Source organism: Hemicordylus capensis, chromosome 2 (assembly GCF_027244095.1).
Source record: "Hemicordylus capensis ecotype Gifberg chromosome 2, rHemCap1.1.pri, whole genome shotgun sequence".
Lineage (NCBI taxonomy): Eukaryota > Metazoa > Chordata > Lepidosauria > Squamata > Cordylidae > Hemicordylus > Hemicordylus capensis.
Window position 1 is genome coordinate 223,671,423 of NC_069658.1, and position 72,089 is coordinate 223,743,511.

A 72,089-nucleotide genomic window follows, 5' to 3' on the forward strand; every position below is an offset into this window, starting at 1 on the left:
GCCTGTGGGGCTTCTCACTGGCCGCCTCTCTGAGCACTTGCCCCGTCCCTCTTGTCTCCAATCCAACAAAGCAGTTGCCCAGAAACAGGGTAGCTGCCACACCCCATCCCAAGCTCGTCAGCCTGTCAAGCAGCCAAGTCACACAGGGGCATTCCCTCTCCCTGCTCTGTCCCTTGCTCCCCCCCCCCCGGCAAGCAGGAGGGAAAGGGGGTGGGGTGACAAGACGGGCACTAAGTGCTTTGCTCCCTGAGAATGAATGACAATGATGTATGTTCACAAGTACAAACACTCCAGGTAGCAAGATAAGCAGAACACACCAATATAGTGCCATAATGGCCACATATGTTAGGGAGGGGATACCCAGGGTTGGGTTTAAATGGCAGTCCCAACCAGGGATTCTTGAACAGCCAATTTCTATTTCTTTGAACAAATAAGTTGGGGGAAGGAGGCCTGGCCCCTTCCCCTTGGGTGTATCTTTGCAGTCCTGAAGCTTAGTCATGAGAAGTGTTGGGCAGTAGGAACAGCATTGCCAACAGTGGGAGCAGGGATTCTTCCTCTGTGATGATGATGGAAGCTGATCCTGAGCGGACCGCTCATTGATGAGAGCGTAGGGCCATGGGTACACCCCCTCACAACTCATGAGAAGACCCATCTGTGGGGACAGGGGTGTCGGGCGGGATCGCTAATAATGCACTATGACAAAACAACCCCTTCTCCCATGGACCATTCTCCCATGAGAATGTCAGGCAATGGGGGCTCTATATCAAGCTAGGTTGTTCTATACTGCAAAACTGCAGAAACGGGTGCCCTGGCAACTGCTCTCCCTGTCTTGGCAACTGTCACCATGTAGCTGTCAAAGCAGGCCCCCTGCCAGCCCGTCCGCCCATGTGGACATGTGCACCCTTGCTTGTGCCCCGAAATGGTGACACCACTTTCCTGGGGTCACAGTGGCAGTTCTGCATATGGTGCAACACTGGCCCAAACTGGGAATTTTGAATGGGGGTAAAGATCTGCCACCACACCTGGTGTTCCCGCTGTCCATACATGCGGCTAGACTTTGACACGTGGAGTGTCACAATCTCCTTTGGGTCTGTGCAAGGCTTCCCCAGGGAGGAGGGAGGTGCAGTGCAAAAGTTCTATCTTTAACCAGAGAGAGTGGGGGTCCCACGCAAGCAGGGGCTCCTTTGTTGGGTTAGTTCAACTCATGAGCACAGAGACCAAAGGAAGTCCGAGGGTGTTTCATCCAACGGTCCTCCCCAGTAGACTGGCCCTCTCATGAGAATACTAGTCCACCAGCAGCAAGCTGCCGGGGCAGCAAGAGTGTGGCTTAGTCTGCATGGACTGCTTTGCTGGGGTGAGCCCTCACAAGAGCATCCCAGGTCACAGTGGGACAGACACACTCCCCCCACCCCCTGGATCCTTTGCCCTCCCTCATATATATATATCTCCTTCTAGGAAGTCATCATGTTCCCTTCCCTTTCCTGGGTCATAGGAAAATAATGCCCCCCAATCCCCCCCCCAAAAATCATGCTTGTGCAGGACAGTTTTGTTGCAGGGATCTTAGGAGGGTGGCGGTGTAACTGCTGTCAGAAGGAGTGCTGGCATGGCATGGCATGGCATTTGAAGGGATTTAAATGCCTTTTCCATGCTGAAGATGGGTGGAGCGTTCCGAAAAGGCATGAGAGCACTCTGCATGCCCCCTTGAAGGTCATGGCCAATGACAGCCAGCGCCGCTCTGGTGATATGCGGATGTGTTGCCCACAGCCTGGCGACGTGAGTGCTACAGAGCTTGCTGGGATCGGCCTCGGCAGACCAGAAAGAGGGAGGGGCTCCCCTGCCCTGAAACCAGAGGTTGAATGAACTTCCGCAGCTGAATGAACATCCAGTTGAATGACCACATTGAATGAACATCCGCAATGCGACTTATGGTTTGAAATTGAAACCACAGATTCGTCCACCTCCAGCTTCACATTACATGCAAATGCGGACTATGTAATTGACAATTTGAAGTTTTTCCCAATTAAATATTCATGACTTCATGAAGGGAGGAAACTGTGGTTGAAGATGTCATTTTTCTTTTTAAAAAACAAAACAAAACCCAGAAGCTAATCATGTCTCAGTTTCCAGTGTTGTGTCTTGCCATGTTGTTTATCTTATATACATATGAACTTCAGTTAAAGATGTGCCAGACTACTGCGCCTTTACCTAAAACAATGCTTTCTTTAAATAAGCATCTGTTTGTTCATCGGCTAATGGAGGAGAAAACTTCATGCATTTGATGAAATGAGCTCCACCCCATGAAAGCTGCTACCTGAATATGTCACTTATTATTTATTTATTTATTTGATTCGATTTCTATACTGCCCTTCCAAAAAATGGCTCAGGGCAGTTTACATTAAAACAAAACAATTAAAATCAATTAACAATTAAAAACAGAGTCTATAAAACACCACAAAACAATTAACAGTTAAAACATTCAAAACAGTTTTAAAACCCTGGAAAACCGGGTTACAGCAAATTAAAAACATTTACAACAATTTAAAAACCCTGGAAGGCCAATAAGGAATTCAAATTACGGATTTCTGCAGGGAGTGTATTCCACAGCTCAGAAGCAGTGACAGAGAAGGCCAGCCTCTGAGTCGCCACCAGACGAACTGGTGGTAACTGGAGACGGACCTCCTCAGATGACCTTAACGTGTGGTGGGGATCATGCAGAAGATCTTAACTTAATGGTTAAGTTGCAACCAGACTGTGAATTCTTTCTGCTGTGAAAAATATAGCCACATATCTGGAACTGGTTGCTCTATAATAATTTCACCCCCATCCCTGAATTTGATAGTGAATAGGATTAGCAGACACTATTCCAAACACTCAGGGTCCCTGATACTATTTCCTTTTTAGTTGAACTCTACTATTCAGACTGGGCCTCAGAAGAATAATGTCGTATTTGGGAAGAACAATGCAACCCAGGAGACCAGCCCCAGAGGCCAAGATGGAGAAGACCACCACGGCCACCATAGATTTGCCTTGGTGCTCAGATAGGTGGGGACAAAGGCAACCCAAACACTGCAGAACACCAGCAAACCAGTTCCATGCACATCCCTAGTATACCTCTCATTTTATTATTTATTAAGTCAGCATATCTGGATGCTGTATCATAACATGACAAATGACAGGCTTGCTATTTTTGAAATCATGATATTTTCTACCACTACAGTTTAACTGATGCCTATTTGCACATTCAGTAATGAAACATTACTGAGCGACTTGTGTGTGAGTGATAAGAAATGGGAAAGAGTGCAACCACGTGTTAGATTCCCTGATTCTTCTTCCTTATGAGATGTTCTCTGCTATTGAGACTGGGCCTCAGAAAGATAATGTACAGTTTGTGGAGAAAGATGTAGCTCAGGAGACCAGCACTAAAGTTCAAGTTGGAGAAGACCTCCATGGCCACCATGGACTTGGTGCTCAGGTAGGTCAGCATAAAGGAGACACAAATGTTGCAGAACACCAGCATACTGAAGATGATAAACTTGGCTTCATGAAAGCTGTCGGGCAATTTCCTAGCTAGGAAAGCCACCGTGAAGCTGATGAAGCACCAGATCCTTGTTGTGCTCATTGATGGAAAACACCAAGGCCAGGATGTGTTGGCGGTTCTTGGGCTCAAGGTTTCTCCTGCAAGGAGCATTACATTGAGAGAGGCTGAGGGAGAATCCCAACATAACAGCAGATTAACAGTGTCAATAATGAAGTCATTCTGATTCAATTCTCTTTGGTCAGAGTGAGGAATTTCTCATTCTCAACCCCATAGATACCATTATCCCTTTGTATTCTCAAGAAAAAACTATTACCTTGGGGTGATGGGAGAGACTTCTAGATAAAATTATCACAGAATCCCTCACTCCCCCAGCATTCAGCCCCACTTTCCCCATAGTGAGGAGTCTGGAAACCAAGTCCTCGGAGGAATGCTTGAAGGAGCCTGGAGAAGAGGAGACTGAGAGCAGATACGAGATTATTGGAAGGGCTGTCATGCAGAATGAGGAGCAGACTTGCTCTCTGTTGCTCCTGAGGGCAGGACTAGACCAAATCAGTTAAAATTACAGGGGGGAAGTTTCAGGCTAGACATTAGGAGGAATGTTCCCTCCGAACGTGATAGTGGGACAGTCTGCCTTCCACAATGGGGGCTCTCCTTTGCCAGAGATGTCCAGACATTTCTGAAAAGACTGCAGCAGATTTTACAGTTCCAGACATCTATTATTCTAACCCAGAATCACCCCCAGAGCCTTCCTGTGCAAGCTTACTGGATACAGTCACTGGGAGGTTCATTAAAGGGATGTCCAACAAATATATCGTTGCCCAAGGATAAATTCCCTCCAATGCTGAGGTCCCCCGGTCTGAAATAGTCTTCGTGGAGTTGGAAAGGTCTTGTCAGGAGGCACTTGGTCCTCACCACTAGGGAGTGGGGGGGAGGGGGTAGCTGCCTGAAGCAGGAAGGAAAGCAGCACCAACAATGAAATCATGGGCAGCACAAAGAGGTCTCGCTAGTTCTACCAGATGACAGTCATCTCCACCATCCAGCCCTATTACCATTTCTGCCTTCTAGCTGCTATAGGAAGGTGCTCTGTGTTGGGGTTTCCTACCCTTCTCCACGAGACAGGGTTGTTTCCCAGTCAAACAGTGATGTGCCGAGAGAAGCAGAGGGCTCCAGGCACCAGGACAACCCCAGTAATTCCCTTTCAGAAGTCAGGAAGGGCTCAGAGAGGCATGCAACAGCTGCTGGCGGATGGCCGGGTGCAGACCAAGAGGCAACAGAAAGACGGAGATGAAATAGTGATGAGATCAGCTCCACAGCTGCAGCCTTATGGGGAAATGCTAGTGAAGGGGGTGGAGTTGGAGAAAAAGGCTCCTTGGGAGGCCAAGGATTGGGTGGCCAATCCACTTGCTTGGCCGGGGAAGAAGGAGCAAGCTGTAAGGGGAGAGGAGTGACCTCAATGTAGGGCTTGATTTAAGGCAGGGGCTGCTGAAGTTGAGAGGATCAGAAGGGATGGGGTTTGTTGGTCTGGTGGACCCCCGGAGCAGAGCTCAGACCATTGCTACCGCTGATAGGCGAAGGAGTGGAGTGAATATACTGTACTTCCCTCCTCCCGTAACTCTGAGGCAATGCCCGTGCCTATAATTTAGTGCAAGAGGGTGGGAAGGTTAATTAGAGAATTCCTCCTCCCTAAACACGGACACTCGGCAGTTCTCGCTGGATGTCGGTCCCTGTCAGCTGTCCCATGACTGACCCGCAATGACTTTCTCTTCCAGTTGTGACTTCCTACTGTCTTCTAGGTATATGGCTAGAGCTGATCATTTTAACATGTTCAGCCATATGCTGAGCTGAACATTTTAACATGCCTTGCCTCTCCCGAGGAAAAACTGAAAATCAACGAAAATTTCAGTGTTCCCCACACCAAGGAGAGCATTGGAGAATTTTCCCAGGTGGCATCTTCACCTTCCTGAGTGCAGTAAGTTTTATACTCTGACTGGAGCTCTTTCTAAAATACTAAGATTGGAAGAACATTCTGGAAAGGGGAGTGCTTTGAGCTTTGGAATAGAGTGAGGATGGGCTCTGGAGTGGTAAATAACTTGCCCTGTTCTTTGTGGTGTCTTTTCCTGAGATTTTACTCCTTTCCCTAGAAAACCTTAAGAAAACTAAAATGCAGAACTGTCAGCAAACTTGTTTTCCCATAGGCCATGGCTCCTGCACTGGAAAGAAAGGTAGGTACCTACGTGGACATCTTCTAAAAGGTTCCCCACAACAACAAAGAAGAAGTGCCATTACTTCACGCGCCGTTTCCTTCTCTGATAATGCTTCCATCACCTCACACAATGGGTGTAGCTTTTCCCTTGTGGATTCAGGTCAGTCTCTATCTCCATGTTGTTCTTTCCCAATCATCTCCATTAGGAACTGGGACCCACCCAAGAGCCAGTCTTCTTGCTCTGAATTTGACCTGACTACCTGAGAAGATGCAAGCATACAGATGGATCTCCAATGTTTACTTTTCTAGCTGTGTCACTACTGTTGGGCGTTCAGTGGGAAGATGGGAAACAGAGGAAAGAAATAATTCTTAAAAGCTCTGTCCATCAGCAAGTCCTACAAGATTGCAATGAGAGATTAGATGGTATTTTAATTGATTCAATATATATTTAAAATTGCAATTGTGATATTGCAGAGAGCAGAGCAGTTGAGTTGTAAGAGTCCTGAAGGTTAAAAAATAATGGATGGTTTAAAGAAAGTGGATTAAGAGAATTTTTTCACTCTGATCATTAACATTAAAACTCTGAATCACCCAGTGATATTGAGGGGCAGTCAGTGACAGAGGAAAAAAAAGGTCTTTCTTCACACATAGTATAATTAACTTATAGAACTCACTGCCACAAGGTATGTTGATTACTGCTTCAATTGATTTTCAATGAGCCCCTGGTGGCGCAGTGGTAAAACTGCCGCCCTGTAACCAGAAGGTTACAAGTTCGATCCTGACCAGGGGCTCAAGGTTGACTCAGCCTTCCATCCTTCCGAGGTCAGTAAAATGAGTACCCAAAATGTTGGGGGCAATATGCTAAATCATTATAAACCGCTTAGAGAGCTTCCAGCTATAGAGCGGTATATAAATGTAAGTGCTATTGCTATTGCTATTGCTAAATGGGGAAATTTCAACTCGGAATCAAGAGGGCCAGAAAAAAATAAATGGGAAAACTTGAAACTGTGGCTAGACCGAGTTTGACTTGGAATAAAGCAGCTTCTTGTGTCCAAAATGAAATGGATTACACCATAAATATTCACACTAGCAAAATTCATCCAAGAATAGTAATCCTATCGCAATGATAGAACACTTGCATGACACACAAGATTGATCCCCTAGCATTGCTAGCTGAACAGACCTGCAGTATTAGAGCTGGGTTTGCACAAGACCTCCAGAGCTGCTGAGGAAACTATCTTGGGTTAGATTACTCAGTGGTCTCCCCAGGAAGATGACTCAGTGGGTAAATCCGAAAATCACAAGGCCAGTCCCCAGCAACCACAATTATAAAGATCTCATGTGTCACAGCTGAGAGACTCTCCTCTGCCTGAGAGAGCTGCTGCCAGTCAGAGTATATTATATGCTGTGTATATAAAATTGTTAGCATATTAGTACAGTCTTTCAAAGCTAGGTAAGGTATGTAGGATGTGGATATGGTACGTAGGTTGTCTGGAGGGCAGCAGAAGAGAGGGATCTTTGCTGTTGCTGCCAAAAGCAAAATCTGGAACACGATACTACTTTGGGCAATTCCAAGACAGAAGACTTACAAACAAAATACTGTACCAAGTCCACATTGAGTTAAAAATAAGGCATCCAGCTGTGGCTAGAGGAGAATGGTGATACATCTCCAATCGTCTCTCCACTTAGCTCAAAGGAGCCAAAATCAGAAGGGCAAGTACAGCTGATAGGCTGAGGATCCAAGGTTGCAGTTCTGCCCAGAAGCAAGAAAGGTCACTTCCCCCTGGGGTCTCCACAAGGGTTCAGTCCTCACTGAATTGGTTGAGAGGTGTCAAAGCTAGAGATGAATACTTGGTTCTTGTCCTTTTGTTTTCAGAGACCTTTGCTGTTGTTTTTTGAGGTTCCGTTTTTTTCATGGCGGTGGCCTTTTCTTTTCCTCACACTGCCTCAGGATGGGATAGGGCCATAGTTCAGTGGTAGAGCATCAGCTTTTCATGCAGAAGGTCCAAGGCGCAATCCCTGGCAGCATCTCTCTTAGGACTGGGAGAGACCCCTGCCTGAAACCTTGGAGAGCTGCTACTAGTCAGGGTAGACATTGCTAGATGGACCAAGGGTCTGACTCAGTATAAAGCAGCTTCCTGGCAGGAGAGCTGGTCTTGTGCTAGCAAGCATGAATTGTCCCCTTTGCTAAGCAGGGTCCACCCTTAGGCAATGGGGCCACTCTGGGAAGTGCATCGAGGTCCCAAGTTCCCTCCCTGGCATCTCCAAGATAGGACTGAGAAAGACCCCTGCCTGAAACCTTGGAGAGCCACTACCAGTCCGTGTAGACAATCCTGAGCTAGATGGACCAAGGTTCTGACTCAATATAAGGCAGCTTCCTATGTTCCTAGGATGCTGCTGCTCCCCAGAGGAATTATGAGTAGAAGAAATGGACACCCCCAGAAGGCAATCCTACCATCAGTGAACCAGGTGATGGCAAAGAAACTGTGAAAATAAGTGCATTTTAAAAATAACTTTCCCTTGAAAATGAATGGGGATGGAGGAAGACTCCAAAAACTGGTTTTTCCCTTGTTTTCCATTGTCTGGGAAGGTTGAAAGCCAAAGAAAGGAGTCTGTAAGCATACACCAAGCAGAGAAGTGCACATCTCCTTCTCTGCTAACACCTACTAATTGGGCAAAGAGGCATCTTTTTAAAGTCGTGATACTCTTTCTTTAGCAGGGGAGAGCAGCTGGCCTTCTCCATCCCCAACACAGCATCCTTCCAGTGGCTGTTGCTGATGTCTCTCTTATGTTTCTTTTTTAGACTGTGAGCCCTTTGTGGACAGGGAGCCCTTTTATTTTTTTATTTATATCGATGTCAACCACTTTGAGAACTTTGGTTCTTCGTCGTATTCGTCTGCGTGCTGTGCTGGTCCAAGCCTTGCAGTTTGGTGCTTCTCTCTGGTTTGCAATGGTTTCGTCTCCTGGTTGTCTACCACTTGTCAAACTCTCTCCTCCCCAGGTGTCAAAGGAGAGAATCTGGGTCCTGGGCTATAGCAGCTGGATGGATTGTCAGAAGGGACAAACAGAAGGGGGCTCTGTGGTGCAGCTTCACCAAATGTTGGTGGGTGACTAAAAACTCCCCACAAACTTCTTCCAAGGCTGCAGCTTGATCTGGCTTAACATGCACCCCTGTGAGCCTCTCTTGCCAAAACGAGGCCGGTCCCCACACAGAGCTGCTGAGGAGGGAGCTCCCGAGCCTCTTAGATGTCAGTCTCTCTGAGCAGGTGGAAACAGCTGGGGTCACGAGAGGGGCACTGACAGAGAGACTCCTCAGAGCCCTTCGATAAGGCAGCCGCCTCCTTGGCTGACAGGACGTTGCCCTCAGCTGCAAACTCAGACTCCAGGGGAGTTGAACTGAAGGCTTCCTTTTGCAGGCCGGGAGAGGTCAAAGCAACCTGTGCAGAAATGAGAAAAGTGCAGGACATTCACAGGCACACAAAAGACTGCCCAAGCAATCTGGAGCAAAAAAAACAACCCACACTTTCTTTGTATTTAGCTGGTACCCATGGATCACAGGAACATAGGAAGCTGCCATATACTGAGACAGCCATAGGTCCATCTACCTCAGAATTGTCTACCCAGATTAGCAGCAACTTCTCTAAAGTTACAGGTAGGAATATCTCCCAATCTTATCTGGAGATGCCAGGGAGGAAACTGGGAACCTTATGCATGCAAGTGCTCTTCCCAGAGCAACCCTATCTCCTAAGGGGAATGTCTCACAGTGCTCACACATGTAGTCTCCCATTCAAATGCAAATCAGGGCAGGTCCTGCTTAGGAAAGGGGACAATTCATGCTCACTACAACAAGACCAGCTCTCCTCCCATAGACCAGCTCTCCTCCCAAGATCATTACATGATCAAATGAAATCATTCTGTGTCGCTTGGTGTATATCCAGTTCTCCTGTATCTTGCCTGCTCAGTGGCATATAGCCATTTTTGTAAGTTAATGTTTATTGTTTCACAATATTATGGAACATAGCACTGTTATTTAGGTCTGTTCCTTGGATTAATAAGCTTGATTTGGCACATGTGTGTCAAATTGTTTTATGTTTTGATTGTTTTAATTGTTTTTAAGTTAACCGCCCAGAGACGAAAGTTTGGGTGGTATAGAAGTTTAATGAATGAATGAATGAATGAATGAATGAATACCAGACACCATCTTAGAAGAGGCATTCTTCCATGTGAGGGAATGCCTCTTCTAAGGTGAAAGCTCTCATCCACTAGTCCTGCATGATGATGAATGCATGTCTCATGGCAGGTGCCATCTTAAAAGAGGCATTCCCTCTTTTGTATGACTGAGAATGGGGTGTGCCTCTTCTAGGGTAGCACCTGCCAGCCACTAGCACTGCAGAGTGAATCGTGTATATGTCACAAAAAGCACCATCCTAGAAGAGACACAGGAGAAGTGGAGAATGCCTCTTTTAAAATGCTGTCCGTCACTGGTAGTTTTTGAAAGTAAAATTTAAAATATGGCAAGATTAACTAGGGCTCCTATTAAGCTCAAAGGTGGTTTGATCAATTAATCTAATGATTATTGATTAAAGAAACATTGCTGCTCTAGAATTTAGCTCAAAAGTAAAGTACAAAGTCACTGCAAACCAGAAACAACACTCACCATGCTCTGGTCAGATGTGCCTCTTGCTTCCTAGAGCTGAGTTCCAGGAAAGCCCATTCTGCAACTTTTCAACAGAAGCCTGCTGTGTACAGCACCAACTGGCTAGTGTCTGCAACTCCACAATCCCATTTTAACCCTCCTCAATTCCTGGGGCAGTTAGAAAACCCTTTTACACACAGGTTGTGATTTTAAAATCAAGATTCCACTGAGCATTAAACTGAATACAGGTAAATCTAGTGACGACAACTGGTGCTAAATCTGAATGTGCTAACCATTACCAATCCACTCCCAAATTATCAGAGTGCCCACAGTCCCCTTTTGACTCTGCTCACCTTGCTGAAAGGTTTCTGTGCATCCTCTGGGGCGACCAAGGAGGTCTGCTTCATGACGTCCCACCACAGCACGCCTGGTTGCTTTCCACTCCTTTTAGCAGGACCTGAAATAAACCACAAAAAAATGAGGGAGCAAGTTTATACTTTTCACAAATCCCCAGCTTGCTAAATTTTGGGCTGCCCCTCTCCAGGAAGCTTCTCTTCCTCCTCTTCTCCACTCAGGGGCATAGCTAAGTACTCAGAAGATCTGGACTCCAGCCCACAGCCCCCTTTTGATAATTAAACTCAATCCTGCCAACTGAATGATTACATTTGACTCCTCCCTAAGAGAACCTGGACGAGCCAAATGCTGATCGTAGGAACATATGAAGCTGCCTTATGCTGAGCCCGACCATTGGCCCATTTAGCTCAATAATGTCTACATAGACTGGCAGTGGCTTCTTCAAGGTTAGGAACATAGAAACCTGCCATATACTGAGTCAGACCATAGGTCTATCTAGCTCAGTATTGTCTTCACAGACTGACAGCGGCTTCTCCAAGGTTGGAGGCAGGAATCTCTCTCAGCCCTATCTTGGAGAAGCCAGGGAGGGAACATGAAACCTTCTGCTCTTCCCAGAGTGACTGCTCCATCCCTTGAGGGGAATATCTTGCAGTGCTCACACATCAAGTCCCCCATTAATATGCAACCAGGGCAGACCCTGCTTAGCTATGGGGACAAGTCATGCTTGCTACCACAAGACCAGCGATCCTGTTACAGGCAGGAACCTCTCTCAGCCCTATCTTGGAGATGCCAGGGAGGGAACTTGGGAGCTTCTGCATGCAAGCATGCAGGTGCTCTTCCCAGGGCATCCCCATCCATCTTACAGTGCTCACATGCCGTCTCCCATTCAAATGCACACCTGGGCAGACCCTGTTCAGCAAAGGGGTGATGCATGTTCCCGACCACAAGACCAGCTCTCCTCCCAAGATCGCCTGCCCCCAGTTCAAGAAAGAAGTGGCTGGTGAGATTCAGGGCTCAGAATCATCATCTAATGATGCCCTGTCTCCACTTGAGCTTGTTTTTCCAAAACTGACGGCCCTCCATGTTATGGATGAAGCTGCTTTCCGCTCAGTCAGACCCTGCCAGATGTTTTTCAAGGTCTCCAGCAGAGATGGGTCCTTCCTTGTCTGTTCCCCTTAACTAGGGATGCAAGGACTGGAGGTGGGACCTTGAAAGGAAGTAGGCCATGAGACGGAGAAAAAACCCTCTTGGGGGGATATGAAACTGCTGTGCGGACCCATGTTTTGCAGGCAGATTAATGGGACTGGCCAGTTTTAACACGCAAAGCAACACAGTAACCCTTGAGCCATTCCCTAGCCCCAGTTACCTTTCAGGCAGCTCGCCAGGACCCCGATGATAACCGTGGTCAGTGTTCCCAAGGCACCGTAATAGAGATAAGAAATCGCATAGAAGTCTTCCGCAATGGCAGGTCTGCAAAGGAGGCAGCTTCATAAGGCACACAGGAAATGACTTGCCAAAAGAATCGTAAGAGACATAGATTTTGGGTGGTATATAACTATGTTGAGCCACCAAATGGCGCAGCGGGGAAGCAACCTGCCTGGAGAGCAGGAGGCTGGGGGTTTGAATCCTCGCTGGTGTGTTTCCCAGAATACGGGGAACCCCTATGTCAGGTAGCAGTGATATAGGAAGGTGCTGAAAGGCATCATCTCACACTGTGCAGGAGATGGCAATGGTAAACATGTATTCTACCAAAGACAACCACAGGGCTCTGTGGTTGCCAGGAGTCAACACTGACTCAACGGCACACCCTTTCCTTTTCCTTTATAGAAATATCTTAAATAAATAATCAAACAAAACAATATAAATGGGGGCCTCCATGAGACACATGGGAAATGATGGTGCATCCATCTTTTCACCTCACCAAAAGCCACCCAAATTTATTTATTTGCACATTTCTATCCTGCTCTTCCGCCAAGGAGCCCAGAGTTATGTTTCTCCTCAAAATAACCCTGTGAGGTTGGTTAGGCTGAGAGAGAAAAGTGTCACATTGGATGGTAGGTGTTGGTGGACTGCTATCCTCCCTGGATCCGGTCGGCCCTCCAAACTGGATCCGGTCGGCCCTCCAACACCTACCATCCAATGTGACCGAACTTGAACAGTTCTGTATGGAGGAGTGGGCAAATATTGCTCCATCTAGATGTGCAAGGTTGATAGAGAAGTATCCCAACAGACTCAAGGCTGTTATTAAAGCAAAAGGTGGTTCAACAAAATATTGACATTGGGGGGGTGATCCTTTTTCAATCTCAGTAATTCTTGTTTTTTATTTCTGACACTTTTTCTGGACTGTAATTGTGATGTTTTTCAGTTGGATGTTATAGGTTGCATTGGATAAGTACAGCTGGTGAAGGGAATTTTCTTTGTGTTTTCATTTCAGGATGTAAGGGAACCAGAATTTAAGGCCTATCAAAGGGGGTGATTCTTTCCTATACCCACTGTACATGACACTTTCAAGGCAGCTGTCTTACCAGCCATCTCCAGTGGCTGTCACAACTTCAAAAACTTTATCATCCAGGAGGTGGCTTTGGGGATGGCCACCAAGATGCCTGCTTCTCTCTCTTTCCCTAGAATCTCTCCCATAATCTGCTCCAAGGCTAGAGTCCCTTCACCCACCACACACTTCTCAGGTCTTGCTATTGCTGTCACTGCTGTCCTTCCCCACTAGTGTGGGGCTGACTCGGCTGATAGGGATGTGCGTTTCGTTTCGGATACAAAACGTTTTGTGCACAAAACAGGCCATTTCAGCTGTTTTGTAGCCAAAACAAAACACCCAATGCTCAAAACAGAAAATTTTGTAGCCAAAACAAAACGTCCCTGTTTCGGATACAAAACGTTTTGTTGTTTCAGCTGTTTTGGAACTCCATTTTGCGATCACAAAAAGTCTTTCTCCTTCAGTCTCCATTTTGAGTTTTGACATCTGTTTGAATTTCCAGCCCTTCCAGCCCGCAGATTGGCCAGAGAAAGCATGGGCTGATCTGCTGGCAATTGCTTCCTTATTCCTTTTAAGCAAATTTAAGGGTAAATTTTACCCTCATTGGCTAGTGGGGCAGTGTGCATTTCATTGTTGTTGTTTCACACTGTTGAGTGTAGATCAATTGCATTTTGGGCGGGGGGCGGATGAGGATGTGCATGACCTTTGGAAATCTGCCTGATTTTTTCCAAAGCTTTGCTGTTGTTGATGTGTGATGTTGATGTTATTTGGGGTGGATTTGGGGCAGAAAGGGGGCTTTGGGAGCAGAAGTGTGGTTCAGGTAGTAGTGCCCCAATGGGTGCCTGCTGCCACCCAGTTTCCAAAGGAATTGGGGAAAAGGCTGATATTTAAAGAATTTCTGAAGTTGGCATGTCTTGGGGCAGATTCGGGGCAGAAAGGGGGCCTGAGGGGCAAAACAGTGGGTTCAGTGGCAGTCCCCCCAGGGGTGCCTGCCACAACCCAGATTCCAAAGGAATAGGGCAAAGGGCTGATTTCTTAGGAATTGTTGGAAGTTTACACTTCTTTAAGGTTCCCCCCCCCCCAGGGAATAATGGAGGTTTCTGCAGACCCATAACTCCACCTGGAGGGCGCTGGGGTGGCCGGGAGTGAGTGGTAGTGTAGTGCACACAGTGTGCCAACCGCCCCCATGGTTTGCTAACCCATGGGGTGCTGGGTTCTGTTGTTTCTGAGGTGTTCTGAGTGCAGATTCTCTGGTAGCATATGAGATTTTCAATGACGAACCATGAATCCACTCTCATATGCTACCAGAGTATCTGAATCTACACTCAAAACATCTCAGAAACAACAGAACCCAGTACCCCATGGGTTAGCAACCCATGGGGGTGGTTGGCACCCTATGTGGTCTACACCACCACTCGCTCTGGGGCACCCTGGTGCCCCCCAAGTGCAGTTATGGGGCAGGAATTATGGAGGCCCATCTTTCCCTATTGGGAAGAACTTTACAGACGCGTAAACTCCATTACATCTTTAAAAATCAGCCCTCTGCCCAATTCCTTTGAAATAATTGTGTCAGCTTCCTTGCCCCCACTGGGCACTACCACCCACCCTACTCCTACTCTTCCCTATGGGAAAAATCATATACTTCAAAAATTCACCAAAAATCAGCCCTTTGCCCAATTCCTCTGAAATTTGGGTGGTAGTTTCCACCCATTGGGCACTACCATCCCCACCCACTAGTCATCCCCCCCGGGACCATTTTTTAAATTCCAAAATGTTTCGGATTCGGATTTTGCAATTTCAAACAAAGAACAAAATTGGGGTGTTTCGGATTGGCTGATTTCGAACAAAGAACAAAATGGGGGTGTTTCGGATTCGGGCCAAAAACGAAACAGAAAAAAAACATAACACACAACCCTATCAGCTGAGGTTCTCCAGCTGTAGGTGGACTACAGCTCCTATCATCCACAGTCACAAGTGGCTGGGGATGATGGGATTTACAGTCTGACAACAGCTAGAGTGCTTCAGCCTGCCCCCCCCCCGGGACTAGTATTTCTTTCCCAACCCTGCCCCCCACCACCACAGTCCTTATCTTTCTCTCTCAGTTTCATGCACTTCCTTCTTCTCTCAGAGCCTGGTGAGTCATCCTATTTCTGCTGACAAACCCTGTTCTTCTTCCTCTACTCCCTTTATGTCAGTTTGTGACTGAGAGGAGCTTCTGAGAGGAGTGGAAGCAAGCATGACTTGTTCCTTTGACTATGCAGGGTCTGCCCTGGTTGCATATGAACGGGAGACTTGATGTGTGAGCACTGTCAGATATTCCCCTCAGGGGATGGAGCCGCTCCTGGAAGAGCATCTAGGTTCCAAGTTCCCTCCCTGGCTTCTCTGAGATAGGGCTGAGAGAGATTCCTGCCTGCAACCTTGGAGAAGCCACTGCCAGTCTGGGTAGACAATACTGAGCTAGATGGACCAGTGGTCTGACTCAGTATATGGCAGCTTCCTGTGTTCCTAACAACAAAAAGAGTCCTTTAGCATTTTACTGAGCACATCAAGGGTCCAAAAGACACCCCTGAGGAAAAGAACAGCCTAATCTTGGGACTTCTACCAGTGGTGAGGATGCAGACATGAGGGCAAGAGGGCACCTTCAGTCTCTTACTTTCTCTTCATGTCCAGTTTACTTTCCCTCATTGTCTCTATCTTTTTCTCCACTCTTACCTCTCTGGGAGTTCTGAGAAGTTCTGCGGGGGCAACGGCCCAAACACAATGGTGCTATTGGCTCCTGCAGAGGCGTTGTAGAGGGGGCAGAAGTTTCCATAGGATGGGAGCACACCCATGGTGGCATCACTGGGTGGGTATATGGTGCCTCCCACGGCTATCCAGAAGGAGAGGGCAACTCCGACCCCAAGGCCACAGAACACACCCTGGAATGGATCAAGGGGCAGAGATACACACTGAATGGAACGGATGGATTGGGAATAGGACCCTAGCTCTGTGGTGGAGCATCTGCTTTGCATGCAGAAGGCCCCAGGTTCAATTCCTGGCAGCATCTCCAGGTAGGACAGGCAGAGACTCCTGCCTGAAACCTTGGAGAACCTCTGCCAGTCAGTGCAGACAATCCTGAGTTTAGAGGGACCAAGGGTCTGACTCAGCATAAGGCAGATCCCTTTGTTCCGAAGAGTCTGATCTGGTAGAAAACAGCTGCCTGTGTTCATAGAGTGGGGAGGGACCATAGCACAAGGGTGGAGCATCCAGTGGATGGGGCCATAGCACAGCGGCACAGCAATCTGCTTTGCATGCAGAAGGCCTGGGCTCAGTTCCTAGCAGCATCTCCAGGTGGGGCTGCGAAACACCCCTGACCCTTAGATCCTAAAGAGCTGTTGCCAGTAGACAATACTGAGCTACATGGACCAAGGGTACGACTCTGTAGAAGAAAGCTTCCTATGTTCCTATGAGTATGAGGAAGTAGAAGGCAGCTGCCTATGTTCAAAGGGTGTGGAGCAGGCCTGCTCAACTTACGCTCCCCCCCCAGCTGTTTTTGGACTACAACTCCCATAATCCCCAGCCACAGTGGCCCATAGCCAGGGATTCTGGGAATTGTAAGCCAACATCTGCAGGAAGGCTGAAGTTGAGCAGCCCTGGTGTGGAGGGTTCACAACACAAGAGTAGAGCATTGGAGATGGGGCCATAGCAGAGGGTGGGACCATAGCTCAGTGGGCCTGATAGGGCTGGAAAAGGCTCCTGCCTGAAATCTTGGAGAGCCAATGCCAGTCGGAATAGTCAATACTGAGCTAGATGGACCAATGAGCTGACTCAATATAAGGCAGTTTCCTATGTTCCTGGATGGAGTGACTTACCACTGTGTTGCAAGCAGGTATGAACATCCCCAAGATGAATGCTCCCAGAAGGGGCCCACTGATAACACCCATGACAGTGAAGGAACCCTAGGAAGAAACAGAAAAGTTCACACAGACGGACAAGGAAGAGAAAGAAATGAACAGACGACGGTGTTTAATAGATGGCAGCATTGACTGAGTCCTAGCTAACCAAGCATCAGCTTCCAGAGTCTCTCATTTTTATGTACAATTCTAAAATTACAATTTATGAAAAAGAAAATAACTTGGTGGAAATGCAGCCCCTGCTATTAAAGCATCAACCTCCTTAGAGTCCAATCATAAAGTCCACAAAGAAATGCACAAGACTGTCATCTAAGACTTATATGTCATGATTAGGCTTCAAAGGTAACAGAAAATATTCAAAAAAACTTTGACAGAATTGGTTACAGATTTGTATATAATGCTGTCTATAGACAATTCGTATATAATGCTATCGATAGAGAGGGAAGCAGTTGGACCTCCCTGGGAAGGGAATTCACAGTTGTGAAGCTCCCACCGAGAAGACCCTGTCTTTGACATCCACCAATACAATTTCTGTTAAGGATGGGCCAGAGAAAGAGACAAAGCTTAAGACCTAGGTAGGGTCTTATGGGAGAAGGCAGTCCTTAAGCTTGCCTAGACGTCCCCCTGAATTCCATAATTTGGGGGGCAAGTCCAGTACAGGTTAGCAAAAACAAACATGCAAATCTAACTTGGGATTCAGAACTTGACTTATTTTTAAAAACCAATCTTTCCTTCATTTTCCAATTTAAATGACTATTACAATATCCCACTAAAACAAGATAAATTATTCAACATACACACACAAACACACACACACACACACACAAATATGTAAATAAGTATACTTGCCTAAACACACATAAGGTTCAGCACATAGTTAATATCAAAAAGGTTTCAATAACCAATTTCTCCTATCCTCTCCACAGAATAAAGACAGACAAGCCAGCCCCCTCACAGAGCATCTGTGCGTTTTTTGGGGCCAGCAACCTCTCTCCCCATTGCCCCAGTCTCCGGCCGGGCCGCCGCTGCCTCCTCGCCTTGCCTCCGCACTGGGCCGGATCCGCTGCCTCTCTCCCCCCGCCCCAGTCTCCAGCCTGGCCGAGTGCCGCCACCGTGGCCAGGCCTGCCGCCGCCTGGCATTCGTGCCCGCCGCCGCCCAGCCAGGCAATTCTCCTGCCACCCACTGCCGGCTTGGCCCGCCGCCGTGGCCTGGCCCACTACTGCCGCCGCGGGTCGCAGCCTGGCCTACTACTGCCACCACGCATGGCCGCCACCTTGCCTCAGCGGCCACCCGGCCAGCCAATTCTCCTGGGTGTGCCTTAGCCAATCAGGCACCTCCACCAGCCAGCCGATCAGCTGGGCTGCCGGGACGCATTTTCCCTGGGCACACCCAGGAGAATTATATAGAGAGATGTTATCCATTCTGGACTGTATGAAGTTTTAGAAAGGGAATCCATCTATCCAAGAAATAGCACTTACAGTTCATATTCAGTTAGGTTCTGATTTCTGATTATCACTTATCAGGGCTATTCTTAAGAAAATCCTAGCCCGATTTTTGTGATCGTAAGAACCACCGGGCTTGCAGCCGAGCCCGGCGGTTCTGGAGCGGCTAACCCGCTCCGGTAACCCTCCCCTTAGCCCGGGCTTGCGGAGCAAGCGCTCCGCAAACCCGGGCTATCTGCTCGTGAGTAGCCACAGTGCCGTGGCTACTTGCGAGTAGACTCCTGTCCAGGAAGCTCACGCAGGGCATACTGGGGCTTCCGGGGGCCATGCAGCCCCCGAGCTCCCCAGCCCCCGCCGGCTCCGTCTCGGAGCCGACCATCGTGTGCGCGGCTGATCTGGCCGCCAGGGCTCCCTCCCCGCTTAGCCCGCTCTTCCCGCTAACTTCCCAAAAATGGGTCTCACGGATCGTGAGACCCGGTCCATCATGAATCAAGATTCCAAATTTGTTTGAAACTGATTTCCAGTGTTTAGCAGCTTAGTTGCAATTGAACCTGTTCTCATGACCACAGAGTAAGAAGGGGTTAACCCAGGAATCTGTGGACATCTAGGGAACTGGAAGGGCTCCCAGTCCAGCAGCTCTGAACCCCAGAAGCCCAGATACGCTGATGTATAGCCTGAACCACAGTGACGCCATTTGCTTTTAGGATCATGTATGTAGCACACAAAGAGTGGGGCGGGGCTGTGGAGTATTATTTTATCAGGAGCTGTTCTCTCTCTTTGCTGTAATGGCCATGCAAGCAGGGAACAAGCATAATAAGGCTTAGGCATACGCTTAAGATGGTTAGTGGAGGAATACTGACTGTGAAGATGGGGGGTGGGGGCTGAGGGGGATAGGAAAGCTATTTCTTCTGTCTTATCTACTCTGTTGGGAGACTGAGCTCATCTTTTCTTGAGAAACGATCTTATTTCTTATCTTCGCTGTATAAATACGCTGCCGCGTCACAGAGCAGGCGTTCTGGAGTTTGAGCACAAGCTGGCCAGAACCTTTGCTTACCATGGAGCAAATTTTAAAAAGCCTTTTTAAACCTTTCTCATCTAGTGAAGTCTTTGGCTCGCTGACCCAGAAAAGAACCACATTTGGGATGGTACATCAATGCTATTCAAGTTAAAAGTGAGGCAGGAGGGAAAAGGAGCCCATCCTAACTTTTTGGAGGCAGGGCGGGGGGTGGGGTTATGAGCTGCTGAGTAGTTTTCAATTGCTCCCAGGGAGCCAGCGGCCATGTTTACCACAGAGTCCTGTGGCTTGCAGGGCCAGGGAGAGGAGAGCTGCTGCAGTATTGAGGGCTACTTCCCCACTTTTCCTGCAGAGCATTGTGGTAAATGTGGAGGCTTCAGCTCTCAATTTCAGCAATAGAGAATGTCGCTGCAGCGTTTGCATGGGTAGATGAGCTGCAGAGCCCAAAGGAAGCCCTGGTTGCCTGGGATTCAAAAGGTAAGAGCGTGCCTTCCCTCCAGCCCACCCCCATATGGTTGCCAGAACAAGCCCATTGCACACCAGCCCAATCACTTAAATAAGGCACTAGAACTGTTATCACGATCCTCAATAGGGTACAACAAACATCCTCCTCAAGATCAGGAGCTGTGTGCGCTCCCATTTTGTGATGGTCTGTGAGTTAAAAGCAAAGTAGGAAGGGGAGGAAGTGATCATGTGTAAGGCTTGTGGTGGGTAGACGGGCTCTCTCCTACCAAGCAGCGGAACCAGCTGTTTAATGAGGTAGGAGGGAAAGACCTCGTACCCAGCGGGAGGCTAGCAGATGATCACGTTCCCCGTCTCCTACCTTGTTTTTTACTCACAGATTATCACAAAATGGGAGTGCACACATTTCCTGAATTTTGATAGGATACATCTCCTAACCTAGTGAGTATCGTGAAAACAGCCCTACTGACTGATAGCCAGACTTAATTACTCCTGAGTAGTAGTCCTATTTAAATTAAGTAGTCCTTTAGAGTAACTCTTGAGTAGTAACATTCAGTAAGTTAGTGGATGCCAGTTACTAACATTAAAACATAAGAACGGCCCTGATAGATCAGGCCCAAGGCCCATCTAGTCCAGCATCTTGTTTCACACAGTGGCCCACCAGAGGCCGCTGGGGAGCCCTCAGGCAAGAGGTGAGGGCAGACCCTCTCTCCTGCTGTTACTCTCCTGCAACTGGTATTTAGAGGCATCCTGCCTTGGAGGCTAGTGGTGGCATATAACCCTCAGACTGGTAGCCATTGTCCTCCATAAATTTATCTAAACCCCTCTTAAAGCCATCCAAACTACTGGCCATCACCACATCAGGTGGTGAAAAACATATCTGAACATTTAAAACCTTATTAAAACTGAACAAGGTTTGGACCACCAGAAGATTCTTTTAACAGCTGCAAAGACAGATCATGTTTTATACACACACACACAACACACACACACGTGCATTCATGCTCTTATGAAGAACGAACAAATTCACTCTGGAAAAGGACAAATTCACTCTGGTCTAGCAAGTGTGGAGTCAGAGTCAGGTTAGGAATTGTGTCCGGTAAGGCTGAGACCTGGGATTCCCCTCCCGCCTTCTGCCTTCCAGTCCAGATTACTTTGCTGCTGCCCCTAGCATGGAAGAGGATTACCTGCAGCACTCCACCTCCGAGTAATGAGGACAAGGCCGCAACCGTGATACATGATGTGCCGTAGATCAGTGCTAGAAGAAGAAATTATTTGTTAGATAGGACACATTTCCTCTCCATCAGACTCTGGCCTGGTTCACACAACTGTCTGAATCTAGGTTTAATGTGGGTTACTGACATTAACATGGTTGTATGAACCACACCAAGGTGGGAATTCCAGCTTCATCTCAGACCATAAATCACTGTGCATTCACACAGTCACACTAATGTTGGTAAGCCACATTAAACCTGAGCCTAATTCCAACATTTTTGTGAAGAGATGATGTTCTCAGGTTCAGCTTCTCAAATGGGGCCACAAGTCACACCCCAGCCCCCTCTCTCCCCAGTCGCCTCTTCAGATGAGTGCCACTGTAAGCAAGACTGGTGGATTGAGGAGGTGAGTGACGGGGTGGGGACGGGACTGCCGGTCCTGTTTGAGCTGCTGTACCCAAGTATAGCATCTCTTTGCAATAACATCTGAATTAGGCTCTAGATTTGAATGACTGTGTGAACTGGGCCTCCTTGCTTCAGGCAGAAGGCAAGCAACATGTTTGGGTCTCTTTGTTTTCAGTCAGTACTGTCATTTTCCCGCGACCATTTACACTGCTGCTGCTGCTGCTGCTGCTGCTGCTGCTGCTGCTACTACTACTACTACATACTGCTTTTCAACAAAAGCTGTCAAAGCAGTTAACTTTGAAAATAATAAATACACCATGGTTCCCTGTCCCAACTAGGCTCACAATAACAACAGTAACAACACAAGATAGACACCGTGGCTATTCTCACAACCCCCCTAGCCCAGGCTAGAGCATCCTAACCTGGGCTAGGTAGCTTGTGTGGAATGCTGGGATCCATACGGGTCCTAGCACTCCCACCCAGCCTAACCCCACTCCTAAGCCCAGCTCTTAACCGAGGTTAAGCGAGCAAGCACTCCTTTAACCCAGCTGCTGGACATTTGTATCTCCTCAATTCCATGGACACAGAGATGGGCTCCTAGAGTGCCCCTCTGATGGGAGAATCCCCCAAGCCACTGTGCTCATCGCGCGGTGCCTTGTGGGATACACGGAGGCCAGGGAAACGGGTCCCAGCCTTGTTGCTCCGTGCTGCTCTTGGCAGTGCAGGTCATGTGGGTGTGCGGCTTGCACTCTGAAAGGATCAAGAGGGATTGTCTGGGGGGGAGGTAGGTTGAACCCTGCCTTCCCCTTTGCCCACTCGCCTGCCTGCAAGATCATGTGAATAGCCCCACCAGCAACAGCCCCTGAAGTGCTAGGGTTATTATTATTATTATTTTATCATTATTATTATTATTATTTTACATTTTATATCCTGCTCTTCCTCCAAGGAGCCCAGAGTGGTGTACTACATACTTGAGTTTCTCTTTCACAACAACCCTGTGAAGTAGGTTAGGCTGAGAGAGAAGTGACTGGCCCAGAGTCACCCAGCTAGTTTCATGGCTGAATGGGGATTTGAACTCGGGTCTCCCCGGTCCTAGTCCAGCACTCTAACCACTAAGGGACAGTTGCTCTCCCACTGCTAAATATAACAGAGTTACCACTTTAAGGGGGCCTCCTTTTAATTACCAGCATTGGGGAGGGGGACTACTTTCCCGGCGTTTGGGGAATAGTTACAATACATGCATGGTGCAGATCTCATGGCCTCAATGTGCATTTCTTACACTGCAAACATTAAATTGACAACAAAACACACACCTATATAGCTCCCCACACGGCCATGTAAAAGAGGCATCTTTGCAAAGCAGGGGAAACTGGATTCTCTCCGTGTGGCATTGGCCATTCTGGGCCATCACATGTTTTCCTGGTGCTCTCTTGTCATCTGCTCAGCCAGGCTTCTCAAACTTGGGTCCCCAGATGTAGCTGAGCTACAGCTCTTGGTGTCCAACGACATCTGGGGACCCAAATCTGAGAACCCCCCTCTGCCATACTTCTCAGTGAGGCTCTCCTGGCACCATCACTCCATTCTTTCAGATGCCAGGGGAAGCCTTTTCTGTTCCCCCAGGGCTTTTAAGAGGGTTCTAAAGAAGTTTTAAAAAATATGTTTGTGTTTTATGCCAGTCTTTTGTTTTGTTGTAATGTGCTTTTAATTGTATATTTTGTTCCTTGGTTGTTTGACTTTGTGAGCCACTGTGGGCCTGTGGACTTTGGGAAAGAGGGGAGACACGCCAGCAAGAGAGAGAGAGAGCAGAGTCCTTTAAAACCTGAAAGAGACAGACCAAGTATTCCCAGGAGGGGCGCTACTGTGGGCACACTCCTGAAGGATGGGGTGCAGGGGCGTAGGGAGCTTGGCAGGGGCCGGGGGACAAAGTCCAATCAGCAGCTCCCCTGCCTAGTGGGTGTTCCTTGATGTGTGCAAAGCACACCCCAATCACTGACATTCAATGCAGGGCGGGGGGCAATGCCGGGTGGAGAGGGGATAGTCCATCCCTCTCCAGCCAATGTTTCACACTGGTCTCTCATACAGAGCTCTCTATATAAGGAAGCCAGCTCACTATCAAGGGAGAGAGCAGGAAGGGAGGCTGTACAGGGATTCTTTCCCCCCAAAGGGCCTCCAAACCGGTTCCGTGCACATCCCTAGTATACAAACAAGCACACTTTATAACCTCTGTATAAAGGAGAGTGGACACTAACTCTGCACTGTGAGATGACAATAAAGAAGGATACCAGAGCTGTAAGTATTGCTTTTACCTTTGGGGTTTTTTTGCCATATGTCGCCTGCATCTAGGGTTGTGCGTTTTGTTTTTCTGTTTTGTTTTTGGCCCGAATCCGAAATACGCCCGTTTTGTTCTTTGTTTGAAACCAGCCAATCCGAAACACCCCAATTTTGTTCTTTGTTCAAAATTGCAAAATCTGAATCTGAAACGTTTTGGATTTTAAAAAATGGCCCCCAGGGAAAAACCCCAGGGTGGGGTGGTAGTGCCCAAGGGGTTTAAACTACCACCCAAATTTCAGAGGAATTGGGCAAAGGGCTGGGTTTGGGTGAATTTTTGAAGTATAGGATTTTTCCCTTAGGGAAGAATGGAGGTTTCAGCAAAAGTATAGCTTCATGTTGGGGGGAAAGGGGTGGCCCAGAGCAGAGTAGGGTGGGTGTTAGTGCCCAGTGGGGGCAAGGAAGCTACCAGAATTATTTCAAAGGAATTGGGCAGAAGGCTGATTTTTAAAGATGTAATGGAGTTTGCGTGTCTGTAAAGTTCTTCCCCATAGGGAATGATGGATCTCCATAATTCCTGCCCCATAACTGCACTTGGGGGGCACCAGGGTGCCCCAGAGCGAGTGGTGGTGTAGAACAAATAGGGTGCCAACCACCCCCATGGGTTGCTAACCCATGGGGTACTGGGTTCTGTTGTCTCTGAGATGTTTTGAGTGTAGATTCAGATTCTCTGGTAGCATATGAGAGTGGATTCATGGTTTGTCATTGAAAATCTCATATGCTACCAGAGAATCTACACTCAGAACACTTCAGAAACAACAGAACCCAGCACCCCATGGGTTAGCAATGCATGGGGGCAGTTGGCACCCTATGTGCACTACACCGCCACTCACTCCTGGCCACCCCAGTGCCCTCCAGGTGGAGCTATGGGTCTGCAGAAACCTCCATTATTCCTGGGGGGGGGGACCTTAAAGAAGTGTAAACTTCCAACAATTCCTAAGAAATCAGCCCTTTGCCCTATTCCTTTGGAATCTGGGTTGTGGCAGGCACCCCTGGGGGCACTGCCACCCAACCCACTGTTTTGCCCCTCAGGCCCCCTTTCTGCCCCAAAGACATGTCAACTTCAGAAATTCTTTAAAAATCAGCCCTTTTCCCAATTCCTTTGGGATCTGGGTGGCAGCAGGCACCCATTGGGGCACTACCACCTGAACCACTCTTCTGCCCCCAAAGCCCCCTTTCTGCCCCAAATCCACCCCAAATAACATCAGCATCACACATTAACAACAGCAGAGCTTTGGAAAAAGTCAGGCAGATTTCCAAAGGTCATGCACATCCACATCCCCCCACCCACCCAAAATGCAATTGATCTACACACAACAGTGTGAAACAACAACAATGAAATGCACACTGCCCCACTGGCCAATGAGGGTAAAATTTACCCTTAAATTTGCTTAAAAGGAATAAGGAGGCAATTGCCAGCAGATCAGCCCATGCTTTCGCTTTCCAATCTGCGGGCTGGAAGGGCTGAAAATTCAAACAGAAGTCAAAACTCAAAATGGAGACTGAAGGAGAAAGACTTTTTGCGCTTGCAAAATGGAGTTCCAAAACAGCCGAAACAACAAAACATTTTGTATCCGAAACAGGGACGTTTTGTTTTGGCTACAAAATTTTCTGTTTTGAGAATTGGGTGTTTTGTTTTGGCTACAAAACAGCCGAAACGGCCTGTTTTGTGCACAAAACGTTTTGTATCCGAAACGAAACACACATCCCTACCTGCATCCCATCCTAGCCCATTTGATGCTGAACTGTCTTCCTAGGAAGTGGCAAACCTGAGAGCCACCCAGAGAACAATTGTTATGGTGCTACCAAATATGACGTTATCTATCTGTAGGCTCTCTCTGCCCCCAGTCTCCCCAAATCCAGCCCCACTCCCAACCTTAAAAGAGCCCCACTTCCTCTACTCACAGAGCCCTTTGGAGATGAGTGTAAGTTTCCGTGGCGGCAAGCGTGGCATGTAAGGCTTGATGAGGTCTTCCACCGTGACCGCAGCCATGGCATTGATGCTGGTGGATGCTGTGCTGCAGAGCAAAGAGGTCCAGGATTAGAAATGTATTGGCAGGAGGAGACATTTGTGGGGCCATTCCGGAAAGGCCGTACCTATCTTCTTTCAGATGATGATACTGTTTAGCAGCACCAATGTTTTCCTGTAGAAACTCTTGTGTATGTTCTCTCTTTTGTCCCTAAAGATTGCTACCAGAATATATACGTCTTTCTAGGGATGTGCATGAATTGAATTTTCAGATTCAATTCAAATTCGAATCAAATCTGGCCAATTTGATTTGAATTCAAATAGGATTGGCCCAGAACAGGATGATTCAAATCGATTTGAATCTGAATCTATTTTATCTATTTTGGTACCTTTTAAAAACCAATCAGGGTGCCTGAATGGTTTTTAAAAAGGCACCAAAATGTCCCTCAATGGTCATTGAATTGATTAAAATAAATTCAAATTCAAATCTGGCCTGTTCTGTTCGAATTTGAATCAAATTACCCTTTTAGGGGTGATTCAATTCAAATGAATCATTCGAATCAGCCAGATTATAGTCGAATCAATTCGTACATCCCCACATCCTTCTTTAGGGGATAGAGTTGTAGCTCAGTGGTAGGGACCCTGCTTTGTATGCAGAAGGCCCCAAATATAAACCTTGGCAAAATCTCCAGGGAGAGCTGAAAAAGCCCCTGAGCCTGAAACCCCCAAGAGCTGCTGCCAGGCAGAGAAGTCCTGATCGAGATGGTTTAAAGGTCTGACTCAGTAGAAGGCAGCTTCATATGGTGGGGCACTTGCTCTTCCTGGAGATAGTCCTAGGTTCAGTCTCTGGTAGCATCTCCTAGGGGTGTGCAATTCGGATTTTTGGTGTTTCGATTTGGATCTGAATCGAAATGTCCCAATTTGTTTTTGGGTCCGAATCTGAGCCATCCAAATCACCCCAGATTCAATTCAGATCCGAATTAATCCGAATCTGAATTGATTTGGATTTAAAAAAATTGGTCCCAGGGCCAAAAGAGTGAGGTGGGGTGGTAGTGCCTAATGGGTGGTGGCTACCACCGAAATTGCAGAGAAAGGGGCCACCCCAGCACCTCCCAAGTGCAGTTATGGGGCTGCTGAAACCTATATGATTCCCTATGGAGAAAAACCTTAAAGAGATGCGTAAAAGTCAACAAATCACCAAAAATCAGCCCTCTGCCCAAATCCTTTGAAAAAATTCTGGTAGCTTCCTTGCCCCCCTTGGGCACTACCACCAACCCCACACCGCTATAGGCCACCCCTTTCCCCCTGACATGAAGCGATACACCTCCATTATACCTTATGGGGGGAATCCTTAAAAACGCATAAACTTCAACAATTCACCAAAAATCAGCCCTTTGCCCAATCCCCCTGCAATTTGGGTGGTAGCCTCCAGCCATAAGGTACTACCACCCCACCCCACTCTTCCACCCCAAATCCCACTTTATGCCCCAAATCTGCCCCAAAGGCACTAAAACTTAAACAATTCACCCAAAATCAGCCCCTTGCCCAATTCCTCTGCAATTTGGGTGGTAGCCTCTACCCATTAGGCACTTAACTTAAACTGAGTAGTACCCCACTGCCTTGCGGGTTGGAGTGGGGTGTAGTTGGCACATGGCAGTTGTCAGTTGGCGCTTTCAAAAAGACAGTCAAAATGAACAGACGAAATGAAGGTGTGTAATGAATCCTCATAAGGATTCATTGAGTGAAAGTTATTATACACCAAACAATCCAAACACTTGAAAAATAGTGACCACACATTTTGCTCAATAACTCCACTTCTATAAGGGCTAGAGCTTAGGGAATCTGGGGGAATTAATAGGAGGGATCCGAAACTCAAATAGATCCGAATCAAATTAGGCGCAATTTGATTTGTACCCGAATCTAGCCAATGGGTGATTTGTTTTGTCTCTGAATCACGCGAATCAGCTATATTCGGGTAGAAATCAATTTGTATCTGAATCAATTTGCACACCCCTAAACTCCAGGCAGGGCAAGGAAAGAGCTATTAAAAGTGCAGAGGCAGAGTATCTGCTTTGCATGCAAAAGGTCCCAGGTTCAATCCCTGGCAGCATCTCCAGATAGGGCTGGGAGAGATCTGCCACTGCCAGTCTGTGTAGACAATACTGAGCTAGAGTGACCAATCTCCAGGTAGGGCTGGGAAAGTCCCCTCTCAGGAAACCTGCAGAGCAGCTGCCAGTCAGTAAAGACCTGAGGAAGATCAAGGGTCTTGTTCAGGAGGAAGGTCTTTTTAAAACAAAAGTCATTCCCAAATTCCCAACATAGGGCAAAAAGAGACAACGATTAACAGGACACAGGTAAGAGGAAACAGGGGTGGATGCAGCCCTGAAAACTGAAACACTTGGGTTGAATGCAATATTCTCATTTGTTGCTAACATCGAGATGCCTTTTGGAATATGAACGGTGACTCAGACGTTTCCAGACTCTTCTCTTCATGATGCTGTATATACAAACATATATACTGCTATATCTTACAGTAGATGCAGTGGTGCTGCAGACATTATACATCCACAGCAGGGGCTGTTCTGAAAGTAGAAACATGGCATGCTCTGATGGGGCTGGATGGGTCATCCGACACTTTACAACGAATATTTATGATGAATATTCATATACTGATTTTTATCCAAGTTCCCAAAGCAGAGAGAGAGAAAGAGAGAGAAAGAAAGAGAGAGAGAAGGCTCCCTGACCCCAAATGACTCACAGTCTAAAAAAGAAACATCAGATAGACCAGGGATTCTCAACGTGTGGGTCCCCAGATGTAATTGGACTTCAACTCCCATAATTCCCAACCAAAGGCCACTGGGGCTGAGGGTTATGGGAGTTGAAGTCCAATAACATCTGGGGACCCACACGTTAAGAAACCCTGAGATAGACACTAGCAACAGGCACTGGAGGGATGCTGAGCTGGGGATGGATAGGGCCAGTTGCTCTTCCCCTGCTAAAGAAAGAGAATCGCCACTTTTAAAAGGTGCCTCTTTGCTCAGTTAGCAGGGGATATATCACTGAGGAATGCAGCATTTCGCTCTCCTTCCAGACCAAGAAATGCTGCGTTTGAAAACACTAGTCCCCCCCCCCCCCACTCCACCTCTGCATCCAGAGGACGTGCTTCCCCCGCCCTCAGTTTTGCAACTCCACCTGCTGCTGGCCATTTGCCATCAACCTGTCATGAAAAGGAGCACGTCTCCTCAGACAACCTTAAAAGTACTTGGGAGGTTAGCAAGCCGAGGGTGGAGAGCTGAAAGTGCAGTAGCAAGCACGAACTGTCTGCTTTGCTAAGCAGGCGTCACCTTGTTTGCACTTGGATAGGTGATTACAGGCGACTGTTGAAAGATATTCCCCTTAGGAAGTGGAGCAGTAGCTCAGTGGGAGAGCCCCTGTTTTGCATGCGGAAGATCTCAGGCTCAGTCCCTGGGAGAGACTGCTGCCAGCAGCTTCCTCGGCTCCTGTTTAGAGAGTGGACAGCCACCTGTCAGAGATGCTCTTGCAGATTCTTGTGGAGAGACTTGCGTTTGGGGCAGTATACAAATGTGTGAGATCGACAGAGAGATGGATTCCTGCACTGAGCAGGAGACTTCATAGGTCCCTTTCAACTCTCACATTCAATGAGCCCTTTCTCACGATCACATGAGAGGACTAGTGGAAAGGGCTGCAAAAGCCTGTCTTACATAGGAACACAAGAGGCTGCCTTATACAGACTAGCAGCAGCATCTCCAAGGATACAGGCAGGAGTCCCTCTCCACCCAATCTTGGAGATGCTGCCAGGGAGGGAACTAGGAACCTTCTGCAGGCAAGCAGGCAGGGGCTCTTCCCAGAGCGGCCCCATCCCTGAAGGGGAATATCTTACAGTGCTCACACTTGTCTCCCATTCAAATGCAAACCTGCTTAGCAAAGGGGAGAATTCATGCTTGCGACCACAAGACCAGCCTACCGTGCAGACGATCTCCGAGGACTGTCTGGGCGCCTGGATTGCGTGCCCAGATGGTCCACCACTGCCCCAGGCAGCACAGAAGCACACGGGCCGGGACTTGTCCCGGCCCCTGGAAATCCCACAATGCACTGCACGAGTGCACAGTGCATTGTGGGGCCCCCCCAGTGATGGATGGGCACCCGTCAGTGTTTCAGCGCAGTCTGAAAGCACTGGCACATGGCCAGTTAAATGGAGTTAAGGGAGTGCCTGCTCACTTAACCTTGTTTAAGAGCCCAGCTTCTTAGCCTAGCTGCCCTAGCCCAGTCGTGGCTGCTTGTGAGAACAGCCTCTCTGACTCTGTGACTGTACTTTCATCCAAAAGGTGTTTTCATCATGGATGGGCAGCAGATGCCCCAAAGAGAGCACTGCAAAACTGAGAGATGGGGAAACACACCCTCGGGATGCAAAGAACTTGCGTTTTCAAACACACTGAGCCAGGTCTCACAATCAATGAGACCCGGTTTCAGGAGCTGAGAGGGGAGAGCGGGCTAAGCCGCAGACGATCCAGGCGGGAGCCCTAGGTGGCCAGATCGGCCGCCCACATGATTGCCAGCTCCGTGATGGAGCCGGCAGGGGCTGGGGGGAGCGGGGGCCGTTCGCCCCCCGGAAGCTGCAGCATGCCCTGCACGAGCACGCAGGGCATGCGGGCAAGACCTCTGGAGACAGGAGGCAGCTTTTCGCCTCCCCTCCGGGGGTCTCCTCATGAGTAGCTGTGGCGCCAAGCCTTGCCGCGGCTACTCGTGAGTTTTAAAAAATGGGTTTGCGGAGCACTCGCTCCACACACCCGGTTTTAGGGGAGGGGTACTTGAGCGGGTTACCCACTCTAGAACCTCGCAGCTGAGGCTAGTCCAATTTTCTGCAATCATGAGAATAGCCTCAGTGTTTCTCCATCTGAAGGGCCCTTAGCCTGATTTCAGCCCCATGTGTGAGTTTCCCAAGGCATGTTCTTCCTCGAAGGCAGGTCACAGACCAAAGGGGGGAAAAGAGAGCACTCTCTTCCAAAGAAGCAGGAGGATCACCCTCTGTTTTTCACCCTTACCTCAGAGTTCCACTGTACGCACAGGCCAGGAAAAGGCCAGGTACTCCTGGGTATTTCTCGAAGATATCCAGGACCAAATACGGCATGTACTAGGGAAAAGGTGAGATGGACACAGGTGCATTTCAGAGAAGATCAAGATCAAGCATTAGAGGTTGGGGTCTGGAGAGGGGGTCTTGTGCATTTGCAATGTAAGGTTCCCTCCTTCTTGGATGAAGAGCGGGATATTAATGCAATAGGTAAATAAATACATCTGACTAATCACTGTGGAAACAAGAAACTGGACTATACAGAGCTTTACATGCAGGGGGCATTCATCCATTCATTCAAAATATTTATACCCCACCTCTCCAGTACACTACTGCTCAGGGCTGCTCACAACATTAATAAAAAGATGCAATGTAAAATAAGAGCAATAAAGTTAACCAAATTTAAGTTAAACAGGTTAAAAGACCAGGCTAAAACCAGATTTAGCATTACTTTTTTTAAAAAAAGATTCAAATTAAAACTTCTTTTAAAAGCTCAAAACTGAGAACTAGAAAAACTAAAGAACCTACCAGATCCAAACAGAGATGAAACATTAAAAAGCCTCTTTAAAAAGAGCCATCCAAAACAAGGTCAGAGGAGCGACCAGTCATGGTAGGAGAGCCGTGGGCACTTCCAATGCACAGTCATGTGAGAGCAAGTTAGTAGGAGCGGGGAGAGAGAGAGCTGGTCCTTTGCTAAGGAGGTTCCACCTTCGTATGCCTTTGGATATGAGTTCTGTCTGCTGTAAGATCTTCTCCTTAGGAGATGGGGCCAAAGTTCAGTGGTAGAGCAACTGCTTTGCTGAAGAAGGTCCCAGGTTCACTCCCTGGCAGCATCTCCAACCAGGTCTGCGAGGGACTCCTGCCTGAAACCTTAGAGAGCTGCTGCCAGTCAGTGTAGGCAATACTGAACTAGATGGGCCAATAATCTGACTCAATATGAAGCAGCTTCCTGTGTTCCTGGGAGTGTCAGAGATGAAAGCTGTTGTGTTGGACGGGCACACCCGACCCACATTCCATCCCCAGGATATTACTGGGGGTGAACGGAAAGCCATTCTACCTAGCTGGTGCCTGCCACACGAACACTGTCCCCTCCTCCTCCTACTTTGCTTTTTGAGTTCACACGACTTTGGATTGGGCTCCCCTATCCTGGCTGGCGGCTCCTTCTACCCTGCCTTGGCTCATGTGATGAATAAGCCCTGTGGGTCTGGGGAAGAGAGGCAGAGAGGACTTTAAAACAACATTTCTTGCTTGGCTCCGTCACAAGTCCTCCTCTGTCTGAAGCCTCCGAGAGGTTCCCACCCCATCATTCCTTTCCACTGCAAGCTGCCTCTCTGGCTGTGTCCACAGCTCCCCTCCCCTCTCCCTTCCAAGCTTGCTCCAGCAGCCTCGGCTTACCTGGTCAGGTGCAGAGATGTAGCCAGCCAAGAGAGGGTCACAGTCCTTGTAGAGAGCAAACATCACAATGCCACAGCCCAACGCACAGGAGACGATGAAGAAGAGGCCCACTTGATTGACGAGGAGAGCTCTAGCATGGGCAAGGGGGCAGAGCGGATGAAAAGAAACAATATGTATAGGACAGGAAAGACAAATGAACTGTTGGAAAATGCAGGGGTCATTAAAACCAGGAGGCTTGGATCACAGGAACACAGGAGGCTGCCGTATACTGAGTCAGACCCTTGGTCTATCTAGCTCAGTATTCTCTTCACAGACTGGCAGCGGCTTCTCCAAGGTTGCAGGCAGGAATCTCCCTCAGCCCTGTCTTGGAGATGCTTCCAGGGAGGGAACCTGGGACCATCTGCATGCAGATGCTCTTCCCAGAGCGGCCCCATCCCCTAAGGCAGGCATGCGTAACATAAAGCATTTGGATATTGGAGCTCGCCCGCAGGGACTTTTTTGCTGGCCCAAGGGTGGGCCCAATGTTTTGTGGTGCCTAAGGTAAGGTGCAAAGTGCTGCCTTGCCCCATGGCCCTGATGCGGGGAAGGGTCAGTCCTCTTCCAAAATTAAGCTTTGAAAGTACTTGAAGGGCAGAAAGGAGGAACAGTTGCTAGCAACCTCCTCTTCTCTCCTCAGGCTGTGGTTAACTAAGAATTGCTTCCACTAATATTTTTAATGAGTAATTAATCATTGTTTTCATTTATATTTAATAATTAATTTTAATGTAATCATTAATATGCTGAACATTCACCTTGGCCCCCACACACTAAGTCATGGTTGGTTCTGGCCCTCTGGGGTATTGGAGTTGTGCACCACTGCCCTAAGGGGGAGATCTTGCAGTGCTCACACAAGTAGTCTCCCATTCCAGTGCAAACCGGGGTGGGCCCTGCTTAGCAAAGGGGGCAATTCATGCTCGCTACCACAGGACTAGCTCTCCTCAGAGGTGGACTAGGACTGCCAACTCTGACTGAAGAGATTCCTGGCAATTTTTCTCCCCCAATATTTTCCCCAAAGGTGTTGACACAATGAAGCCCTCAATATCGGCAGGGTTGCTTTTTCATTTTGCCGGGAGACATATGGCCAGTCCTGGAGGGTTGAAAAACCCTATTGCAACTATGGCTGAAGCTACCCCCATGATTTCTGCCCCTTGCCATCTCCCCCCAGTACTTTCCCCAATAGTTTTCGCCATATCTGGCCATGAAAAATCTCTTGCAGAGGTCTTGCTACCACAAGACTAGCTCTCCTCCCAATATGACGCCAGAGCATTCCATATGCTGCTCTCCTCCATCCAGGTACATCTTTAGGAAGCACAAATCTTTCCCTAATCCACCCTTCAGCAATGCCAACAACAACCCAACCATCATTATTTTCAACCGTTCCTTGAATTTCCAGGCCGTCCCCTGTGGCCCTGGACATCTGTGTCCAGACATTAGACATCATGTGTCTAATCTCCCCCGTACAATCTCCTCCTGTACAACTTATAAGACTGTTTTGTAACCGCACTTGCAGACAGGGAAGCCAGCGAGGGGAAATTGGTAATGCAAAGGAGCTGTTGAGCCACAAATAGATTTTTATATTTACCTATCTGTATTTATAGCCTGCCAATCCTCCAATATTCCCACCCACACCCACCCCCCACCTAAGGGCCAGATCATAAAAAACATGCCCCTTTACCAGACACCAAAACCAGGTGCCAATTAAAAAAAATAAAAATCAAATAAACCACAAATAAAACAAGCACGAAATGCTGCCAAAGGCTTTAGGCAAACAAAGATGCTTTGGCACCCAAAAGGCAGGAGTATAGAATGTGGATGAATCTGCCTAGGGATGGTATTACCACTACCAGTATGATTATTATATATCACTTTCCAGCAGAAGTTTCCATAGTGGTTTACAAAGAAAAAGAACAATAATAATGAGAAGAGGATGGTGCTCTGTCCCCAAGGGTGTCACAGTCTAAAGAGAAGCACAGAGTAAACACCAGCAGCTGTGCTGGGGTTGAATTGGGACAGTTGCTCTTCCCCTGCTAAATACAAGAGAATCACCACTTTGAAAGGTGCCTCTGTAACCAACTGGAGTTGCAAAGTCTATGGAAAAGCCCGTTTCTGTTCTGTGCCTGTTTCTGTTCTGTTCTGTGAGTTGGGCTAGAAGACCTCCAAAGTCCCCTCCAACTAACATTCTGATAGGCATCCATTTTTTTACTTCTGATGGTAGGAAAAATAGGAAGCTGCCTTATACAGAGTCAGACCATTGGTCCATCTAGCTCAGTATTGTCTACAGAGACTGGCAGCAGCTTCTCCAAGGTTGCAGGCAGGAATCTCCCTCAGCCCTATCTTGGAGATGATGCCAGGGAGGGAACCTGGAACTTTCTGCATGCAAACATGCATATGCTCATTCCAGAGCGGCCCCATCCCCTAAGGGGGATATCTTATAGTGCTCATGAATGTAGTCTCCCATTCAAATGCAAACCAGGGTGGACCCAGCTTAGCAAAGGGGACAATCCATGCTTGCTACCAAGACCAGCTCTCCTCACCAAGGGGTCACCCAGGTGGGGTCACCCAGGCCACATCCTCAGAAGATCTTAACCCACAGCCCAATTTATATATGGGAGCAGACACTCTTCCAAAATACTCATACTTTCCTACTCTATCTAGCCCAGTGGTTCCAAACCTGTGGAACTCCAGATGTTGCTGAACTATAACTCCCATCATCCCCAGCTACAATTTATTGTGGCTAGGGATGAAGGTTGTTGTAGTTCAGCAACCTCTGGAGTACCACAGGTGGGGAATCCCTGAACTAACCTTTCCATGCAAAGATATCTTAAAGCAGTGTGGGCTGACCCTTTCCCCTTTATATTGTGCAAATATATTAGCAGATGATATGGACAGTACCAATACTCTTTCTACCTTCATATCTCATGTACAGCCTATGACTTTCACACTTAATCTCACGTGCTTTTATGTTTTCATCGATGATGAATTTCAGATCAGCTGATAGCTAACTCAAACCATGAGATAAAGGCCAAGCAAGGATTTGAATCTAGTCTGCTCCAGGCCTGCACAACTTTGACCCACCAGCTGTTTTCAGACTACAACTCCCATCATTCCCAGCCACAGTGGCTAATGATCAGGGATGAGAATGGGAGTTGTAGTCCAACATCTGCAAGAGGGTCAAAGTTGTGGAGCCCATGTGTACTCATATTTCCAACAAGGAGGAAATACCCCCCACACCTTCCCTTTCTTCTGTCTGACTCACAGTTTTGCCTCCTTCTCAGTCTTGCAGGCAACATAACGCTGGACTTGGGCCTGGTTCACACCATACATGGAAAGCCAAACCATCGTCCCACCAAAAATTAAAGTCCAGAAGGTGTAGCGGCTCCGAGGGTCCGGGTTGAAACTGGGGAACAGAAGGGGTGTTACAGAAAGTGAGGCAGATGGCCCCAGAATCAGTATCACATCTATTTGTCCAGTCTTCAAGTTGCTAGATCTCATGAGTTACAGGCCCTGGGAACTCAAAGGCTGACGTCCAGACTAAGTTACTCAATAAAACTACCCAGCAGCTACTCTAAAGGACGACTTCATTTCAGTAGGACTATTGTGGAGTAATTTAGTCTGGAAATTTAGCCAAGGAGAGGAGTCTATTTATTACAGGGGATGAAGCCAGCAGCATTCAGTGACTCATAACCAGCCTAAATTGTGCAAATATGTTAGCAAATGATATAGACTCCTGAGTAATCCCACTGACATTTATTAAACTAGTCATGACTAATTTGTCCCATTAATTCCAGCAGGACTACCCATGAGTAATTTAGTCTGGTCCTCAGCCAAGGTGTTTTTTTTTTAATCTCAAGCTGCTGTTTCTATCCTCTCTCCAGTCAGGGATTATTTATTTATTTATCATCATCATCATCATCATCATCCTTAATTCTCTTAGCCAGCCACCAGCCATGTGTGGGGATGTGGCAAGGCTATGCATGCCGGCAAAGGAGGCACCTGATTGGCTGGGCGCCGGTTGGCTGCTGATTGCTAGACCAGAAGCTAATGGCGGCAGTGAGGAGAGGCAGGCAAGAAGAGATAGGCAAGGCGGCGGCCACGTTGGGGAGGTAGAGGCAGTGGTGGGCCTGACTGCTGTGGGGAGGCAGCATCCGCGGGCCCGGCCGTGGAGGGGAGGTGGCAGCGGCAGGCCCAGCCATGGCGGAGAGGCAGCAGTGGGCCCTGCTGCAGCAGGGAGGCGGCGGTGGCAGGCCCAGCTGTGGCAGGGAGGCGGCAGCAACGAGGGTGCAGCAGCAGGCCCAGCCGCCAGGGTGAGGAGGAGACTGGGCTGCCAGGAAGAGGAGGCGGTGGCAGGAGGGGAGGGGAGGAGCCAGCTTGAAAGCTGGCCAGAAACCATGGGGGGAGAAGTGGGCCGGGCAGGCGTCGGAGATGCCCAGGGGAAGAGTTGTTATTATTACAACTACCAGTTTAAATTGCAGTGATTTAGTTGTACAAGTATGCCTGGTTTTAATTGCCTGCAAGGGAGAGGAACAAGCACAACCCCAAACACTTATGAGGAGAGGTGGCCCACACTGTTTTTAATTGTAACCTGCCTTGGAACAGGTTTTTATTTGAAAGGTATCTAAAAGCTTGAAATAAACAACAAAAACAAAATTTGGTCCTTTTGGTATGTTTTCAAGATATATTGATGGTTCCTGTCTTGGTGTCCATATATCAAACACTCTCTCTCCCAAACACAGAAAAGGCTGGAAATCTGTAGAAATTCGAAGAGTGTGTCATGGTTTCTCCCAAGGAGGAACTGTGGGGAATGTTCTCAGATGATGTTTCCACAACACTGAAAAGGCTATCAAGTCTGTAGCCCATTGAAAATAACCCAATGGGAAAGTGTCAACATTTGGATGAGACTTGGGCCCTATTCAGACATTATGGCTGCATTCACATGTCAGGTGGAATCGTGGGTCCAATTGTTCCACTCTCCCAACCCCCGCTTTCCTGTCTGCATTCGGACAACAGGGAGAGCACCCTCTCTGCAGTCAGTGAGATGGCAGAGAGGAGAGGGAACTGGCTGTGCGGGCTTCCTTCTTGCTTGATGGGCAGCCCGCACAGTCAATCATGGAAGGAGAGAGGGAGGAGCAGCCTCCCTCCAGTCCAGCCGAATGCAGACTCCAGTGCTACATTCAGATACAACGGAGCCTCCGTGGACTCTCAGTTTTGAGCAGCGAAACTCACTACAAACTGAGGGTTCAAATTAGAGTTTCTGGCACAGAACCTCGTGTCACAAAAGGAATGGGACCAGAGCTGCACATGTTTTGACATCACGATAAGGAAACCTCAGGCTCCTGCAACTCTGGTTTCCTGTTACATGTGAATGCGCCCCTATGTTGTACAAGTGTACAGGTGTCTATACATATGTAAATGTTTTTGTGTGAATGAATGAACCTGCCTTCATTTTAAAGGTGAACCTGGATACAGACCCCTCAAATGCATGGTACAGCCAGAAAGTGTACTTCTGTACCTGTGTTTAACATAACTTGTAAATAACTGTGCCTGTGTAGAGCTCACTACAAACTGCAAGCTGCAGTTTGTATCTGTGTACATTGCATAATTAGGGTCGTGCATGACTCCAAATATAAGGTCGGATCAGACTGGATCCGGAACCCCAGGTGTCAGTTTGGACCTTTTTGGACCCTTCAGAAGGCTGGGGTCAGAAAAACCTCTGATTTTTTGATTGGCAAAAATCCCCACAGAAGTCTATCGGGAAAGAGAAAAATTGCCAAAAAACACACAACCTCCAACAAGCCTGGGAGCTCTGGAAGTCAGCACACAGTAGATAATGATGGACTCTTGGACTCTTTGTATTTAATTTAAAGTGAATGTGACCATCCATTTTTTAAAATTGATTTTTTAAAGTAAGCTGGAAATTGAAGTCACAGAGAATGTGGAAGGAAAGTTATGACACATCAGAAAACTGCAGGCGATATCTGGAAATCAGCCGCTTTCATTTTTAAACTGTAAGTTTAAAAACTGGCTTAAAATTTAAAATTAAAAAAAAAACCATGGGCAGGCGGGCAGGCAGATGCCCAAAGATGCCTTTTTTAAAAACCCAGCTGCAATCAATGGGGGTAAAGTGTGGCCTCCTGCTGCCATTTGGAGTTCTGAAATGCTCTGAAATTTACCGAACCATGTTGGAGAAATCCGAACCAACCTAGACTTTCCAAAATGACTGGCAGGTTCAGTTTCCCCCCGACGTTGGCCCAAATCAGAGCATTTCTGACCTCCTTGAGCCAAACTTGCACAGCCCTAGGCATAATTGGCGTACAAGTGTTCAACATGATGTCTGAAAAAGGGCTTTGGTTCCCTCTGCATTGTACTAATTTCAATGGGAGATGAGTCCTGATGTGAGGGAGTGTCAGCCCACCATACCAGGAGAGACACATGCCCTCTCCTCCAGTGCAGGAAACAATGGCTGCAAATGAGGTTCATCTACGGTTGCCACCAGCTCATCTGGTGTCTACTCGGGGACAGGCCTTCTCCGTTGCTGCCCCTGGGCTTTGGAATACACTCCCTGTTGAAATAAGAGCCTCCCCATCTCTGGCAACTTTTTAAAAGGCACTGAAGGCATTTTTGTTCACCCAGGCTTTTAATTAGATTCATAGTTTTAATACTTTTAATGTTGGCTTTTAAATTATTTTAATATTAATGATTTTAATGTTTAAATTATTTTAATTGTAAACTGCCCAGAGATGCAAGTTTTGAGTTGTATAGAAATACGTTAAATAAAAACAAACAAATAAATATGCACCAGCAATCACACATAATCAAACAAGGAAAGTTGTGTGTTCTTGGGAACATTTCCACATACCCCTGAAATGGCAGCTTCTGCAGTGTTAACATTGATTTGGCACAGTAACTATTGCTGTCTGTACCTTGGCTTTCCTAGGATACCAAGTAAGCACCCAGGATCAATTTCAAGCTGGCTTTTAAGGCTTCATTTGAGCATGCAACTGACTTACATTCTTAGAGACTTGGCTTGCAGGAGTTTGCAGGCACGGTAGATGTTTATAGAAGATTGTGGATTCTGGCTGATTCTTCCTTAGGTGAGAAAGCTGTGCTTTCACTAACTATGAAAGCTTTTTACAAACAACTCCATTCTTCCCCTTATCCATAAGGATGGGAATCTAAATTAGAGATGTGCATGAAACAAATTTTTCCATTTGTTTTGAATTCAAATCGAATTCCAAAAATGTGTTTCAAATTCAAATCAGATTCTAATTCAGTCCAAATTTTGATTTGAATTCAAATAGAATTAAAATCAATTTGACCATGTTTTGGCACCCTTTTTAACCAATCGGGGGGCTGAATGGTTTTTAAAAGGTGCCAAATGGCTCTCGAATCGAATTCAAATCAAATTTCAAAAATTCATTTAGAATTTGGATTGAATTGCCCTTTTAAGGGATGATTTGATTCGAATTCAATTAACTTGATTCACCTAGATTCAAATCAATTTGAGTTCAAACCTATTTGCACATCCCTAATCTAAACTAAACAAAGGAGCAGAGCTGAGAAAGAGGCAGCTCTTGCCTTTGCACAATTCTATGCCATATAAACTAAAAACTCTAGACAACTACATATACTTGTGGCTAGACCCACACAACAATAATGCATGTCTTTCCTATCTGCATGCATTCTAAACCCATGATACTCTTATGATAGCTCAGTCTGAGAAGTGGTAACATACTCGGCAAAGTTGATCCTGGAGTTGTTGTACGCAATGGACAAGACTTGGCCTGGGCCTCCAACCAGGATCGTGCCCCGGATCAAGATGGCCACGAAACCCGAGAGCATAACAAACACCTGGAAGACGTCCGTCCAGATGACAGCTTTCATTCCACCCTGGAAGATGAAGGAAATGGGGAGAGTAACTGACCCTGTCCACCCCCAGCACAGTACCTCCAGTGACCATTGCTGGTGTCTGTCTTATGTTTCTTTTTAGATTGTGAGCCCTTCGGGGACAAGGTTCCATCTTATTTATTTGTTATTTCTCTGTGTAAACCTCCGTGAGCCATTTTTGGAAGCGTGGTATAGAAATCGAATGAATGAATGAATGAATGAATGACTTAACAGCCCGACCAGTCATTCCTACAGAACAGATATAGGAATTCACCCAGCCCAGTGCTTCCTCTCTGCACTCCAAACTGCAAACCAAGGCCGGGAGATAATTTGCCATCTGGATGGCAGAAGTCTCTGAAAACTGTTAAGTAAACATATTTCAGACTGGGATGTTCAAGTAAGAGGGATCGACCAACAGCTATCAGCCAGGATAGCAAGATGAAACCTCCATGTCCTGAGGCAGTCTACCCAAGAACAGCTGTTGGAAGCAAACAGCGGACAGTAACTCTTGCCAGGAACCATCTGGCTTCCCTCTCCTGGGAATAGGATTTGAGCAGAAGAATCTTTGATCTGATTCAGCATAGTTAAGGCACCACCCAGGTAATATCTGGGATATAGGAAGCTGCCTTCTTCTGAGTCGGGCTCTCAATATTGTCTACACTGACTGGCAGCAGCTTTCCAGGGTTTCTGATGAGTATTTCCCAGTGCTGCCTGGAGGTGCTGGGAGTTGAACCTGGGATCTTTCATGTGCAAAGCAGATGCTCTCCAACTGAGCTAAGGTCCTTCCCTTGAAGGGGAATCTGGAGTGTAGGGATGGTGGGTTTGGGCCCTGAAACAAAAATGTGAAGATAGGCTCCTGCCGCCCCCCATTATTTTTCAGAGAGGCACAAGGCAGGGATCAAAGACTAAGCTATCACCCAGCCAGTAGGCCTCCCTTCCTCGGGGATCTGGGGACATTTGTTCTCCCTCCTTGTTCAATTGTTGCTAAGTTCTTATGTTAGGGGTAGGAAGAACCCATGGAGGGTCAGAGGGGAACACTTTGGGCCTTAAGGTGTGGTGAAAGGGCTCAGGGAGGACCTGCTGGAGGACATCAACCAACATCTGGATGGGGATAGAATTTCCAAGTCCATCAGGTATACTCACTATGGTGGTGTAAAACGTACAGATTACTCCAGTGGAAAGAAGAGATGCCCAGATATCTAGCCCAGTCACTAGAGGAACAGGAAAGAACCGTGATATTGAAGAAACTCTTGGGAGAATTGACTGTAAAAGCAGTTCTGGTGTATTGGCTAATTGAGCGTGAATTTTTGCACACCTGATTTCTCTCATATTGCCACCTTTTCCCGAGCTTTGCTCCTACGCCTCGAATAACAGCCTCTCACAGAAAAAGTTAGGAGGTGAAACCTCTGCCAGGACCTTAGCTTTACATTAAGAAATGTTTTGCCCCCTTAATATTGAATAATCAGGCTTAATTTAAAAATACAACACAACACAACACAACACACGCAACACAAACACACTCCACCCACACACACAACACCACCCCACAGGCAACAACCCACCCCACACACCCCATCCCCACACACACTACAGCCACACACCAAACCACATGCAACACTCCACCCCCACATACACACCACACACACACAACACAAACACACCCCACCCCCAAATGCAACACCACCCCACACGCAACACCCCACACCCCCCACACAATAGATACACACACACCACACCACATGCAACATACCACCCCCCACACACACACATATGCAACACCAGATCACACTCAACACACACCCCCACAACACATAGTCCACATCTGCACCAAAGCACATAACCCCCCACACACACACACACAACACACACACCCCACGCACAACACAAGGAAAGCTCTGCTGATCATGCCAAGGCCCATCCACTCCAGCATCCTGCCTCACGCATTGACCAGCCAGGTGTCTCTTGGAAGCTCACAAGCAGGGAAAAGAGGGCCCTTTTTATTGTCCTTTTCAGCATAAGAATGAGGAAGAAAACAAGTCTACATTTCTAAGCAGATTTATTAGGGAGGGAGTGTCACTGAACACCTTGGGCCTCACTCTTGACAGAACATGCACGGATTGATGTAGAGCATACCTTGGTTGAGGATCAGAGCTGGAGCATAGATGACAATTCCAGTGTACAGCATCTGCAGGAGAAACAAAGGAATCACACATGTGAGTATATGAAGCTGCCGTACGGAGTCAGGCTCTTGGTTCATCTCACTCACCATTGTCTGCACCGACTGGCAGCAGCTCTCCAGGGTTTCAGGCAGAGATGGTCTTTCCCAGCCCTATCTGGAGATGCTGCCAAGGATTGAACCTGGGACTTGCATGCAAGACAGAGCTGCAGTCATAGGAACATAGGAAACTGCCATATACTGAGTCAGACCATTGGTCTATCTAGCTCAGTATTGTCTTCACAGACTGGCAGCAGCTTCTCCAAGGTTGCAGGCAGGAATCTCTCTCAGCCCTATCTTGGAGAAGCCAGGGAGGGAACTTGAAACCTTCTGCTCATCCCAGAGCGGCTCCATCCCCTGAGGGGAATATCTTACAGTGCTCACACGTCTAGTCTCCCTTTCATATGCAACCAGGGCAGACCCTGCTTAGCTGTGGGGACAGGTCATGCTTGCTACCACAAGACCAGCTCTCCTCCCATGTCTCCCCTTATGTGCTAAGATGTTAGCTGCAGAGCAGGGCAGCCAAAATGATCAGGGGGTTAGAGTGACTACAATCTTTGGGCCTTTTTAGTTAAGAAAGAAGGTGGGTCCGAGGGGACATGATAGAGGTATATCAAACAATGCAGGTTATGGCTCAAGTGGACAGAGAGAAGTTTCCCCCCTTTCTCATCATATTAGAACCCGAGGTCATCTGCTGAAACTAAATGCTGGGAGATTCGGGACAGACAAAAGGAAGCATTTCTTCACACAATGTATAGTTAAACTATGGAATCCACTGCCACTGGATACGGTGATAGCCACCAATCTAGACAGGTTTGAAAAGAGATTAGACAAATTCATGGAGGGTATCAATGGCTACTAGCCTGGATAGCTGTATCCTTCTATCAGGATCAACACCAATGGGAGGGGGCAGTTGTCCTCTTTCCTCCCCACTTGTGGGCTTCCCCGGCGCACCTGGTTGGCCACTGAGTGAAGCAGGATGCTAGACTGGATGTGGGGCTGGCCTGGATGGGAAAGCCCTGGTCCAGTAGGGTGGGTTTTTTCATGTTCATTTCTTTTAAAATCTGTACTTAACTTTTACACAGTGGTACCCCAATGCCGCCATCACTGTATGCACATCACATCCCAATTGACATACCGTGGCAATAATGTACTGGATTGTTCCACACAGCCGGACTTTCTTGGAGAATCTCATCTCCAGATACTGCCAAGACAAAAATGATAAAAGGAGCTGAGATACAGGCAGAGTCATTCCTGACATCTTTTCAAGGCACCTCCACAGAAGACTTCTCCGACTCAGCTCCTTCCACAAAAGCGAGCGAGATGTCAAGACGGTGTACAGAACAGGTGAGGGAATGAAGTTTCTTCCCTTCACAGGCACCCTTTCTTTGGGCGCAAGGTCCAAATAATTTTTTGCAGCCTGATGCAGAGTTACACACCTTAATGGACCTGAGACAATGCGGGGTGGGAAGGATTGCAATAAATCTAGATCTGTTTATCATAATGGAGGTGAATCGAAACACACTGGCTGACATCCAGACTCAATTACCCCTGACTAGTCCTATTGAATTTAAGTCATCTTCTAAAGTAACAGCTGAATAGTAGAACACAGGAAGCTGCCTTATACTGAGTCAGACCATTGGTCCCTCAAGCTCAGTATTGTCTACACTGACTGGCAGCAGCTCTCTAAGGTTTCAGGCAGGAGTCTCTCCCAGCCCTACCTGGAGATGCCAGGGGTTTAACCTGGAACCTTCTGCAGATGCTCTTCCACTGAGCTATGGCTCCATATACAAAGGGAAACATCTTATAGGGCTCACATGTGGTCACCCATCCCAAAGCAAACCAGGGCAATCCCTGCTTAGCAAAGGAGACTATTCATGCTCACTGCCACAAGACCTGCTATCCTCCAGATGTAGTTAGTTAAGTTAGAATAACTTAATAAGTTAGAATAATTAACTTATTCCGTAAGTTAGTCCAGATGTCAGGAAGTATTAGCAGGACAACATACTCGGTTCTTTTCTCCCCATCATATCATCACAACAGCCCTGTGAGTTGGGCTAGGTTGACCTAGTCCACCCAGTGAACTTCACAGCTGAGTAGGGACTTGAACCCCTGTCTCTCTGGTCCCAGTCTGATGCACTAACCACTCTACCACATTGTTCTTGGACGGACCACTGAAAGTGTAATTGAAGACTCCAGCAGATAAATTCATGCTGCGATGGCTATTAAAAAGACCAGGGCAGCCCTCTGATACACCCTTTTCTTAGCTCCACTGGATATTAGAGTATTTACTTTTGAGTAAACATGCTTGGATTGGAATAGAATTGCATATATAGAAATGTAGAGGTTACCTAGTATTTCTAACGGGCCAGAAAATAAATTTAGCCAAGCCGAATGCTGTGTCTTTAACAGAGGAATGATCTGCCAAAATTAACTTGTTCAGGGCTTGGAGCAAAACAAGATCATTTGGATAACTGCTGCAGATTAAAAAAGGGTGTAGCAGGGAGTATTGGGAAGGTTCCAAATCTGACAGCCTGAAAGACACTGAAATTTGGAACTTAAAAATGCAAAATTGAATTTGCATTATTGCTACATTTTGTTTGTTAAACTACTTTGCAGGGGCCCCTTTTCTTGAAAAAGAAATTTAAAACCATTAATAAACATTGTTTTTTAAAAAAAATTCACAATTGAGTTTTCTCCAAAGCCACCCTGGGAGTCCTCAGCTGGGCCTGTTTCAGCTAAGATCTCACCATATCAAAGTCCAATGAGTGCTCCACCCCAACCACTCTGGGGCCAAAGAGATCCCAGCAGCTTCTTTTTCTGCACACCTTCTGGCTTCACACCTTTACTATTTTCTTGTCAAAATATCAGGCGAACTTTGCACTCAGCTGTCTTTGCAGATCCACCTCAATGCAGACACTTAAATACCAAGTTGTTCTGGGAAAACTAATCTGCCTACTTTCCTTTCACTATCCCTACAACTGGACTAAATTTGGTTCTAGTTAGGTGGTCCACAAGTTAAACCTCTTGTGCCTCAAACATTCACACGTCCGCCATCTTGGATCGGGGTGGATTACATAATCACAAACTACCCCATTGAGGTGTCCCTGTGTGTCACTCACTACAACTGTTCCAAATTTGATTCAAATCGGTTAGACAATCCACGTTAGCCCACTTGTGCCTCAAACATTTCACATGTCCACCATCTAAGATTGGGGTAGATGACATCATCAGAAACTATGCCATTGTGGCATCCCTATGTGCCCCTACAGATGTAGCAAATTTGGTTCAAATCGGTTAGGCGGTTCACAAGTTAGCCCACTTGCACCTCAAATGTTTGTGTCCGCCATCTTGAATTAGAGCGGATGACATCATCACAAACTACACCTCTGAAATTGTGTCCCTACACTTGTACCCTACAATTGTGTCCTATGTGTCCCTACAAATGTACCCAATTTGGTTCATATTGGTCCAGGCGTTGTGAAGCTGATGGTGCGGACACACAGACACATACATGGCCATGCACATGGAATGCTGGGTGATCTCATTAGCCTACTGGAAAGTAGGCTAAAAATCCTGTCCTCACACTGTTGTTGATGTTGGGAAGATCAAGAAAAGCACAGAGAACACCTTTATACCAAGCCACACCCATTATCTTGACAGTTGTTCAGGGTCCAAAAAAGAGACTTCATCCCCTCTGGAAAGCAAATGGCAAAATACAAAGTCAAGTGACATTCGTCCGCACGCACAGGGCCAGCCCTGGGGGTTTTGGTACCCTAGGCTAAGTTTTATTTTGTCCCCGCCCCCCCAGCTGAGAAGTGCACACCCCTGGCCTTTACTTGAACCATGCAGGCTGCTCATTAGCGCAGGATTTGTAGGATTGGGACCAGTGCCATTACATTCTGCTGCGGATGCACAATATACTAAGTAAAAGTGAGTCTTTAAAAATGATCAGCCTGCGTAGATGACTGGCGAATGACTACCCCACACTGGTTTGAAGATACAGTGGCAAAGAATTCCCAGGGAGAACTCAAACACTGCAGAGATGGAAAGATGCAGCTGTGAATGTGGAAATCCAGTCTGAGACGATTCCTTTCTGGAAATGAATGTCGAGGCAGGCAATTGCTATTCAAGAGAGGAAGCGCAGCTTAGGAGACTAGCTGTTTCTTGGAGGCTGAGGTGCATTGAGCAAAGAAGGCTGTAAGCCTATTCTCAGCACCACAGATTCTTGTGAACGAGAGCATTAGCCCAGAAACCAGTGGTCATCTTTGGCAGCGAGAAACCTCCCGACCAGCTGTTCCAAACCAGGGTAGCCCAGATCTCCTACCCGAGTTAAAAGGGAAGTAGGATGAAAACAGAACCTGTCCTACCTTCTGTTTTGGTCATCTGTGTAGCTGGCACATTTTAAACTGTTCCTGGGCTGCTGGCGGCCATGTGAACCTTAGGCCTGGTTCATATGTAATGGGAAACTGTAACAGGAAACTTCACCTCCGGTTACCAAACTTGAATGTCCGAACCGGGAGAAATTGAGTTTGCAGGGGGTGGGGAAGCGCCTTGCAGTTTCCCTCACCCAACTCCACTATGACCCTTCGGTAATTTCTGCAGTGCTGGAGTTACGTACAAAGGCTGGCACTGCAGTTTGGGCTCCATAGAGCCGGAGTTGAGGGAGGAAGCATCTCCCTCACTCTGGCCCAATTGGCTGTGCCAATTAGCTGTGTGGGCTGTCCTTCTGTGAAGTTGGAAGCCCGCCCAGCCAGCTCCCCAGGCTCTCTACGTTCTCGCCGACTGCAGAGACACTGCTTTCCAGTATGACTGAACATGGACAAGAGAGTGGGGGAGGAGCATAAAACTTCGGGTCCATTGGATAGTTCTGAATGGGGGGTGGAGGGGGAGGAGGCACAAAACCTTGTGTCCATTGGACCCGCAGTTCCATGTTACGAGTGAACCGGGCCATAGAGTCAGGTGGAAAGCGGGGTCAGGGAGAGGAGAGGAGTCTGTCTGCTGCTCGTAAAGCTCCGGGTCTATGACAACTCGCTGTGGCCAGCTCGCCGCAGCCAACTAACCACAAGGACAACTCGCCACGGGGACAACTCACCGCAGAGATAACTTGCCACAGGGAACAATGCAACTCCCCCCTCCCCACCCACACACACAAGTTCGTCCTGTCACTTTGGCTTTCGATCCGGAGGGGACAAGCGGGAGGGAGGCAAGAGGAAGTTAAATTCTTCCTTCCCCTGCAGAATGTGAAAGACATGCTTTGGTGGGTGGTAGGTGGAAATTTAGCTTCCTCTCGCCTCCCTCCCGCTTGTTCCCTCCAGATCAAAAGCCAAAGTGACAGGACAGGCTTGCGGGCAGCGGGAGTTGCGTTGTTCCCTGTGGCGGGTTGTCCCTGTGGCAATTTGTTCCCATGGTGAGTTGTCCCCATGGTGAGCTGGCCACAGCGAGTTGTCCCATTCCCGCCCCCCAGCTCCTGACTTCAGCTCTGGAGACCACCACTGCAGCGTTCATGTGGGTACATGAGCTGCAGAACCAAAAAGAGGCTCTGGTCGTCTGGGAGCAGGAGGGTAGGATCCTGTCTTCTCTCCAGCCCATCCCCATCTGCTCAAACAACCTCTGTGTCTTTGGGGGTGCAGAACATTCAGGCCCTCTAGAGAGCAGGGGGCAGTATTGCATCTTACATTCTTACACCACTGTGCAATACTTCAGGGAGAGAAAGTATAATTGGCAGCGCTATATTCTGGCACTGTTAAATGCACCCTCCAAGAATGGGTGCACTAAAACACCCTAAGTTTGCCTAGTGGATGGGCCGGCCCTGCACAGCCACACCATGGACATGTGTCTGAAAAGACTTCAGGACTTCAGGTCGAAAGAGGTATGCACCCCGACTATCCATAAGCACTGGGGACAGTCCAGTTTCCCAGGCCTGGTAAATTGTTGCTCCAGTTTTGCTGTTTGGGAAAGCCTGGTTATCATTGCTTTAGTGTGATTTGTACTTGCCCACCCTTCAGGACTGGCCTGGATTTTCCAGGAACTGACCATCTCCAGGTGACTCTTGAAAGCAACCCTACAGATTATCATGCCTTGATGTGGTGCAAAATATTTGGGTGGGGAGACCCCTCTAGGAGTAGCATCATTCAGAGCTGGCAACCCTACCATTTCCATTCTTCGAAGCTCAGTTCCTTCCTAGGGACATAGGAAGCTGCCATATACTGAGTCAGACCACGGGTCCATCTAGCTCAGTGTTATCTACACAGACTGGCAGCAGCTTCTCCAAAGTTGCAGGCAGGAATCTCTCTCAGCCCTATCTTGGAGATACCAGGCTGAGGCACTCTTACCCCTGGACTTCGGGGCCAAAGTCCAGGGCCTCCACACCCCCTTGAGCCCCCCAAATCCTCTTTAGTCTCTCTTGGGCAGTATGGTTTGTGCCCTCAAGAACGTATGTGTTATAAAATGATGCTTAACTTGCAGTGGGCGGCGGGGTGGGGGTGGGGAGTGCGGGCCGGCCACCGAAGTCTTTTAGGACCAGGCTCCAAAATTATTTAGTGTTGCATCTCTGATACTAGGGAGAGAATCTGGGACCTTCTGCATGCAAGCTTTCAGATGCTCTTTCCAGAGCAGCCCCATCCCCTAAAGGAAATATCTTAAAGTGCTCACATGTAGTCTCCCATTCCAATGCAAACCAGATCCTGCCTAGCATTGGGGACAATTCATTCTTGCTTCCACTAGACCAGCTCTCCTGCTCAAGAATGTATAGATATTCTTGGATAGGGGGGTGAATACAGCTGGTCTCTTAACACATCTACATGAGCATATCAGTCCAAAGGGCTAAAGTGCAGCTATTTCACAAGCTAAAAAGCTCATTTTGAACTGTGGTCACAACAGATTGTAGAATTATTATGTTTTCCAAGCAGATCTTTAACTTACAAAATAAACACCCGCCAGGCTTTTGAAACAGAGCAAGAGAAGGGACTACAGAGTAAATGAATATACCAGACAGAAATTGAAGAGGAACTTTCAGCCATGTGTAAATAGGGCAGGAGCTGGGCTCCTGCCCTATTCTTGGAACAAGAGGGGGGATTTCTCAGTTTTCCCTATTATCGTTCTGTGAAATTATTATTATTTTAAAAGATCATAGGGACATAGAAAGTTGTCTTACCCTGAGTCAGACCTTTGATCCATCTAGTTCAGGATTGTCTGCACTGACTGGCAGCGGCTCTCTAAGGTTTCAGACAGGAGTTTCTCCCAGGCCTACCTGGAGATGCTGCCAGGGACTGAACCTGGAACCTTCTACATGCAAAGCAGATGCTCTACCACTGAGCTATGATCCCCATCCCCAAATCATATCCCATTTTCCTTGCAATTAAACCAAGACCACTTAAAACAAGAGCACAAGTGATAAAATACCACATCAGTTTTAAAAAGTGAAATGAGTTTACAGTTCCGAAAATAAACACTGCAGAGAGAAGAAACCCCACACATATGGTTGCCAGTTCCAGCAGATTTGGTTTCCTTCATTTTCTTTTTCAGTGGACTTCACAAGATCAAATCATTACAATCTTCAAGATTATTTTAAACCAGGGCTGCATAACTTCAACCCTCCAGCTGTTTTTGGACTACAACTCCCACCATCCCTAGCTACAGTAGCCAATAGTTGGGAATTATAGGAGCTGTAGTCCTCTTTGCAGGAAGACCCAAGTTGTGCAGGCCTGCTTTAAACAATCGTCTCCCTGTTCTCGCTCAAGGATTCAAGGATCCACCATGCATCAAGGATTTTGGAAGTCCACCTCCAGCTTCTCTGTCTTTCTCTCTTTCTCTCTCTTTCACCTGTGACCATGTCGGATCATTTGCACATCTTCTTCTTGGCATTTACATTATGCCACGCCACAGCTTTGTACAGCTGTTTTTCTCAAGACAGTTTCTCTGCATCACTCCAAGGCCTCTTGCCGTCACTATCCCATCTGTGCACTCTGAAAAAGTGCTCAGATCCACTTCAGAATCCTCAGTCCAGCAAGCAAATAAGAGCCAGGATCTTTCTAGGGGGTAGTGGGGAGGAGAAGGACGCATGATGAAGCTTTTACTAAACAATCCATGGTGTAAAGAAAGTGGAGAGAGAGTGTGTGCATGTTTCCTTTTCATAATATTAGAACACAAAGGGTCAGGAGAAGGAGAGGATCAGACAATGACTATTAGCCAGAACCACTAAAATTGAACCTCTGTGGAACCTCCATGTTCAAAGGAAGTCTACCACTAGATGACAGGATTGTGTGTGTGTGTTTTCCAAACAAACAGCAGCAAGAGGTTTTGCCTTCCTGGCCCACAGTGGACTGTCTGGGCAGGATGCTGGACAAAAGGTTCCTTTGTACTTATTCTGATCCCCTTCTAATATTCTTGTTAAAAGGATATTATATAAATTTATGGGTGAGGTCTAACAACAGCTATCAGCATGATAGCCAAATTGAACTTCCTTCTTCAGAAGCAGTCTATCTCAGGAGTATTGGATTCTGGAGGGCAGCACCAAGGGAGGGATCCTGCCTTCCTGCCCTGCTTGTGGGCTTCTCTGGCTGTCACCATTGGAAACAGGATGCAGGGCCAGATTTACTCACCTTGGTTCAATCCAGCAGGACCCTTCTGATGGTCTTACAGTTCTTAGGGACTGCTCATATTTTGGAAACTTTGCCCCAAATCAACATAGAATGGATGTATCTGTATTTTTTTTTGGAAAGGACTCATTGCATATTCAAACAGACTGCTGTGTCCAGTTCTGGACTCCACATTTTAAGGAGGATGTTCATACACTAGAATGGGTTCAAAAGAGGGCAACCAAGAAGGTGAGAGGTCTGGAAACCAAAGCCTAGGAGGAACAGCTGAAGGAACTGGGTGCATTTAACCTGGAGAAGAGAATACTTACAAAGACCATTTTCACATAGCTATCACATTGAAGGAGGAATGGATTTGCTCTCTGTTGCTCCCGAGGACTAAAAGCAATGGGTTGAAATTGCAAGGAAGCAGATTCAGGCTAGACATTCAGGGGAATTTCCTGATTGCATTTCCTGATTGTTCCATTTATTTGTTTGTTATTTCTCTGTGTAAACCGCCCTGAGCCATTTTGGAAGGGTTTGGATGGCTTTAAAAGGGGCTTAGACAAATACATGGAGGAGAGGTCTATCAGTGGCTACTAGTCTGGTGGCTCTAGGCCTTCTCCAGCCTCAGAGGCAGGATGCCCCTCAATACCAGTTGCAGGGGAGCAACCGGCAGCGTATCTAGGGTAGGGCAGGCAGAGCACGTGCCCCATGAGCCACTTGAAGGGGGTGCCATTTTGTAAAATTGATTTTTTTTTAAAGGCCTTGCAGAGACCATTTGAGCATGCATGGTGGCCATTTTGTTTTCAGCAGCCATTTTTTTTTTTAAAGATTGTTTTTTAAAATGGCCACCATACATGCTTAAATGATCTCTGCAAGGCCTTTTTTTAAAAAAATTAAGTTGCAGGGGAGGAACAGACTCCCAAGGTGCCAGTGCCCAAAACGACAACACTGCAACAGGCCAATCTGGCACAAACATGTTTCTCAGCGCCAAAGGACACTGGAGCAACTATAGTGGAGCTCCTTCACCCTCTTGTTCCCCCTACCCCAGCTGATACTGACCTAGGCATAGCAACATCCTCGTTAGAATGTGAATCAGAAGTTGACGCAGCCTCACTCATGCAGAGAGAGGGCATGCCTTCAACTATTGACTATGGACTTCTCAGAGGCATCTGGTGGGCCACTGTGTGAAACAGGATGCTGGACTGGGTTGGCCTTGGGCCTGATCCAGCAGGGCTGTTCTTATGTTCTTATGTTCTGTTTGCCATCCCCACTCAGGAAACTGAGACCCTTGGGCATTAGCCTCCTATTTTCTGACTTCATATTTAATCATGAAAGCAATGAGATGAGGTTTATTCTTAATTAGGCTGTGGTGCAGAAAGTCCCAGGTTCAATCCCTTGCAGCTCTCCAGGTAGGGCTGGGAAAGAGCCTTTTCTCTCTAAAACCCTGTTTATACATTTGTTTTCTTTTTCCTCATCATATCAGCTATTGTGATGGTTGGTTTTGTGCAAGTGCAAAGATGAAAGATGCACGTGCCATTTAACCTTTTGGCACCAAGGTGCATTCCTCAAGATCGTGGATGCCTCACACAGCAGGGGATCGTGACAATCAAGTGACACACCATAAAGTCACTCCCTTTTTCAACTGAAGGCACTTTTATTACCTGCTGACATCCCAAAGAGACCAAGAGTTCCTAAGCCCAGAAACCAATTTCCTACCAGTGGTGGAGCAAGACCACAAGCAGCCCATGTGCGGCCACCACCGTGGCCCCACTCACCCCGCCCCCCACATCTGACATCAGATGCAGGGGGTATGGTCTGGCTCCTGAACGGAGTCGCATGGCTCCGTTCAGGAGATAGGGCCAGGCCGGTGCTGCATTTGCAGTGCGGCCAGGAGTGGCTCTTCCCTGCCATAAAGGCCATGAACGTATCACTGGCCATTTAACTCCCCACTCGAGAGCTAAACCAGCACCCCCACATCTGATGTCAGATGCGGGGGGCGTGTCTGGGGCCTCACTCACAGCCCCTGATTGGCAGCAGCCCAGGTTCTTTGAACCCCTTCACCCAATGGTGGCTCCGCCCCTGTTTCCCACCTACCATTGCCATCTTTAATTTGATGAATTGTGGCCATTTGCTGCACCAGCAGAACATGCGGCACATCAGCAGGCTTACGTAGGAGCCTAGGAAGCTGTCTTATACAGAGTCATACCCTTGGTCCGTCTTGCTCAGGATTGTCTACTCTGACTGCTAGTAGCTCTCCAGGCCACTAGGACTACAAGGCATCATAAGAACTTGGCTTGCCAAAGCCTGAAACCCAAGCCAAGAGCACATGACTGAGAAAATATGCACTGCAAAGGATTGTGGGAACTGTACCAAGTCACTGGCAAATGTGGACAATGTGAAGGAACTTTTTTCCATATGTGGTGGTCATGCGGGAAGGCAAAGGCTTTGGGGGATGTGATATATAATGAGTTGAAGAAAATCTTTAAAGTGACATTTTCTAAGAGGTCAGAATCCTTCCTGCTGGGAATAACTCAAGGAGAGTTCTCCAGAAGAAATTTAACATTTTTTATGTATGACGCCATGGCAGCCAGGACAGTATATGCACAGAAATGGAAAGACACTAAAATGCCCTCAAAAGAAGACTAGTTGATAAAAATTTTGGAATATGCTGAGATGGCAAAGTTTACAGCACTTATAAGAGACAAAAATTTGGGATGTTTTAAAGCAGGGATCCTCAACGTTGGGCCCCCAGATGTTAGTGGACTTCAACTCCCATAATCCCAAGCCCCAGTGGCCTTTGGTTGGGGATTATGGGAGTTGAAGTCTGGGGGCCCAACGTTGAGGATCCCTGTTTTAAAGAAGATTGTGAACTATTTTTGCTTTACTTAAAGAATTATTTTTCCAATTTGGACTTTTCAGTAGGATTTGAAATATAGTAATAACAGCAGGTTGGGTTGGGTAAAATCGAGTAGCATTGTGAGTATGTATGTTATGAATTATTATAGCAACAGTTTATATGTATAGTTATTGTGAACCACGCAGATAGGCAAGCGGGAAGTCAATAATTACTTATGTAGAATTAGATAAATTAATGTAATTTGAAATGTAAAAGCTATTGTGAAAACCAATTAAAAATTTTAAAATGGAAGACACTGGCTGCCTTTGCACATAATGGCAAACCGCAGGTCCAACAGACCCGCAGTTTGCCTTCATTCCTCTGTCTGTGCTGCCAGACGATCCGATATGCAGTCTGGGAAACTGCAAAGGGGGAGGCACTGGCTATGCATGCAACATGAAGAACAGCCATGGCAGCCAATTCATTATGCGAGGGGGAGGAATCTCCTACCCTCAACCCTGGTTACAATATGACAGTGGAATTCAGACAACATAATGCTGCCTTCAAACCTGAGGTCTTGGCAGCGAAACTCACTACAGACCTAAGGTGACACTTCAGGTTTGGAGGCTAAAACTGACCTGCAGTTCGGAGATAAAACCACAGTTTTCTGCATTTGGACTATCATGATTTTTAACCTCTGGCACATTTGCCTCCGGTTTGCCGTTATGTGCGAAAGTGGCCAATGTGAGTGCCTGCTTGGATTTTTACAAAGACTAAATGAGCTTTGTTTTTTTAAATTTATTGTAGGGAGCTCAGGACACATGGTTTTTCTTTCCTTTATCATCATAAAAGCCTTGTGAGGTAGGTTAGGGTGGGAAAGTGTGACTGTTGACACTCCAGCCACTATACCACACTGGCTCTCCATGTGAGACGGTAAGACCCATCTTATGTCCTAAAGCACGGAGTGCAGACTTAGAAACACCTGCTACAAATGAAGCATGCCTTTACGTCAGTGAGCTTCATTGCTGAGTCAGAATTTGAATTCAGATCTCCCCAATCCAGCTCCAGCAGCCAAGCTGCCTCATTGCCACCCCTGGCTCTCAGCCTGTTGACCAATCCTCAGCACAGATGCCCCTTTGGGATATTGTACAAAATGTGACAGACAACTTAGTTTTAAATGCCCACCACTTTTTATTACAAGGAGAATCTTTCACAATAAACACACATGTAGAGTTGACAACTCATTTCCCTAGAAAGATTCCCGAAGGCAGAAATCTGGCATCACTTTACCTCCATGCACTTTGTAAACTTTGCATTGATCTCTGTTGAATTTCTTCTCAGTTTCAGCATTCCATTTTGTTATCTTTTTAATTTAAATTTCTCAACTGATCTTTTAAACTACCTTAGCTCATTGGATACAAATATGTAAACTAAATATGTAAATTAGAAAAGATTATTCTGCTATTGTTAGATGATTTTATGTAAATGAAATGTTACATAAATAACATATGTAATACATAAATGTATTACAACAGGAGCTCCCAGCCTTTTTAAACAAGTAGGAACATAGGAAGCTACCTTACAATGAGTCAGACCCTTGATCCATCTAGTTCAGTATTGTCTACAGAGACTGGCAGCGGCTTCTCCAAGGCAGGAGTGCCTCTCTGCCCTATCTTGAAGATGCCAGGGAGGAAACTTGGAACCTTCTGCATGCAAGCAGGCAGATGCTCTTCCCAAAGCGGGCCCCATCCCCTGAGGGGAATATCAGTGCTCTCATGTCTTCCATTCAAATGCAAACCAGGTTAGCAAATGCAAACCCAGCTTAGCAAAGGGGACAATACATCCTTTCTACCACAAGACCAGTGTATCCTTTCTATCACAAACCTTCAATTCAGGTATCCTATAGAGATTTTTAGTGTACACACACACACTTAGACTTAGACTTTGCTGAAATCTCCTCAGTTCTGGAAACTCTGCTAACTAACCCTATGAAAGACACCATTCATTTAAAAGCCAAGAAAGTATTCTCTCTTCAGGTTTAAGAGACTGTTGTGCATTTTATCAATTGTTCAATATAAGCCTCCATGGCAGGGCTACACTCTGGCCCTCTAGCTGTTGTCGGACTACAACTCCTATCATTCCCAGTGACAATGGCCAATAGTCAGGGATGATAGGAATTGTTATCCAACATTTGCAGGAGGTCCAACGTCATGCAGCCCTGCTTTGCAGCATGTGAACAGCAGGTTATGGGGCACCCTGATGCTCCTGTGCATCCATCTACACACACACGTGCAAGATTTACCAGGAAACCAGAACTATCTCAATGGTTGTCATTATCACTTTGCCATCAATTCCCATCCTTTGCCAGAATGCAACATCACTATCTGAATGCATAACCATGCAAGAAACCACAGAGCACGGCTGCACAACCTCGGCCAGGTGTTGGACTTCAACTTCCATAATCCCCAGCCACCATAGCTAATAGTCAGGAACAATGGGAGTTGTAGACCAGCAACAATCAAAGTGATGGAGCCCTGCTATGAACATTGACATGCACTCCCAAACCCACCACCACCACCTGCAGTTCTCTTACCTCGTAGGTGCTGGTGAGCCCCAGGCGATAGAAGACTGGCAAGAAGAGGTAAGCCGTCAGGAGGGTGTTGAGCACCTGCCCCAGACACATCCACAAGAATTTCATGCCATAACGGTATGCTTCAGCAGGGACCCCCAACACTTGGATGGCCGACATGAAGCTGGCGGAGAGGGAGAGCCCGACCGGCACTGCGGACATCTGCCGGCCCCCTGTGAAGAAGTCGTCGGAGGTCCTCTGGCCTCCTTTGGAGAGGGCGTAGAAGAGACCTATGCTGGTGGAGATCAGCAACATGAGGCCAAAGACCCCATAGTCCCAGAAGCTGAAGGTTAGCATTTCAGCCTTAAACACCTCTAAATTTCCTCCGTCAGACATTTTGCACTTAGCTGTGTCTCTCTCTCCCCGCAATTCACAACCCCACAGTGAAACCCTAAGTGAACTGGGGGGAAAGGCTTAAGAGCAACAGGAAAAGTCAAACTGTCAGTATTAAAGTAATTTTCAGGAGAGAATAGTACTCTTCACATATATCATAAAGCAGAGAGCAGGCTTAGATTGGAGGATTGAGTCAGAAGCAGAAAGAAAGATGCAAATGTGAGACTCTGTATCTCCTCCTTCTAGACTGTGGGGACAAAAGTACCGTTCTTTGAAACAGACAAAAAATAAGAATCCAGAGTGAATTGTTATTTGGAAGCTAAGAAGCCAAGTTTGGAGGTGTCTTAATGGAAGACAGCATCCAAAAGGTATCCTGGGGAAAGGGGCTAATAACGGCAGAAGGTAAAAGGAGACTACAGATTTTATCATACAGAAAGGAATGATGTGGCAGACTGGAAAGGGCAAAGAAAGCCAGAAACAATGCAAAAAATCACTCAGCGATTTCAATAATCAAAGAACAACAACTCAGGAAGACAGTCCCCCGCAACAATTGAGATGAAGAATCAAGGCACTTCAGAAATCAAATGAAAATCCTGACCAAGTCCCTTCTAGTAATAGGATATGCTCCTGTCTGTAAAGGAAATAAACTGACATGCACACTTCAGAAAGGTGCAAGCAGCCGCTCACTTGAGAATTATTAGAAAGAAATGGCAAAGCAAATGAAAAGGAGAAAATTGCTTGCTTGGAGTTGTTTTTCCACAGTTAAGCAAAGTATTTGGGAATCAAGGATAAGATTCCAAGGGAAAGTAAACTAAGAAGGCGAAGTGGGAGAAAAAGGAATAGTTAGAATAGTTCCAGGCACAAACACACTTTGTCCCACCAGAGAGAGAGAGAGAGATCAGCTGCTGTCAAGGTGGAAAGAATCCCTTGTCCACCACCTGTGAGCACTGCAAGGTTTTTTATGAAGCCAGCCAGACCAGAGGAGGAGGAGGAAGAGGCAGAGGAGGAGACATCAATGACTGTCTCAGAGGGGCGCGGATATTTGAGATGGTAGAAGGAGGCTGGCCCAATAAGTGGGTTTGTGTGCGTCTTTTTCTCTCATGCCCAGCACCCTTTCAGCACCAGGCTAGGAAGCAGGTCCAAGGGCTGGGATTTTATGTGAAACAAACATCAGAGGCAAGTTATCTGGGTGAGTCAGGGCAGGAGGTGTCTAAATAGGTCAGCAGCAGCAGCAGCAGCAGCAGCTTTCTGGCTCCAGGTGGAGTCTAAGCTGCAGCTGGGACATATTTTGTGTAAAAAGAAATGGTGCCCTGGAAACGAAAATTGTTTACAGTTTGGCCTATGGAGTTTAACAAGGAAGTGGTTTGCTAATTAGTGCTCAGTAATTACTAGTATGGCTATTTATATACTGCTTTTCAGCAAAAGTGCTCAGAGCAGTTTACATAGAGAGATTAATAGATCAAATGGTTCCCTGTCCCCAAAGGGCTCACAATCTAAAAAACGAAACATAAGATAGACACCAGCAACAGCCACTGGAGGGATGCTGTGCTGGGGATGGATAGGGACCAGTTGCTCTCCCCCTGCTAAATATGAGAGTATCACCACTGAATTAATTAAAAAGAAACAGAGGAGAAAATAAGGATGAACTAGCTGGACACAGCTTGCGGTTATTACTGGACCCGGCTCTGCTTTTGGAAGCTCAGGTGAAGGCGGTGGCCAGGGGTGCCTTTGCACGGTTTCAGCTAGTGCGTCAGCTGCGTCCCTTTCTCGAGAAGGCAGATCTGGCAACAGTTACCCACGCCTTAGTCACAGCTGGATTACTGTAACGTGCTTTACTTGGGGCTGCCCTTGAAGAATATCTGGAAATTGCAGCTAGTGCAAAATGTGGCAGCTAGGGTTTTATCTGGAGCTGCCCGTTGGGATCACATCACACCCATTTTGAAAGAGCTGCGCTGGCTACCAGTTTGTTTCTGGGTCCAATTCAAGGTGCTGGTTTTGACCTTTAAAGCCCTTAACGGTTTGGGCCTGGGATACCTGAGGGACCTTCTGTTCCCAAGGGTTGTTGCCCGCTTGACAAGGTCATCTGAGGAGGCTCTGCTCCGGGTTCCTGACAATGAGGGGGGCTCAGTTGTCATGCACGGAGGACAGGTCCTTCTCTGTTGCTGCCCCCAGACTCTGGAATGCTCTCCCAGTGGCTATTTGCTCCTCGGTTTCCATTACAGCTTGTAAAAAGCATGTTAAATCTTGGTTTTTTACCCAGGCTTTTATTTGATTGTCTCTGCTGCTGCTTCTTTGTATTTTTGTACTGTTTTTATGCTTGTGTTTTATATTTTTAATCAGATTTATTTTATATTTTTAGCTTAAGATTTTAATTTTTTTAATTTTTATAATTTTGTTTTTAATTCTGTGTAAACCACCTTGGAATTGTTTTAATGAAAGGCAGTGTATAAATGTAACAATAAACAAACAAACAAACAAACCGGGCACAGAGCATCTGCACCTCTAGTTTGTCACTGCCACCATCCCCCACCACCACCCCTGCTACCATCACCATCTCCTTCCTCCTCCACTTATCCCCCCGCCCACCTGCCAGCCAGCCGCCAGCCTCTGCCCCCCCTCCCCCGCTCCTGGTGCTTCCCCTGCCCGCCCACCTGCCTCCTGGCTGCTACTTCCCTTGCCCACCCATTGCCACTGCCACCACTGTTTTCTTGCCGGCCAGCCCCCCTCCATCCCACTTTGCCCTCCCACCCGCCCAGCCAACCAACTGGCTGGTGCCACTCATTGCCCTTTTGTTTCCCCACCAGCTGGCCAGCTGCCGCCACCATTTTCCTCCCTCCCTCCCACCCATCCCCGTAGCTATCCAGCAGCTGCTCGAACTCTCATGAGAGCTGCCACACATGGGATTAGCGACGGGAATGCCTAAGAGAAATATATATAAAGATACTGTTTCCATCTTCATAAGCTTATTTTTGTTTTAATTTTTTACACGTATTTAACACATTTTAATTTAACATTTTATTCACATTATTTGACGCATTATATCCCGCTCTTTCTCCAAGGAGTAGGGTACATGGTTATGTTTATCCTCACAACAACCCTATGAGGTAGGTTAGGCTGAGATAGGAGTGACTAGCAGCCCAGAGAACAATTTGTTATGAGGCAGCTAATAAATAAAGTTTATTGTTATTATTTATTATTATTAGCCCAAAGTCACTCAGTGAGTTTCATGGCTGAATGGAGATTTGAACTCAGATCTCCCCAGTTCTACTGTATTTGCCTGAATCCAAGACTAAGATTTCCCTCCAAGTTCTTTGATGTTAGAAATCAGGGAGTCGTCTTAAATTCAGAGTCCTCTTCCTTTTGGGTAAATATAGGTATAACCTGTAAAGGTAAAGTGTGCCGTCAAGTCGGTTTCAACTCCTGGCGACCACAGAGCCCTGTGGTTTTCTTTGGTAGAATAGAGGAGGGGTTTACCATTGCCTCCTCCTGTGCAGTATGAGATTATGGCTTTCAGCATCTTCCTATATTGCTGCTGCCTGATATAGTACCAGTGGGGATTTGAACTAGCAACCTTCTGCTTGTTAGTCAAGCATTTCCCTGCTGTACCATTAGGTGGCTTGGTATAACCTGTATCTAACCTGCATCTAACCTCTATTTTTTAAGGGGGTGTTTTAAATTGAGAGTCGTCTTGTATTCGGGTAAATACGGTAGCCGAACATTCTAATCACTGCATCACACTGACTCTCAAGCATATTTTGTGTAATATTCTTATACAAAAAGTATATTAGTGTCTTCCCTTACTGTCGCTGATTGACACAACGCATAATCAACTTGTGGAATTCTCTGCCACAAGATGTGGTGACAGCCAACAACCTGAATGGCTTTAAGAGGGGCTTGTATAACTTCATGGAAGAGAGGCCTATTAACGGCTACTAGTCTGAGGGCTACAGGCCACCTCCAGCCTCAGAGACAGGATGCCGCTAAATACCAGTTGCAGGGGAGTCACAGCAGGAGAGAGGGCAGGCCCTCAACTCCTGCCTGTGGCTTCCAGAGGCATCTGGTGGGCCACTGTGCGAAACAGGATGCTGGACTAGATGGGCCTTGGGCCCGATCCAGCAGGGCTATTCTTATGTTCTTATTCTTTGCAAGGCACCTCTGTTTTTCATGCTTCTTCTCTGCCTTTCTCACTCTTTCCTCCTCCCCTTCTCCCCCTACCCATGCAGTCTCATTTTTCAGGCCCTCTTTCTTCCCTAGAAAATTTCAGAGCAAGGCAATGTTCATGGATGGGGATGGGCCATGGGCTGCACCTGCCGCTTCTGCAGTAGGATCAAAGCTGAGAATAGATCTGTTTATGGCTTGTGGGGAGCGGGGGAGATGTTTGGAGCAAAAATAAGATCTCCTGCTTGCACAATGCAGACGATTCATGCTGGTTGGAGCGGGACTGTGGAATGCAAGGGAGCTAGCAGCCAAGAATCACTCTGTCCTGTGGCAGCCTGAGCAGCAGCAGCAATGAGGAGAGGGCAGCCTCTGCCCGGCTTGCCCCTTTGCTAGAGCCATAAATGACTCTGTGGGGTGCAGGGCAGAACATGGGTTGTTATCCACAGCCTCACCTCTTCCTGCAGACATGCAGATAGAGATGAAAAGTGTTACGAAGGGTGTTTTTTACCCCCTTTCGGGACCTTGTAGGCGCGGTTATGAAATGGGCAGTCTCCTAAGGAAAGCCAACCACAGGTTTAAAAGTCCAAATAGAAATATATTTTATTGAGTTCCATAAAGATGCGTGACTATAAGGCTAACAAGGGGGTTCCCACGTGACCTGGCCAGTGAGATGGATATGTGCTCAGGCTCGATATTTTATCTCTACCATGACCATGAATATATTGTTATGGCAATGATACACAGAAACAGGAAAAGGAGGTGGTGATGGTTGGTCTGTTTAGTTGAGAGAGAGAGAGAGAGCGCTCCAATGAAGGAACTGAGGGCACAGGAAAGAGGATCCCAAGAACACCTGGGGAAGAAAGGTGTATGAAGCCGGTTGGAGATCCAGCAGCTGGAACAGAGATAAGCGAGAGCAAGCCCTAAGAGAGAGTTGAGGCAAAAGAAAAGGGCAGAGTGGGTCTAGAGCAGGCTTCCCCAACCTGCGGCCCTCCAGATGTTGCTGAACTACAACTCCCAGCATCCCTAGCCACAATTGATTGTGGAAGTCTGGTCTAGAGGACAGGCCCAGAGATGGGGAAAGGGCAGGCGTGAGGCTGAGAGAGTTCAGATGGAGAAAGGAAAGAAGGTCTGGCTAGGAGGCTTGGCAACGGACCAGGAAGGGGAAAGAGAGGTACATGGGTGGAGTGAGGGAAGGCGAAGGGGCCAGTCAGGAGAATCCGGTAGGAGGCTGGGAGTGGGAAGGGGAGGAAATCTGACAGAATTCGGGCAGAAGAGGAAGGAGAGCATGGTCAGGAGAACCAGGAGGATGGAGGTGAGAAGCCCAAACAAATCCGGATTAGAAAGTGAAGGAGGAGCTGATCCTAAGATCTGGCAGTGAGAGAAATGGGGCAGGGCATTGGGGTGGGGGGAAGCAATCAAGAAAAATTTAGAAAGCAGAGGGAGAGCAAACTGAGGAAATGGACTAGAGAGAGGGAAAAGGCTTCTTTTACCTAAGAGTTTTATGCAAATATGGGGGGATGCTGGGAACCAGGAAGTGTGACTAGGAAAGAAAGCGCCTCCTTGTGCTGTTGGGGGCCGCCAAGGATGAGGGGTGATTGAGGTTTTGAAGTTGCTTGGGTCCAGTGACAGAGAAGGAAAGGTGCAAAGGGGTTTGTGTGAGCAAGTTCAGCAGGGAGGGGACACCCATTGGATGTCTCTGGCAGGTGGATTCAGCTAGAGGCTGTCTTCCTTGGGCTTTGTCCTGAGCTCTGGCTCCCCACAGGAGAGCTTTTTAGATCTAATGAAACCTCCTATCCTAGCCTGACAAGTCGCAAGCATGGTCACAGGTGCGGGAAAAGCAGACGGTCAACAACCTTTGGGATGCATCCAGTGTTCCCTCTAACAGGGATTCTGATACGTTGTGGACTACAACTCCCATAATCCCCAGCCAAAGGCCACTGCACCTGAGGATGCTGGGAGTTGTAGTCAACAACATCTGGGAATCCCTGTTAGAGGGAACACTAGATGCATCCCAGAGGCTACACAGTTTTTGGGGGGGTTTAGCTGGCTGCTTTATAGAGAAAAATAGGCAAGGGACACTTAAGACTGCATGCTGGAGAGAAATTGCTCTGGTTAAGGGTTAACAGGAGTGGTCTTCAATGGATGGAAATAGAACAATGAGTTTAAAGGAGCTAGAACCAGCGTGGTTTAGTGCTTAGAGTGCTGGACTAGCACCGGGGAGACCCAGGTTCGAATCCCCATTCAGCCATGAGACTTGCTGGGTGACTCCGGGCCAATCGCTTCTCTCATAGCCTAACTTACTTCACAGGGTTGTTGTGAGGAGATACTTAAGTATGTAGTACACCGCTCTGGGCTCCTTGGAGGAAAAGCAGGATATAATATATGATGATGATGATGATGTTGATGATGATGATGATGATGATGATACAGGAAGCTGGGATTATCTTGGAAGGAGAACATGGGTTTGGGAGATTTTGGTCTGTTGACTCCCTAGTGTAGGAGCTCCCTACAAACAGACAAACATCTGCCACACAATACACCAGATATAACTGTAGTCGAGAAGAAAGAAAAACAAGTTAAAATGATCAACATAGCAACACCAGGGGATAGCAGAATAGAAGAAAAAGAAATAGAAAATATCACAAAATACAAAGATCTGCAAATTGAAATTGAAAGGCTGTGGCAGAAGAAGACCAAAATAATCCCAGTAGTAATTGGCACCCTGGGTGCAATTTCAAAAGACCTTGAAGAGCACCTCAACACCATAGGGGCCACAGAAATCACCATCAGCCAATTACGAAAAGCAACTTGACTGGGTACTGGCCCCCTTCTCCCATGATGCAGCTCATCTGCCTGTGGCTCTCTGGGCGATTTTTTCCCTGCACTCTCCTCAAAGGTCTGGCCCTCATCATCCGCCAGAGCTCCTTTAGACAGGCACAGGCATTCCTCAAAAGTCTCATGAGACCCAAGACTTGGCCCAGATCTTGCTCTCACGGGTCTCACGAGACGAGAGCAGCGAGGCCCACCGTTCTTCCTCTTCTCAACCCTGCCTGGGCATCGGGACTGTCACGTCCACACCAACCTTCTGGGCAGGGCATCGGATGGGTGTGTGTGAGGGTTGCTGCAATCCTGGCCATCAGTTTGGATCCCCAGCACCGCGGCCACAGTGCCATCTGCACTCATGCTCTGACAGACTCTAAAGCTTAGAAAGATCTGGAAAGAGTGACTGCGTGACTAAAGTGTCCTGATCAAGAGGGCAAGTGTGTGCACAGATTGGGAAGAAGCCATGGCTGCCTTCGCGTGAATGTCCCAGGAGCACTATAGAGTGTCCATGCATGAAGTCTTTCCTGGGGGTGTCGGGATGCCCTGTGTGGACTCCCATGTCAGTAGGATGCTACCGTTGTGCTTCCTTCTTAACTGACTCCCTAGGCTACTCTTCACTTCAGTAGTCATCACTGCCCCTTCGTAGACTAACTCTTAAACACAGGCCAGGCCAGGCTAAGCTCCTCTGTAGGGATGCCAAGCGGGTGAACAGAAATTCCCATTTCCGGACCTTGTAACAAAAAGACACTCAGTGTCACTTAGGAATATAGGAAGCTGACATACCAAGTCAGACACTTGGTCCATCTAGCTCAGTGTTGTCTGCTCTGACTGGCAGCAGCTCTCCAGGGTTTTAGGCAGGAGTTTCTCCCAGCCCTACTTGCTGTGGTGGATTAATGGAGAGACAGAGTAGGCATTTGCCTACGGCAGCAAAGTTTCAGGAGCAGCAAATTTTGCCCCTTCTCAAATTTTGCCGCCCCTCTCTGTGGGCAGCGGCGGCTGCAGTACAATGTGGAGTGGGCAAGGAGAAAGTTCCCCCTTTTACCTGGGCGGGGGGAGGCAAATCCTTTTTGTTTAAGGTAAAAGGCCGGCAAAAGCCTTTTTGCCTATGGGTGGCAAAAAGCCTACCTGGAGATGCTGTCAGGAAGTGAACCTGGTACCTTCTGCATGCAACATAGATGCTCTTCCATCAAGCTATGGCCCCGTCCCCTGGGGGTAATATCTTACAGGGCTCACGTGTAGTCTCCCATTCAAATGCAAACAAAGGTGGGCTTTCCTTAGCAAAGGGGATAATTCATGCTCACTACCACAAGACCAGCTCTCCTCCCCAGAGAGAGGACAGCACACAGTCCTATGTGCCTGGCAGTGTCAGATTTAGGCACAAGCAAAGTAAACATAGGAAACATAGGAAACTGCCATATACTGAGTCAGACCATTGGTCTATCTAGCACAGTATTGTCTTCACAGACTGGCAGTGGCTTCTCCAAGGTTGCAGGCAGGAATCTCTCTCAGCCCTAGCTTGGAGAAGCCAGGGAGGGAACTTGGAACCTTCTGATGCTCTTCCCAGAGCGGCTCCATCCCCTGAGGGGACTATCACACTTCCAGTCTCCCATTCATATGCAACCAGGGCAGACCCTGCTTAGCTATGGGGACAAGTCATGCTTGCTACCACAAGACCAGCTCTCCTCCCATAAGCTATAGCTTAAAATGGCTATAGCTTATTATGGCTATAGCCCATAAGCTATAGCTGTATGAGGGGCCTCATACCCAAAAAAGGCTGTATTTCAAGCTTCACACAATGTCTTTTCATTTAAAGGTATTTCTAATGCAAATCAGCTTATTGCAAGATAGCTGCTTTTATTAGATTATTAGTTGTTTGTTACATCTTTGCCAAGTAAAAATAAAGCTCCCCCCATGGTCCTTTTTGTGAGAATAATAATTTGGGGGGGAGATACTTTGGGGCTCTTTGAACTTGAGTTGGGGCCTCAGCATATCATAATCCAGCCTTGCTTGGTTAAGGATGAGAAACCTTGCTTTGTTTGGGCCTGCTCAGGGGTATAGCAAGGTTACAGAGGGCCCTGGGACAAAAAGTGAAGATGGGCCCCCTGCCAAATATACACCTCCCCACCCTCAGTATCTTTGCTGCAGAACTATAGCGACATGGTGAAAAACAAAGCATTTTGAGAACACCCTTTATCTCACTCCTATGCAAATAATATCACACCTTCTCCACACATTAACCCTCATTCAGATTTTGGGGTGGATTTCCACCCCCAGGTGCGAAAAGGTGTGCAAAGCAAATTCCTGCACTCCCGGATAGGCTCTTCTTGTCAAACTCTTACCTGCACTCTAGTACACAATATACATACATCTGCCCCCTCACCACATATGATATTTATGTTATTAATTTGAAAAAACTGACACCGGGTTAAAAAGAACTCCCCCAAAATGAATGGGCTCCCTATAGTGGGGTGATTTCTATCCCATTCCCATTATGAGTCAATTGTGTAGGGGGGCGACCACCCCAGGAATGAACAGGCTCCCTATGATGAATGGTTTGGGGTAGAAAACTACCCCAAAATGAATGGACCACCTATGGTGGGATGGTTTCTAACCCATTCCCATTATGGTCCCATTCAGTCATAGTGTCAAACCATAGGACGATGAAGCTGTGGTTAATCTGTGAAGCTGGGAATCATGCCACAGAGGATTGATTAACTACAGTTTGACAACCTCTGGCTTCTGGGCAAAGGAACCCCTCCCTTTTCCTAGTCTGCCAGGGCTGCATGCCAACCAGCCCTATTCCACACGCACCACCAGTCTGTGGGCAAGGTGTCAGCACCCTAGTACATTTGATTGATTCATTTGATTTGATTTGATTTATATATCACCCTTCCAAAATGGCTCAGGGGCGGTTTACATTAAAACAAAATGAAAATCAATTAACTAGTAAAATCAAAAACTGTAAAAACAACATAAAACCATTATTAGAACAATTAAAACGTTTTTTAAAACCCTGGAAAAACCAGGCCCAACCTTTACGGTTTCCGGGCAAAATATAAAGTGACTTATAAAGCCCTAAACAGCTTAAGTCCTGGGTATTTAAGAGAGCGTCTTCTCCACTATGAGCCACACCGCTCATTGAGGTCATCTGAGGAGGTCCGTCTCCAGTTACCACCGACTCGTCTGGGGGCTACACAGAGACGGGCCTTCTCAGTCGCTGCCCCGAGATTGTGGAATGCGCTCCCTGCTGATATATGATCCTCCACATCTCTGGCAATTTGTAAAAAACATCTGAAAACCCATCTTTTCACCCAAGCTTTCCCAGCTTTTTAAAATTCTCTCTCTTAATTTTATGGCTGTTTTTAAATTGTTGCATTGTTTTAACTTTTTATATGTGCTTTAATTGTTTTATGTTAACTGCCCAGAGACAAAAGTTTGGGCGGTATAGAAGTTAAATAAATAAATAAATAAATAAATAAACAATTTAAAAACCCTGGAAGGCCAGGCCAAACAGATAGGTTTTAAGGGCTCTCCTGAAAGGCCAGTAATTAACTCAGATTACAGATTTCTACCAGGCGTGCATTCCACAGCTCAGGAGCGGCTACAGAGAAGGCCCACCTCTGAGTTGCCATGAGACATGTTGGTAGTAACTGAAGACGGACCTCTTCAGATGACCTTAATGTGCAGTGGGGATCGTGCAGAAGAAGGTTCTCTCTACATACATACAATGAATGTTTATATACCACATTTCAACAAAAGTTCCCAAAGTGGTTTACAAATAAATAAATAAATAAATTTTAAAAAATGGTTCCCTTTGGGCTCACAATCTAAAAAGGAAACAACCTGCAACCACTGGCCATGGTGTTGGAATGGGTGTGCTCAGTCTGATCGTGCTTTTTCAGCATTGTTCGCCTTCTTTCGGTAGGGCAAAGACATTTTAACCCTTTCCTCACACTGCTTGCACCACTGTCTTACACAGTTGGGTAGGAAGGGTCTTGTGGCTCCCCTCTTTCCTACCCTGGGAAGAGATAAAATCGAATCAATGTTTATTGTGATCAAAGATCAAATACAGAGTTGAAAAGCAATAAAGGAAAATATTACAACCAACTGTCCATTGTTGTCGTGTTTTCACCGTTGCTACACAAAACCTAGGTACCATGCAGGTTGTGGATTGATTTTTATCAGAAAGCAATAGCTTAGTATAGAACCCCTCCAGGCTGCCTGGATACCTCTGCAGTATACACCTTGCATGGGAGTCTTCACAAAAGGGGCAACATGACAAGACATGTTGGACCGATTCTATCTCCTCCAACCCACATGGGCAGATTCTCTCCACTAAGCACTTTAGAATATCTATCCTGCAGGAGTGCAGAAGGGAGAACATTATGTCTAGCCCTAAAGAACTCCATTCACAAAATAGAAAAGGTAAGCATTGCGAAATAGCTCACAGGCTTCCATACAAAGTTTACAACTCAACCCCTCATAAACTGAGGCATTCCATTAACATAATTTTGATATTCTGTATCATTCACCCACTGGGAAAATACTTGTTTGGGTTGCTCGTATCCTAAAAAAAGTAAGGAGTTCTGTTGAAAGACCCAATTACAAAAACAACAATAAATAATAAATAATAAAATAAACTTTATTTGTTAGCCACCCCATAACATAGTGTTACCTGGGTAGCTTACAACGCAATGTTAAAACATGAGATGAAAATACACATTAAATCATAACAGACCAAAAAGGGGGGGGGGGTGGAAAGAAAATCCAAAATATAATACAGAACAATTTAAAAGACATTTTTAAAATCAATTCAAATCAGATCAAAAATTTAAAATTTAAAAGGCCTGAGTGAACAAAAAGGTCTTCACCTGGAGTTTAAAAGAACAAAGTGATTAAGCCAGGTGAACCTCACTGGGGAGGCTATTCTATAAATGGGATTCAACTATCAAAAAGGCCCTCTCCTAGTAGCCACCCACCTCACCTCGTTTGGCAGGGGCACTCAGAGGAGGGCCTCCAAAGAAGACCTTAAGCGTTTGGGACCTATGGGGCAAGATGCTCTCTCAAGTAACCTGATCCCAAGCTATTTAGGGCTTTAAAGGTTAGTACTAGCACATTGAATTGAGCCCAGAAATGGACTGGAAACCAGTGCAGCTGACAAAGCACTGGCATAATACACTCAAAATGTCCCGTCCCAGTTAATAATCTTGCAGCCCTATTTTGTACCAGCTGCAGTTTCCGGACCGTTTTCAAAGGTACCCCAGGTACAATGCACTGCAGTAATCTAAGCGAGAATTGACCAGAGCATGAATAACTGTGGTCAAGCTCTCTCTGTCCAGGTACGGTCAGAGTTGGCGTATCATCCAAAGCTGATAAAAGGCTCTTCCAAGCCAGCGAACCTGGTCCTTCACGGAGAGTGCAACCCCATCAGGCTGAACATCATCCTCATCCTATATAATAAAAGGCTAGGGTACCTGCGTCCGTGTTCTGCGTCTGTGTCTCCGGCGGGTGTTCTGCGCATGCGTGGCGCGTGCGGAGGAAAATAAGCCAATCAGGAGAGGTACCTGCAGTAGCGAGGCGCACGAAACCCGAATAAGCACAGGCCGCGGAGAAGAGGATACGAGGTGTGCACCACCGAGATGCAACGGGGAGGCCTTAGATACAACTGACGGGTTTTTGGAGCAGCCTGAAGAAAAGTGGATGGCAGCATCGACGCTGAGGAGGACAAGCAGCCAGTCCAGAGAGAGAGGCGAGAGCGCAGCAGCAACCAAACGCGTGAAGCTCGAATAATGGAAGCTTGGGAGGGCGGGGGATGCAAGGCGTGTGCTGCGCGGAAAACGCCGTGGTCGGTTGGAGCGCCACTCAACGAAGCGCCGTGCGGGAAAGCGAGCGTAGCAGACTCAGTCTCGGCATGGGCAGAGGCGGCCCACTGGCATAGTGGGGCTGCCTGGGGCATGGCCTCACTGCTGGGTAACGGGAGGTCCGGCTGGAGCAGGCACGGCAAAGCGAGCAAGACTGGTCGGGGGAGCTGCATATTGGGGCTGGGGCGGGCGATCATGCCACCTGCCTGAGCACTTGCCGCCAGGGTCCAGGAAAGGGAAGGAAGGAAAGGAGAGAGAAGGAGAAAGAGAGAGAGAGAAGGAAGGAAGGAAGGAAGGAAGGAAGGAAGGAAGGAAGGAAGGAAGGAAGGAAGGAAGGAAGGAAGGAAGGAAACCCTTGAAGAAAGACTGTTCTTGCAAACAAATCTCCACAACACTTCTAGCGCCCGTTAATGTAACGGGCTTAATGACTAGTTAGAACATAAGAATATAAGAACAGCCCTGCTGGATCAGGCCCAAGGAGGCCCATCTAGTCCAGCATCCTGTTTCACATAGTGGCCCACCAGATGCCTCTGGGGAGCCCACAGGCAAGAGGTGAGGGCATGGCCTTTCTCATGCTGTTACTCCCCTGCAACGGGTATTCAGAGGCATCCTGCCTTTGAAGCTGGGGGTGGCCTATAGCCCTCAGACTAGTAGCCATTGATAGACTTCTCCTCCATGAAGTTATCCAAACCCTTCTTAAAGCCATCCAGGCTGTTGGCTGTCACCACATCTTGTTGCAGAGAATTCCACAAGTTGATTAGACATTGTGTGAAAAAATACTTCCGTCTGCTGGTCCTAAATTTCCCAGCAATCAATTTCATGGGATGACCCCTGGTTCTAGTGTTATGTGAGAAGGAGAAAAATCTCTCTCTGTCCACACCATGCATGATTTTATAGACCTCTATCATGTCTCCCCGCAGTCGTCTTTTTTCTAAACTAAAAAGCCCCAAGTGTTGTAGCCTTGCCTCATAAAAAGGTGCTCTAGGCTCCTGATCATCTTGGTTGCCCTCTTCTACACCTTTTCTACAATGTCCTTTTTTGGATGCGGTGACCAGAATTGTACACAGTACTCCAAGTGTGGCCGCACCATAGTTTTGTATAAGGGCATTATAATATTAGCAATTTTATTTTCAACCCCCTTCCTAATGATCCCTAGCATGGAATTTGCCTTTTTCACAGCTGCTGCACATTGGGTCGACACTTTCAACGAGCTGTCCACCACGACCCCAAGATCCCTCTCTTGATCAGTCGCCGATAGCTCAGATCCCATCAACATATACTTGAAGTTGGGGTTTTTCATCCCAATGTGCATCACTTTACACTTGCCAACATTGAACCACATTTACCATTTTGTCGCCATCTTCCCTAATTTGGAGATATCCTTTTGGAGCTACTCACCATCCATTTTGGATTTCACTACCTGAAAGAGTTTGATATCATTTGCAAATCTGGCCACCTCGCTGCTTACCCCTGCTTCTAGATCATTTATGAATAAATTAAAAAGCACTGGTCCCAGTACAGATCCTTGGGGGACCCCACTTCTTACTTCCCTCCATTGTGAAAACTCTCCATTTATCCCTACCCTCTGTTTCCTGTCCTTCAACCAGTTAGCAATCCACATATGTACTCGTCCCCTTATCCCATGACTGCTAGATTTCCTCAGGAGTCTTTGATGAGGAACTTTGTCAAAAGATTCTTGGAAGTCCAGGTAAACTATGTCAATGAGATCACCATTATCCACATACTTGTTGACACTCTCAAAGATCTCCAAAAGATTTGTGAGGCAATATTTACCTTTGCAGAAGCCATGCTGGTTCCTTCCGAGCAGGGCCTGTTCTTCTTTGTGCTCTACAATTTTTTCCTTGAGGATGCTTTCCATCAATTTGTCTGGAACGGCCGTTAAGCTAACCGGCCTGTAATTTCCTGGATTACCCCTGGATCCCTTTTTGAAAATTGATGTTACATTTGCTACTTTCCAGTCCTCTGGTACAGAGCCTGATTGCAGGGATAAGTTATACCTTTTAGCGAGGAGATCGACAATTTCACATTTGAGTTCTTTGAGGACTCTTGGATGGATGCCATCCGGCCCTTGTGATTTGCTAGTTTTCAGTTTTTCCAGACAGTTTAGAACATAATCTCTTGTCACTTCTATCTGACTCAGTTCTTTAGCCTATTTCAGAAACAGGTATATGCTCAGTATCCTCTGCCGTGAAGACAGATGCAAAGAACTCATTTAGCTTCTGTACAACCTCCATATCCTCCTTAATGATCCCTTTTACTCCCTCATTATCCAACGG

General features: G+C 47.1%; 1 protein-coding gene across 1 annotated transcript; it reads right to left on the reverse strand.

Annotated features, from left to right (window-relative positions):
* Nucleotides 1-8,983: 8,983 nt before the first annotated feature.
* SLC5A5 (solute carrier family 5 member 5) lies at nt 8,984-56,953 on the reverse strand. The gene is made up of 15 exons (XM_053293228.1): nt 56,582-56,953; nt 43,709-43,774; nt 42,489-42,540; nt 41,499-41,566; nt 40,204-40,358; nt 35,728-35,868; nt 32,433-32,562; nt 31,012-31,100; nt 25,885-25,997; nt 21,220-21,290; nt 17,071-17,157; nt 15,932-16,137; nt 12,098-12,201; nt 10,731-10,834; nt 8,984-9,178 (listed from the first exon to the last, which is right to left on the reverse strand). Exons 1-15 carry the CDS (start codon nt 56,951-56,953, stop codon nt 8,984-8,986), a joined length of 1,953 nt encoding a protein of 650 aa, XP_053149203.1.
* Between the last annotated feature and the right edge of the window lie 15,136 nt (nt 56,954-72,089).

Bases quoted from the DNA above. Each gene is read 5' to 3' on its own strand.
- SLC5A5 (XM_053293228.1), bottom strand. From the start codon at position 56,953: ATGTCTGACGGAGGAAATTTAGAGGTGTTTAAGGCTGAAATGCTAACC. The intron at 21,291-25,884 runs GTGAGTAGAGGA...TTCTTCTTCTAG, and splicing joins ACTCATCTCCAAAGGGCTCT to CACTGATCTACGGCACATCA. The intron at 16,138-17,070 runs GTAAGTCACTCC...GATCCATTCCAG, and splicing joins TACCTGCTTGCAACACAGTG to GGTGTGTTCTGTGGCCTTGG.